Source organism: Phascolarctos cinereus, unplaced genomic scaffold, assembly GCF_003287225.1.
Source record: "Phascolarctos cinereus isolate Bilbo 61053 unplaced genomic scaffold, phaCin_HiC Scaffold_4;HRSCAF=312, whole genome shotgun sequence".
NCBI classification, from domain to species: domain Eukaryota; kingdom Metazoa; phylum Chordata; class Mammalia; order Diprotodontia; family Phascolarctidae; genus Phascolarctos; species Phascolarctos cinereus.
In genome coordinates this window covers 137,502,198-137,574,286 of record NW_027555847.1, presented here as the reverse complement: position 1 = coordinate 137,574,286, position 72,089 = coordinate 137,502,198, and the positions used below count along the sequence as shown (strand labels likewise).

Below are 72,089 nucleotides of genomic sequence, written 5' to 3'. Positions count from 1 at the left end.
GTCTTATGAGAGGGGTTTTATAGACTACTTTGAAGGACACAAAACTCAAAAGATCTCAGTGTTGAGAGGTGAAACTTATAGTTACAAAACGGAGCACTAGTCACATAATGGTATCACTTTGTCTAAGAAGTGGGTTTTGAACCCAGGTCTTTCTAGACTCCAAATCCAGCATACTCTCCACTGCACCATGTTGCCAGTTGTCATTCAGTCATGTCTAACTGCTCATGACACCATTTGGGGTTCTCTTGGTTTGCCATTTCCTTCTCTAAATCATTTTACAGTTGAGGAAACTGAGGCAAGCAGGATTAAATGACTTGCCCAGGGTCACATAGCTAGTAAGTGTCTGAGGCCAGATTTGAACTCAGGGAAAGAAGTCTTTCTGCTCTAGGCTGGGTACTCTATCCACTGAACCACCTAGCTGCCTATGTTGCCTGTATATTTAACTAAAATAAGTAATTGTCTTTCCTTTAAAATTTTCTATCCTTTGTCCTAAAATTAATCTCTACAAATTTTATCTATAAAACAAGGTAAATAACTGGCCTTGGAGTCAGGAGCACCTGACTTCAAATCCAGCCTCAGACACAAAGCACTCATTAGCTGTGTGACTACCCCAATTGCCTCACCAAAAAAAAAAAAAAGGAAAATAATGCCTACACTGACTCCAAAGCATTGTTGTGAGAATCAAATGAGATAATAGGAAAAATCTTTGCCAAATGCTTTATAAATCATAAAACAACTACTGGAAGAGGAAGAGTTAATGCGATCTTATGCTGCATATTGTGGCTTGATAGATAGAGTACCTGCCTCAGAGTAGAAGTGACCTGGATTCAAATCCCACCTACTGGTTCCATCACCCAAGGAAAGCCATTTAGCCTCTCAGTGCCCAAGGCAACTCAGTAAAATTAAGCTGCAGAATAGTTACCTATCTGAATTGGTAGAGTTTCCAAACCAGAAACTTCTTGAACCAATGACAGATCTGGATAAAGATAGATAGACAGACAGACAGACAGACAGATAGATAGATAGATAGATAGACAGATACATACATACATACATACATACATAGACAGATACATAGATAGACAGATACATAAATACAAAGGTAAGACAAATAACAAAAAATGGAATGTTGGCTTTCTTTCTCAGGAACAAAGTTGGAATCTACAACAGGTCAGAAGGTTTGAGGAACACTCAATCTAACAATAAGCATTCATTAAGCTACTAAGTGCAACACACTAAATACAAAGATAAAGGAATTCAAAGACAAAATTAAATAGTTGCTGCCCTCAAGAAGTTAACATTCGACTGGAGAGAAGTAGCAACAAAACAGGAGAACAATGTTATGAAAAACTAAGGAGGAGAGAGTACTCAGAAGGAGGAAATGATCAACAATGTCAAATGCTACCAAAAATTAATAAGGAAGGGGGTTGGAAAGTGAGAGGAAAGGAAAGCAATAAGCATAGATAGCTTTTTCTAGGATTTAGATCTAAAAGGATCTGAGGAGATAGTAAGGTCAAGGAACTGTTTTTTTAAGATGGGAAACACTTGGCCATGTTTGTGGACAGTAAGACTCACTAGATAAGGAGAGATAGAAAAATTAGAGGAGAGGATTCATCGTGGGGGAAATTTCTTCAAACAGTCTTTATACAACATAATATTGAAGCACTTCGCCATCCGATGGACCCTCCTCTGGATGTTTTCTGACTTACTCAATCAATTATCAAATATCACTCCTAAAATGAGATGACCAGAACTGAATAGCAATACCCCAGAAGTGTTCAGACAAGGGCAGAGTACAGTGGGACTCTCAGCTCCCTAGTTCTGAACACTGTACCTCTTTAGATTATATTTGCTTTTTTGGGTGGTCATATCATACTGTTGACACATATTGTGCTTATGATTCACTAAAACCTCCAGATCTTTTTCAAACAAACTGCTATCTAGACTCATTTTCTCCCATTTTCTCTCATCTTGTATTTTTCAGCTAATAGATTAACACAAAGAGAAGTGTTAATACATTTGGCCCAATATTCTAGCCTGTTGAAAAACACATTATTAGATCTAGAATCTGTCATCCAATGTACTAGCTATCTCTCCAAGCCCTGTGTCATTTGTTAATTTGATTAAGCAACCCATCTATACCTTCATCCAAATCATTAATAAAAATGTTAGGCTGAGACTTCCTCATACCAGATCTTCCTTATGAGCTTCACAAATATTCAAATTCTTTAAGAGTCTAGCCTGTGTGGTTCATCCTTAATAAACCTTGTCTTTGGAGCCAAGATGGCAGAGTAAAAAGGTAGTCGCTCTCGCCCTCCCCTATCAACCTCTAAAAACCCAGAAAATATCACCCCAGAAAAAAAAAAGAAAAACCCTGGAACAGCTGAACTAGAAGAAAGACGGGGAACTGCAGTGCAGCAGCCTAGGAAACGGGTCTCCCCAGTGCCTCAGCAAAAATAAGGGAAGCAGCACTACAAAGGACCCCAGGCAGATAAGTACCCTGCAGCATTCATCTGAAAGGAGCTGAAGAAAGCAACCTAGAGTCTTCCTAAAGTCCCAGCCTTGTCGATTCCAACCCAGCACCAGGTAAGCTGTCAGAACCCTACAGCCTCCAACTGTCAACCAGGAGGAGATCCTGAAGCCCAGGTGGTAGAGCAGGCAAACACCAACACCTGGACCTCCAAGTGCCTCAGTGAGGGCAGGGGGAACCGGTGGAAACCAGCTCAGAAAACCTCGGCACTCTACTGCCCAGGTGGCTGGGCACTCTACTGCTCAGGAATGTCCCAGTGCATTAGCAGAAACGAGGGAGGCAGCATTGCAAGGGGCTCCAGGCAGATAAACACCCTGCAGCACCCATCTAAAAGGAGCAAAAGAAAGCTAAAGGAAAGGAAAAGCAGGCAACCTAGAATTGCCTGAAAGTTCCAGCCTTGCTGATTCCAGCCCAACACAAGGTAAGCTGCCAAAACCCTACAGCCTCCAATTGCCAACATAAGAGGCCCCAGCACACAAAGCCAGTGACCAAGACCTAGGCTCCCAACACAAGAAGCTTGGGTCAGTGCCCTCTGTTCCCCAGCAGGACAGCTCAATCTCTTTAAAGGCCAGGGAATAAAGAAACCATGACCATAGATTCTTATTATGGGGACAGGGAAGATCAAGGCAGAAATTCAGAAGAGGACAACCACATCTGAAACCTCAAAAGGGAATATGAACTGGTCTGAAGCCCAAAAAGCCTTCTTGGAAGAGCTCAAGAAAGATTTTAAAAGTCAAATAAGAGAGACAGAAGAAAAATTGGGAAAAGAAATGAGAGGTATGCAAGAGAGGGTCAATAGCTTGAAAAAGGAAAGGCAAAAATTAACTGTAAAAAACAAGTCCTAAAAAAACCCCCAAAACAAACAAACAAATGAAAAAAACCAAGTCCTTAAAAAATACAATTGGCGAAATGGAAAAAAATTTGTTAAAAATTAGATTTGTGCAAGGAAAGCTAATGACTCTATGACAGAATAAGAATCAGTCAAACAAAAACCAAAGAATGAAAAAAGAGATGAAAACATAAAATACCTCAATGGTAAAACAACTGATCTGGAAAACAGATCCAAGAGAGACGATTTTAAAATTATTGGGCTACCTGAAAACCATGATGAAAAAAGAGCCTGGACAATATCTTTCAGGAAATCATCAAGGAAAACTTTCCTGAGGTCCTAAAACCAGAGGGTAAAACAGTCATGAAAGAATCCACTGATCATCTCTTAAAAGAGAACTCAAATTGAAAACGCCAAGGAATATAGCAGCCAAATTCCAAAATTGCCAGGTCAAGGAGAAAATACTACAAGCAGCCAGAAAGAAACTAAATGTTATGGAACCACAGTTAGGATTATGCAGGACCTTGCAGCTTCTACATTAAAAGATAAGAAGGCATGGAATACAATATTCCATAAGGCAATGGAACTTGGATTACAACCGAGGATACTACCCAGTGAAAATGAGCATAATCCTTCAGGGGAGGAGATGGATATTCAATGAAATAGGGGACTTCCAAACTTTCCTGATGAAATGATCAGAGAATATTCCTTTTAATCCCATTCAGTTTTCTCCAGAGGTCTACCATATATAGCTTTTCTAAAATTCTATTCACCTCCTTAACTTCTTTCTCTTGTTTATTTTGTGGTTAGATTTATCTAGTTCAGAGAGGGGGAGGTTGAGGTCCCCCACTAGTATAGTTCTGCTGTCTATTTCTTCTGTAATTCCCTGAACTTCTCCTCCTCTAAGAATTTGAATGCTATACCACTTGGAGCATATATGTTTAGTAATGATATTACTTCATTGTCTGCGGCACCTTTTAGCAGGATGTAGTTTCCTTCTTTATCTCTTTTAATAAGATCTATTTTTGCTTTTATTTTGTCTGAGAACAGGATTGCTACCCTTATCAAAAATGAAAAGGGTGAATTAAACACCAATGAAGAGGAAATTAAAACAATAATTAGGAACTATTTTGCCCAGTATGCCAATAAATTTGACAATCTTAGTGAAATGGATGAATATTTACAAAAATATAAATTGCCTAGATTAACAGAAGAGGAAGTAAAATACTTAAATAACCTCATCTCAGAAAAAGATATTGAACAAGCCATCAATGAATTCCCTAGGAAAAAATCTCCAGGGCCAGATGGATTTACAAGCAAATTCTATCAAACATTTAAAGAACAATTAATTCCAATACTATATAGACTATTTGGGAAAATAGGTAAAGAAGGAGTCTTACCAAATTCTTTTTATGGTACAAATATGGTGCTGATACCTAACCAGGAAGAGTCAAAACAGAGAAATAAAATTATAGACCAATTTCCCTAATGAATATACATGCAAAAATTTTAAATAAAATATTAGCAAAGAGATTACAGCAACTTATCAGGACAATAAGACACTATGACCAGGTAAGATTTATGCCAGGAATGCATGGCTGGTTCAATATTAGGAAAACTATCAGCATAATTGATCATATCACAACAAAACTAACAGAAATCACATGATTATCTCAATAGATACAGAAAAAGCTTTTGACAAAATATAACACCCATTCTCATTAAAAAACAGTAGAGAGCATAGGAATAAATGGAGTCTTCTTTAAAATGATAAGTAGTATCTACCTAAAACTATTCAGCAAGCACCATATGTAATGGGGATAAGCTAGAAACATTTCCAATAAGATTGGGAGTGAAACAAGGATGTCCATTATCACCACTGCTGTTCAATATGGTACTATAAACGTTAATTTTAGCAATAAGAGAAGAAAAAGAAATTGAAGGTATTAAAAATAGGCAAAGAAGAAACAAAGCCATTACTCTTGGCAGATGATATGATACCTTAGGGAATCCTAGAGAATCAAGTGAAAAAAACTACTTGAAATAACAAACAACTTTAGCAAAGTTGCAGGTTATAAAATAAACCCACATAAATCATCAGAATTTCTATATATTACCCACAAGCCCAATAGCAAGAGATAGAAAGAGAAATTCCATTTAAAGTTGCTGTAGACATTATAAAATATTTAGGAGTGTATCTGCTGAAACAAACCCAGGAACTATATGAACACAATTTTTTCACACAAATAAAGTCAAATCTAAATAATAGGAAAAACATCCATTGCTCATGGGTAGGCTGAGCTAATATAATAAAAATGACAATTCTACCTAAGTTAATTTATTTAGTGCCATACCAATGTGTCGCCCACGACTAAGTGTTGCATCAAACGGAGGAGTGCGAAATGAAGAAACGTGGGCCAGGCAGGTCAGTGAAAGACTGAGACAATTTATTATTCTGAGAGTCCGGATTATACAGTGAAAGCTAACAATCATCCCCGAGGCGTTCTCACCATTCTTACAGTGACTAACCCTAGCCCTTATGTGCATCCTTAATTATTCACACCTGTTTGCCATCAAGGTTCAAGGGGCAGAGTATTGTAACACCTTCCAGGCATGAGAAATTGGTGAGACAAATATTCTGAATAAGTAAGCCCTTACTGGTAGGAAAAGGAAAGAGTCAAGCTCTAACCTAAATTCGTTATCCCATATTAGACTCTCCAGCTCTGGCCCTCACCACCAATGAAACTACCAAAAAACTGTTTTATAGAGCTAGAAAAAATAATAACAAGATTCATTTGGAAGAACAAAAGGTCCAGAATATCAAGGGAACTAATGAAAAGAAATGCTAGGGAAGGTGGCCTAGCCATTCCAGATCTTAAATTGTATTATAAAGCAGCAATCATCAAAACCACTTGGCCAAGAAATAGAGTGGTGGATCAGTGGAATAGGTTAGGTAAGCAAGACACAGTAGTCAATGACTATAGCGATCTACTGTTTGATAAACCCAAAGACCTCAGCTTCTGGGATAAGAAATCATTATTTGACACAAACTGCTGGAAAACTGGAAAAGAGTATGACAGAAACTGGGCATAGACCAAAATCTTACACCATATGCCAAAATAAAGTCAAAATGGGTTCATGATTTAGACATAAAGGCTGATACTATAAACAAACTGGGAGTGCAAGGAATAGTTTACCTGTCAGATTTATGGAGAACAGAAGAACTTATGACTAAACAAGAGATAGAGAACATTATAAAATGCAAAATGGATAATTTTGATTACATTAAATTAAAAAGTTTTTGCACAAAGCCAATGCAACCAAGATTAGGAGGGAAGCAGAAAACTGGGAAAGAATTTTTACAACCAGTGTCTCTGATAAGGGCCTCATTTCTAAAATATGTAGAGAACTAAGTCAAATTTATAAGAATACAATTTATTCCCCAAATGATAAATGGTCAAAGGATATGAACAGGTAGTTTTCAGATGAAGAAATTAAAGCTGTCTATAGTCATATGAGAAAATGCTCTAAATCACTACTGATTAGAGAAATGCAAATCAAAATGACTCTGAGGTACCACATCACACCTATCAGTTTGGCCAACATGACAAAACAGGAAAATGATAAATGTTGGAAAAGATGTGAGAAAATTGGAAACTAATGCATTGTTGGTAGAGTTGTGAACTGATTCAACCATTTTGGAGAGCCATTTGGAACCATGTGGCTATAAAAACGTGCATACCCTTTGACCCAGCAATAGCACTTTTAGGGCTGTATCTCAAAGAGATCATAAAAATGGGAAAAGGACTCACATGTACAAAAATATTTATAGTAGCTCTTTCTGTGGTGGCCAAGAATTGGAAATTGAGGGGATGTCCATCAATTGAGGAATGGCTAAACAAATTATGGTATATGAATGTAATGGAATACTATTGTGTTATAAGAAATGATGAGCAGATGGATTTCAGAAAAACCTGGAAAGACTTGTATGGATTAATGCGGAGTGAAGTGAGCAGAACCAGGAGGATCTTGTACACAGCAACAGCCACATTGTGCAATGACTAACTTTATTAGACTTAGCTCTTCTCAGCAATGCAAAGATCTAAGACATCTCCAAAAGTCTCATGATGGAAAATGCTATACACATCCAGAGAAAGAACTATGGAGTTTTGTTGAGGGCCAGCTCTAAGAGTCTGATCTGGGTTCAAGATCCAGGACAGAGTTTGACTCTTGCCCAGGCTTAAACCACAGGGCTCAATCGTTTAGGAAGCAGGGCTCTCCAAATCTCCCCCTGCAAGGGAGGCTTCTGAGACATTCCTTCTCACTCTTTGGACCTTAGATTTACACATTCACTCCTCTATGCAGGAGGCGCCAAGGCGCCTGGGAAAACCTTGGAAAATACAACCCAATCTAGGAACCCTGATAACGAGGAAATGTATGTTGTCACATCCTCAGCAGATGTTTTGGGGAGTGTCTCACGAGGAGGACTCTTTGAAGTTAGGCTAGATTTTCTTTATATAACCTGTACCCTCAGATGAATAAATTGAGTCAGTCTTTACTGCTCCGCCTGGCCCGCGTCTCACATTTATTTCACACCTTCCCGTTTGGTGCACTATCTGTTGCTGGTGACACTTGGCACCCCGAACAGTGACAACATTGGAAACTCCGAGGAAGGTGGTTCCCTTGGGTGCTCCAGAGAAAAGAAAAAACCCCTGGCAGCTATTATGCTGTAGAACAAGGTCCTTCATAGCTGGATGCTGCAGATTCAAGGTAAATGGAGCGAAGGTCATTACAAATTATCCTTTAGCAGTTTTAGGGCTAAAGGGACTCACCATGCTTAAGTGGGAGATTAGAAATTAGAAGAAAAGGATTAGAAGAAAAGTTTAGAAACAGGCTCGGTAATTAGAGCATAAGAATAGAAAGGAAAAGGGGTTCAAGCATAAAAAATAATGTTGCTTTGGAAAGGCCACACGTGCTTACTTTTGGTTTTGGGAGGCGTGCCTGGGATCAAAAGTATGGGTCAAACACAAAGCAGAATCATAGACAAAGAATGCTATCTAAAACTTTTCAAGGAAATAGTGACAGAAAGGGGTTTATTTATTACAAATAGTCAGCTACAGGAATTTTGGAACATGCTAAAAATATGTCTCACTCCTCCAGAGAATGTGCCATAGCAACAAAAGTGCCCAGGGTAAATGCAGGGGCGGGAACAAAGGAAGAAGAAGAGAGGAATAGACTAGTTGATGAGAAGCTTAGAATTGCAGAAGAGGATGTGGTGAAAGATGTGTATTCCCTTTCTCTTAAACAACAGAACTAGAGAAAGCTCATTCTCCAAACGAGTTGTCTGAATTGTGTAGGGGATTTATAACTAAACTCTGAACCAAGAGTCTCTCTGTCATTATGTTATCTGTTCTATGTGATTGTCTGTGTGTATGTGTGTAATCTGAAATCTTTTGCAGCTAGCTAGCTTTCTCCCCTTTCCCCCCTCCCTAATACCAGCCACCTCCCAGGAGTGGGTGGATGGGGGGGAGAAGGAGAGAAAAAATATTTTATTATTTAGGTTATATGATTGGTAAAAAGCAAGTAAGTTTAAGCATGTAGGAGAGAGGAGTATGTGTAGCAAGTTTAAGGAAGGTATAATTATTTGCATAGTATGATTAGAGGTTTTGAAAGTAAAAAGGTTTTGAAACTTTTTGAGAATTGTTAGGAAAAAATTCTCTTTCTTTTTTGCATTCTAAAGCCCTGGCCAAAGCTTTGGGTATAAAATTGAAAGATTATCAAAGATAAGTTGTTGGAAAATATTCTCTTCCTTTCTCTCGCATTCCAACCCTGGCCAAGTTAGGGTGTGAGAGACAAAAATGAGAATAGTGAAAAGGAGGGTGCACCCCCTCAGATCGTAAAGAAAAGTTTTTCATGTATTTGGAATGCAATCAAAAGATAATTTAGCTCATCCAAATTAGTAATATGTTTGTTTCCAGTTTTAAAAATCTAGTATTGTTACAAATTAGTAAACTTTTGTATTGTTTTGTGTTATGTCAAACAATTTTTAATAATTTACATGTTATTAAAATGTGAATTAAAGACTGAAAGATAGTGGGAAAGCTGTGTAAAAACCAGCCAAATTATTTTATCAAGTCTGGTTAATCTTGCTTTGTAATGTTTTATAACTGTCAATTAGAAAATCAGGTATTTCCATGTTTACCTGTAATTAAAGAACAGCTTATAGTTAAAACAATTTGACTATCACTTATGAAAATTACCAGATTGTTAACTAAGTTATTTGAAGTTATTGTTTTAATATTAACACCTAGAATTTTTAATTACTTATGAGTGAAAAGGAGGGGCAGAAGGCAATTCTCTCTACTTCGTAAATTTGCCAGGGCTCCTGGAAACTATCTATTGTGGGCAAGGTCATCTACCCTGGAAAAAAAAAAAAGAACTTGTTAGAAATATGCAGTTCCTAAACAATGAACTTAACTTGCTGAGAAGTTGCAACTGTATGTACAATAGATAGAAATGATTTCTAATAATTGGCTTTTGAACAGGCTAAGTTTAAATTTGAGAAAGAAAAGATGTTAAGTGAAATCTCTTATGTATGTGAGTCCTGGTAAATCTTTATTACTTATTACAACTCCATGGGAGTAAAATTAACTGTATCTGGCTTTAAGCTATGATTAGTGAAACTTGCTGTTTCAGGTAAAAGACTCTTAGAGCCCACCCTCAACAGAGTTTGAATGCAGATCGAAACACACTATTTGCTCTTTTATTTCTCCTTTTGTTTTGTTTTGTTTCCTCTTTCTTGTGGTTCCTCCTATTGGTTCTAATTCTTCAAAACATGACTAATGTGAAAACATATTTAATAGGAATGTATATGTAGAGTCTATATCAGATTGCATGTCTTGGCGAGGGAGTGGGAGAACATTTAAAACTCAAAAGCTTATGGAAATGATTGTTGAAAACTAAAAATAAATAAATTAATTAACAAAATGTTAAACATCACAGGGCTAAGCATTGATGCCTGGAGCACTCTACTAGACACTAAAGTATTAATGACTACTCTTGTTCTATTATATAGCCTACATTCTCACCATCTTATCCATAAGTACAGCATGACTTTGTCCAATACTTTACAAAAATTTAAATGTTTACAGTGATGTAATTGAGAGTAATTGTAGTAAACCCTTAAAAAAGAAAATGAAGTCTGGTTTTAATTTTTTTTTGTTTTTATATTGATAGGGTATGGGACCTGAACCCCAAAAACACAACCCAGCTCCTCAACATCCCCCCCTAGATACTCAATAATCCTTTCAGTTGTCCTTTTATCAGTACCTCTGACCCAGCCTAGTCCTTCTTTGTCTCTTTCCTCTGGACCACCCTAGGCTACTTCCTATCCTTTAATCCCATCTAGATCCCCTCTCTGTTACCTTCCATCCACCCCAGGTTACTTCCTACTCCTAGATCACATCCAGATCTTCCCACAGTCCTTCTGTTGTTACCCCCATTAAATTGCTCAGATTCTTAAAATCTGGCCTGCTTGTATTGGAGTCACAAATAGCACAGACTCACTAGGAATCTCACCCACCCCAAACAGTGTTTTAATAAACTACTTGGATTGAAAAGAGGCTTGAGAGGTCAAATTCTTTGGAGGCACATCTGTGCCCTTTTTCCTTGCATTTCAGGGTCCCTAAGACCCCTATCCAGTAACAATATCATCTTCATTCTCAATAAATCCCAACTCTTTCCCTAGAGGCAGCTAAATAAATGACACTTGGAGCCAGGAAGATTTAAATTCAAATTTGACCTCAGACACTACCTGTATGATCCTGGGCAAGTCACTTAACCTGTGTTTACCTCTGTTTCCTCATCTGTAAAATAGGGATAATAACAGCACCTACCTCCCAGGGTTGCTGAGAGGATCAAATATTTGTAAAAAGCACTTAGTGCACAGTAGGTGCTATATACATGCTTATTTCCTTCCCTTCCCTCACTCCTCTACCTAGACTGTTATCTTCTGCAAGGAGTAAAAAAGAAAAAAAAAGGCAATTCAGCAAAAGTAAGCAGAAAATCAATGGAATCTGATGATATATGTGTGCATATATATGTATGTATATATGTCTGTGTGTATATATAATCAATATTCTGCACCCATAGTTCCTCACCTCTGCAAAGCAGGGAGGGTCATGCATTTTTCCCTCCGAACTTAATCACTGTAATTACAGCATTCAGGGTTTTAAATTGTTTTTGTGGTTGTTATTGCTCCTTCCATTTGCAATATCATGGTCATTGGGTATATTGTTTTCTTGGTGCAAGATCTATTCTTGATAAAGTCACGATGACTCTTTATAAGCACGCCTTCCTTTTCTAAGACGTTCAATAACCATTCCTTAAACACTATTTCCTCGCTAGGTGCTTCCCCTCTGTGCTCTTTCCCCTTCCCAACACACCACCCTAGGAATGAAGGTCTTTTCTCGCACCTCTGCGATGGTGCCTCCTCTCCCAAATCACCCGACACAGGCATCTCTGCCCAGGAGGTGGGCAAAAGAATGGATGCAAGAGGTACAGCCTAGACGTGTCTCCCAAGGGAGTCTCAGTTTCCTTTTGCTACTGAGTTTAACACAGAATCTCGGAGCTAAAAAGGACCTCAGAGGTCATCTAGGTCAAACAATAGCTAAGCGAGAATCTCCTCTGCCTGACAAGTAAGTGATCTTTCTTCATTCAGTCTTTCCTGGAAGATCCCCGAGAGTGAGAACCCATTACCTCTTCCTTTTGTGCATGTCATGCCTTCGGATTGCAGGTTCCCCTGCAGCTCCAAGAGGCAAACCTCGAGCCTGAGGGAAACCTGCAACAAAACATCCCTGGAAAGACCTGATCCGTAGAAAAAGCTAGACCAGAACTACAAGTCCCAGAGATCATCAGGAGACTAGCCCGCCTAGCTCCGCCTCTGCCCAGTCAAAGCAGTCATATCCCACACTCTTCTCAAGGTGGACCAATCAGAGGGGAGCTCACGATACATCACTTCTTGCGCTTGCGCTCTCTCTGTCTGCCTGTCTGTCTCTCCCTGTCTGTCTCTCTCTCCCTCTCCCTCTCCCTCTCCCTCTCCCTCTCCCTCTCCCTCTCCCTCTCCCTCTCCCTCTCTCTTTCCCTCTTTCTTTCTCTCTCTCCCTCCCTCTCCCTCTCCCTCTCTTTTTCCTTCTCTTTCTCTCTCTCTCTCCTTGTGACATCCGTTCATTCTAAAATAATGAAAGGAGAATCTTCAGCCCGGTGGCGGCTTTTCCAGGGCTTCCTTCCTTAGATGGATCTTGTGTCTGGGATAGAAATCCTTTCCCTTCCCTGTGTTCCCGGCGGCTTTTCCTGCTCGGATCCCCAGAGGAGCCCAGGAGAAGGGAGACCTGAGAGGGGGAGGCCCCAGGAGGTGATGTCATGCAGCCAGAAGTGGGCGGGGCTTCGGAGGGAAGCCCATTTCCCCCGTGGGCGGGGCGGTGCAGGCCGACCTGTCCAGGTCTCACTATATCTCCACTTTCCTGTGCCTCTCAGGCACCTTCTGGTAAGTCACGTGCAGACTCCAGAACCCAAATCTGTTTGCCTGGGATTTATCTAGAAAAAACACCCTTTCATTTCTTTTTGTCCCAGATCTTTCCTATGGGTTTTTCACGTGTTCTTTCAGCTTCCAGGCCCAGCTTAAAGATCGCTGTCTCCTCTCCTCACCTTGGTAAGAAATGGCCTTTCCCTCTGCTAATCTTGTTTGCTTTATCCACGTGGCACTTACATCTCATCTTATTTTGTTCCACCTCATGTGCTTGCCCGGTGAGGTTGTCAGGTTACACGATGCATGGAGCTCTAGATTGGGAGTTGAGAAGACCTTAGTTAGAATTTTGGCCCAGACACTTACCACTTGTATGACCCTGGATGAGTCTCTTAACCAGTGCTTGACACAGTACCTGGTCTCTCCAATAGGCAGTTAATAAATGTTGATTGATTAATCCCTCTGAGTCTCAGTTTCCTCATTGTAAAATGGGGTTAATAATAGCGTCTACTTCCCAGGGTTGTGAGGATCAAATAAGCTAACATATGTATAGTGCTTTACAAATTTTAAAGTGCTATATAAATGCTAACTATTTTTCATTTAATATAATAGATTGATAAGATAATTATTAATAGGACATATAAGGCCCTGGAGGGCATTCACAGCACTTTGTGCAATGCATATACTATTGCTTGGTAAACATATGTTGAAAAAAATGAATAAAAGTTTCTTTGAGCCTCCAGGTTTGGATCCTTTGGGAATAAGTGAACCAAAACAGCACATCTTTTTTGAACATTGTTGTGTGCCCAGCTCTGGGCTCCGTAGATGTTATCTAGTTTATAAGTAGTATATAGTCGGAGTAGAACACTGGTAGAAGTCAGGAGACTTGATCATGCCCAGGTCAATTCCACCCCTCTGGGTCTTAGTTTACTTTTCTGTATAATGAGGTTGATCTAAATGATTTCCATGACTCAGAATATTAGAACCAGAAGAGATCTTTAATGTAAGGGACTGGTTTAGGTAAGTGAACAAGCACAAAATATAGGGCAAATTTGAATTATGATAACATTAAGGGATTAATATTAACAGTTCAGTAATTCAATTTAGCAAACAATTATTAAGCACTTATCTTATGTGCAAGACACCATACTTAGTAATGGGAAATGCAGGGATATATAGTGGGCAATCATGAATGGACTGGGTAAATTAAAAAATCTGGGTCCCTGTGTTTTATATATTATTTCTGTTAATATTTCATACATACATATGTGTATGTGTGTGTGTCCTTGGAAAACAAACCCAGCCATAACCTAAACTTCTTGTAATGTTGTTCAGTCTTGTCTGACTCTTCATGCCCTGGTGGACCATACTGTCCATGGAGTTTTCCTGGCAAAGATATTGGAGTACCTTTCCTCAGTACATTCCTTTTTCAGTAGATTAAGGCAAGCAGAGGTTAAATGATTTACCCAGGTCACATTGCCAGGAAGTATCTGAGGCCTGATTTGAACTCAGGTCTTCCTGACTCCAGGCCTAGAATTTTATCTACTGAGTCATCTAGCTGCCTCAGAGCCAAACCAAAATTTCATGTAGAGTTTGAAGTTTCAAGGTGCTGTTCCTAGTTAGTCTCCTGGGCCAAATGATGGCTATAGCTTATGACTCTCTGGGTTCCTTGATACCTTTGGAGCAAGATGGACTTTAGATAGGAAAGGTAGAAAAGGATGCTGCTTGGAGTCAGGAATATAGTCCGTGAGGAAATGATTCCAATCTTGAGACATTTTGACAGTGTTTTAGGATATTCTGCTATCAGGAGGTAGCTACCCAGTTTTGGGAATTTTGCCATTAGTGACTGAGACCAGAAATGCACACTAAAGAATAAATCTTGGATCGAATGGTGATAAGGATGGACCCCAGAAAGGAAAAACCCTGGACTTTCCCTACATGGCCAAATTTCTGGCATCAATCTGAGGCTATAATCCCATCAACTGGCCTTTCACCCAGTCTCCCAATTCTCAGTTACCCTTATGCTAGCCTAACCCTCTGTTGTCTTACCTTCTTATGGCCCCCAGCCGATTCCCACCCTTAATCCTAGGGAGGCTCCATTCTCCCTTGGCCACAAGGTCCTGGTCCCTGGAATTTTATTACCTCACTGTCCCTGAAAACTACTTGGCCACTCCTAGATCCCTCCCACAGTCTTTCTGTATATAAGATCCATCTTGTCTCCATTAAGGTGCTCAGATTCTTATAATCTAGCCACTGCTCATATTCTTCAAATGTAGCCAATAGCTCACTAATGTTCAGACTCCTTAAGAGTCTGCCCAATATGATAGATGTTCTAATAAACCTTGTCTTTGGCTAAAAGAAGGCTTGGGTTGAATTCTTTTAGACAGGACCTGCATGTTGTGATTTTTGGAGTCCCACCACCCCTAAACCCTAAACCTCAACAGTGGTACTGGAGCAATTTCTGACTCTTCTGCCTTCGGAGGTCCAGACTTTGGTGCAGGAACGTCATCTAAAGAGTGGCAAGGAGGCAGAAATCTTAGCAGAAGATTTGCAGAGACCTTCTAGGAAATTGGAATATTGGGTAAGAAGTGACATTATCTGGCCTAGATGATGAAAAGGAGACAAGTGGGAGCATAATTTGTTGAGGAGGTAGTTTGAATATTGCTCTTTTCTGTTTTCAGAATTCCCTTATGCTAGTAGGAATACCTAGTATGTGTCAATGAACTCTCAACAGATTTTTCCTTTTCTGAAGTGTTTGAGATCAAAGTCCTGGACTTCTCCTAAATGGGAGCTTATGACCTTAGTCATTAGGGAGTAGGATTTCAGGTATCTCAAATATTAGGTCCTTGGTTCTGAAGAGCCTAGAGGTTTGGGGTTGCTCCTGGGAACACCCGAGATTGCGATGCTGGGCCCTGTGTGAAAGAATTCAACTCAGATCGTCTTCTAGCCAGAGGAAAAGTTTATTAGTGATAAAACACGGGCCAGGTGATGCCCGTAAGGACAAGCAGGCATGAGAAAGTCTCAGCCTTTTGGGCATGAGATTCTCAGCATCTGAATGGGGGCTGGGGTAGATCTTATGTACTAAAGTGACTTTGGGTGACCAGGGGAGGGTCTGGGAAAAGGGTGTGGGTGAGAATTCCTATTAGAAGGTCTGAGAGATTGAATAGAAATGGGAATAGATAATGAAGGGAACTGGAAGGCGTCTGAATAAGATCAGAAAAGTGGGGCTAGGGCTTTCAAAGGGAAATAAGAGGAGTTGACAAAGGGAGTCCATAAAGAACCTAAAATGGGAGCCAGATTCTTTTAGGGTGAGAGGCAAAGGCGCATCTGAATAAGATTAAAAGATAGGGCTAAGGCTTTCAAAGGGAGATGAGGGGCTGGGGCCTGTAGACAAATGGGAGCCAGATTCCCTTTGGGTCAAGGGAGGAAGACCTTGCTTGGGCCACACCCCATCAGTTCTAAGGACAGTAAAAACTTTCACCTGTCAGGAGAATCCATATATCTAGAAATCTAACAATATAAAAGTCTGGAAGGAAGTTCAGTAATCCAACCTATACCTTAAACAAGAATCTTTCCTATAACATTTAAGAACACTGGAGCTCTCTCTGTGATATTGTCACCATATCTGAGCCATCCCTCATTTCTACTATGTTTTTGATCTTCATACAAACCAGAAATAGACCAGCTAAACTGAAGATCTGGGTGAGTCTCTTTCCAAATTCTGGAAGGAAACTTCGGGCTCATCTAATCCAACAACTTGAGGTTAAAAATGAAGAAACTGAATCTCAGAGATTCTAAATGACTTGCTCAAAATCTCTCAACTAGTTAATGGGAGTGCTGGGATTCTCTACTATATTATGCTGACTCTCTGTGATTTTGATCCTAAAATATCATGTTTAGTGGCTTGCTGTAGCACCTAGGTCACAATGGGAGATTAATTTAAATGTATATGTTATATATGTATATAACATGTATATGACAAGTTTCATGTTTATCTTGTAACTGCCTCAGACTGAATTAAATGTCTACAATAGGAAAAAATGCCTTAAATAGTTTCAAAGCACCGAACACGTGAAAATTCTTCAGAGGTGGGAGGAGTTTTTCCATTGTGATATATTTGTCTGAATAAGACATATGACCTTTAACATATTACTTCTCTTGTCTCCCAGACACTTCTGCTTCTGTGATATTACCATCTCCGGCTGCTTCCTCTGGCTGACTTTTCCCTCTCCTTAACATAAATGGTGTCTACTTGGACTCTGGAGGCAGAAGTGGCTGAAAGCCTAGCTTCTGATGAATTCATGAAAGTATCAGGACACATGACTACCAACTCCTGCTTCTTTATTTCTCCCGCCCCCAACTCTTTGGTGTTTGCCATTGTGAGGTAAACCGTGATGTGCCAATGTCTTCCTCAGGTTGCCAGAATGTCTACTATCTGGAATACCTCCTCCCGGGGCCCCAGGGATCACAAGTGCAGTTCAGAGTTATTGGGAGATAGGACAGGGCTTCATATGTAGACAGCCATCTATGTCATATGACTTCAGAGATGCCATAAAAGATCTTTGCCCTTTCAAGTTACTCAAACTGATGTTTGAAATTCCGTTAACAGGAAACAAAGCCTTTTTTTTTTCTCCCAGAATTGGAGATCAAGATTAAAACAGAAATGCCCCAGGGCAAGGCAATAAATTGGCATAAGGTAGTAGTGATTGGGGGTGTGGGCTCTGGGAAGCTAATGCAATCATAAACTGTATTAATAGAATCCCAATCTCAGAGTGGGAAGGGGCCCGAGGAGCACTTAATCTAAACCATTTTGGAAAAAGAATTCCCTTTATAACAGACACTCCAAGTGGTCGTCCAGTTTTTCTTGATTACCTCCAGGAAAGGTAAACCACCACTTCTTAAGTCAGCCCATTTTCTTGGATAACTCTGTTCATAGTAAGTTTTTTTTCTTTATATCAAACATATGTTTACAACCTTCTATATCCTGGAATCGTTGCCCTTGAGCTGAAAGGAACCTTAGAGGTCATTTCATCCAATTCCCTCATTTTACAGATAAGGAAAGAATAGGCCATTGAGGTTAATTAACTTAGGCAAGGTCACAGAGGGAAGAAGTAGCAGAGCTAGAATTTGAACCCAGATCCTGTAACCAAGTTTGATTTTGCCTTTTGGGGCCAAATAGTTTGAACAAGAGGGATTTCTCTTCCAGATGTCAGCCCTTCAAAAACTTGGAAGACAACTATTATTTTCCCTCAAGAATAAAGGACTTTTTTTTCACTTATAGTAAAGGCTTTTTAAAAAAAGTTTTACTTGCATTTTGAATATCCATGCTTCTACTCTTGTACCCTTATTAATACAGATAATCAGAGTTGGTGGTATTAACACCAAAATAGAGACAAAAAAAAGTGTAGAAATTGAAGTGTAATGTCTAGAACCAGGTAGATACTGGTCTTTTTGTGCTCTGCTCACAGCTGGAACTCTGTTTTAGAATCCTTTAGAAGTTACAAGAAAACAGATTTTTGGCCAATTATAAGGAAGTTCCTTCTAACAGCTACAGCTATCTAATAAATGGAATGGGCAGTTTTTGAGGTAGTAAACTTGTCACTAAAATATTTATGTGGAATCTGTATGGCCATTTAGCAGCGACGTTTTGAGGGAATTCCCACTTTGGACAAAAAGATAATCTTTGACATCCCTTCTGACTCTGAGATTCTATAATTCTTTTTTTTTTCTTGGGGGGAGGTGTGGTAGTGAGACAGTCTGGGTTAAGTGACTTGCCCAGGGTCACACAGCTAGTAAGTGTCAAGTGTCTGAGGTTGGATTTGAACTCAGGTTCTCCTGACTCCAAGGCTGGAGCTCTATCCACTGAGCCATCTATCTACCCCTGAGATTCTGTAATTCTTAAAGAATGTATGTAGCAAGAGGAGCCTAAGCCAGGTGTGGTGGCACCTGCCTGTATTACCTGCTCCCAGGGAAGCTGAGGTTATTGGATGCCCCGAGCTTGGGAGTTCTGAGCTGCCATGGGCTAAGGAATCTACACTAAGCCTGGCACCAACATGGCAGAGGCCTATGAGGCTGCCTAAGCATGGGCAAACTGAACGAGGTCAGAAAAGGAGCAGGTCAAAGTTCCTTTATTGATCAGTATTGGGATTGGATGCATGAGTGGCCACTGCACTTCCAGCCTAGGTGAGATAGAGAGACTCAGTCTCCACTACCACCACCCCTTACCTGCTCTTCTCCCCCCCCCCAAAAAAAAAAGAGTTTAGAGAAATTAGCCATGGAAGACCTGTTGTGGTCTTGAACTGGAAGTCTTGTGGACCGGGCTGAAGTAGATTGGACCATGATTAACAAAGCTAGCATGAAATGAATCTGATTTTAAATGGTCTTTGTCGCCATGGTCATTGATATCTTTATGTCTTCCTGCTTCTTTGCCCTTAACCTTTATCCATAACAGAAACCCTGCTTCTGTAACATCCCTCCCTAAGACATGACCCTCCAGTCTAGTTGCCACCTCTACACATAGGATATTAGTTCTTAGACTCTCTTTTTATATGCATTCCTTGTTTTGTTGCCTGTGAACCAGATACTTGTAAGTAGTCACTTAGGATCAAGTTACCCCTAATATTTCTCCCCTGTTGCTGAACACCTTTCCCCCTACTCTTTCTATTATACTATATAGCATTTAGGATGGAGATGAGGAATTTAGTAGTGTCTAAGATTCTCAGAGCTACTCAGGCTTACTCTGGAGTATAGCCAAAGCTGGGGTCACACCAAAACTAACCCAGTTTCCTGGAAATTCAGACTGATTTGTACTTAATCTGCTTCTAGATCAACTTTTGGAAATGGGGGAGATAGAATCAAGATGATGGAATAGTATGAAGAAGTACAGCTGATCTCTCCAGTACAACTCCTCCACAAAGATCTAGAAAGATACCAGACTGAGCCCTGATTGAGCAATCTAAGAAAATATCACAGTGGGTCATATTTCCAGTCCAGGTCAGCATAGGGAGACAGACAAAGAGGTCTGTGGATATTAGGGGTGGGGTCTGGCCAGGGATGTATAATACAGAGCATTCTAGCACAGAGTAACTTAGAGGACTGAGGATATGTACCAGGGCAAGAAGAGGTCCCAGACCTATATGGGGAGCCCCTAACAAATGACAAAGGAGTAAAGAGGGAGATTATTTCAGGAAAGTTCTATAACTCTTCAGAGGAAAAGTAGAGATTAGTCCAAGAAGAGACTTTTCCTGACTCCCCCAATTCTTGTTAGGACATCTTCATCCCTTATCACACAAGTATGAACATACTGGGTTCTTCAGTACAAAGAATTGTGCTGTGTGTGTGTGTCCCAAGCCAGAAAACAGAAGAGAAGAATAGTCACATAATTAGAGAGACAATAGAACTAATTTCTCTAGTATGAATTAAATTGAGATCAGGAAAATTTGGAAAAGATTCTGAGGAATAAGTAACCTGAAAATGATCTTTCATATCATTTCAACCTTATACCATTTTAACTAATGTTCTTTTAATGGGAGGGATGAAGTTTTTCATGAAGAATTTCAGTAGTTTGGTTTAAGCTCTGGAGTGTGTTTGTAAACCGTTAGTCATTTATCATGGTAGAACTTCAATACAACCCTGGCATCATGGTGCAAGGATAGCAGCACCCTTGTGATATATCTGCTGTCATTTTATTTGTTTGGGTTTATAAAACTAGAGACCTAAAGATTCCCAGTAAGAACTATGATTGTAGTGTGGATGAGCTGCCATTGACTGTTTTTTAAATTAAATTTTATTTTCAGTTCCAAATTCTCTCCCTCCCTCCAGCCCCTCATTCATTCATTGAAAAGGCCTAAAAAGAAAAGAAAAAAGAACACATTACAAATATGTATAATCATGTAAAACAAATTTCCACATTAATTGTATTTAACCACCCCCCCCCAAAAAAAGGCAAGAAAAAAGTGGAAAGCATGCTTCCAATTTGTACTCTGAGTCTATCAGTTCACTGCCTGAAGATGGGCAGCGTGTTTCATTACGAGTCTTTTGGAATTGTGGTCGTTTTTTGTGTTGATCAAAGTTACTAAGTCTTTCAAAATTGGTAATTTTTATAATATTACTGTTATTGTATAAATTGTTCTCCTGATTCTGCTTACTTCACTTTGTATCAGTTCATATAAGTCTTCCCAGGTTTTTCTGAAATCATTCCCTGCATCATTTCTTTTTTTTTCCCCCTTCATCATTTTTGGCGTATATACTTAGTAGCAGTATTGCTGAGTCAAAAGATATGCACAGTTTAATAGCTTTGGGGGCATATTTCCAAATAATTTTCTAGAATGGTTAGATTAGGCTCATAACTCCATTCACAGTTCATTAGTTTACCTATTTCTGACAACCTCTCCAGCTTTTGTCATTTTCGTTTTCTGTCAGTTTAGCCAATCTGATGGGTGTGGGTTGGTACCCCAAAGTTGTTTTAATTTTCATTTCTCTAATTATTATTGATTTAGAGCATTTTTCATATGGTAATACCCATATCCTTTTTAAATCTGAAAACTGTCTATTCATGTCTTTTGACCATTTTTTTTAATCTGCAACATAAATGTTTATTTGTATTTCAGTGAAAACAATGACTAACAAGGTGAAATTTTATAGTGAGCTGCTAAATAAGAGGATTGACCAATACACATTTCATTAGTAGGAGATTCATGATGTACTAAATCATTCTCATATTTGTCTTTCACATATGACCTGTTAAACAACTGTACAATATCACAAAGGATTGAACATTTTTCTAGATCTTTTAGGTCTTTTTTTCTGATTTTATTTTATAGTTTCTGATTTTATATTCCTCTAGACCTGGGTTTATAACAGATGAAATAAGCCTGTTGAAATCACCCTTGGGATTGTAAATTTCCCATAGCTTTCTTTTAATCCTTTATTAAATTCTGTAGCAGTATTTGGTCTTGCAAATGGGAATGGCTCTTATTCTTGTAAATTCATCAAGTGTTTAAGCAAAGATTTAAAGAGATGTTTGCAACTCATCACAGGCTTTCTAAGTTATAGAGTGGAAAGAGGCACTTACATCAATCCTTGAGGAGGGGTGGTGGGCTCAATTTGACCTATAACACTATTGAGTAAGGCAGTGTAATTACAGCAGTTTTGGGTTCACGCTATAAAAATCAAGGTGTCTTTCACATGGAAGTAGAAATTGTTAAAAGTATCTGTTGAAATTATGTCTGAGAATCAATGGATTGACCCATCTTCCTTCATTATTAATATTTATTAAGTAAATTAATCTTGGATTCTGTGCAGACCACTGTGTTAGGTGAATCCTGGCATAGGTCTGGGTAGACTTTGGCTTCATAGAGCTGATATTCTAGGTCCAACAACATAGTATATGACTTTTCTCTCTGGTATATTCCAAATAACACTGAAAAAGAGTTTATTGTCTTTATCTTAATAAAATATAGTACCCTCCTGGTTCAATTCTGTAAAATGTACTGTATTTGGGAGAATTAAAAGAAACCACATTTTAGTGTTAAAGCACAAATTTGGACCAGCAATTTCCAGGTCTCTTGAAAGCACCTTAAGAAATTAAGGAAATCAGATAATCTAAAAACTCCCAAGTATATAATAATATCCAGAGCTCTTGACTTCCACACTTTTCTACATAGTCACCCATATGATGAACTTGCAGAGCAGAATTGCTGTCTGGCATTAATGCAGGTTTCTCTGTACTCCTGAACTGCACATACTGCTGTCATCAGACTGTTCCCTAGTATAGTTGATGGCTAGTACCTTAATATCATTAGTCAGTCTTCTCTCTCATCCCTTACATCTCCAAGATCTGAATTAGATGTGTATTCATTCTCTCATCCTGCTCCATGAGGTTCTTCATCATCGTTACAATGTCTTATTTGCTGAGGACTATTTAAGGACAGCTAGGTAGTGTAGTAGGTAGATTGCTGGGCCTGGAGTCAAAAGATTCATCTTCAAGTTCTAATTTGGCCTCAGATACTTACTAGCTGTGTGACCCTGGGCAAGTCCCATAACCCTGTTTGCCTCAGTTCCTCAACTGTTTAAAAAAAAATGAGCTGGAGAAGGAAGAAAATCCTAAATGGGGTCAGGAACAGTTGAATATGATTGAACAACAACAAAAATTTGATAATCATAAGAATATAGATTTAGAGATGGAAGGATCTCAGAAGTCATCTAGTACAGCTAATTTAGGAAGGCTGGCATATATGTAAAAAGTCTAGCATAAGTCAGAAGAATGGAGATTAAAAATCTTGACTAAAGAATATTTTAAGAAAATTGTAGTTTTAATCTTTCTAAAAAGATACAGTAACACAAACTAGGTAACATAAATAAGGTTTTTAAAAGGCCTTTTTAAGAAAGAAGCAAATTGATCTAGCGGAAAAAGCATTCAGATTTAGAGTCACAAGGACCTCAGTTCAAATCGTGGGCAAAACACTTAATCTCTCAAAAGGATTTTAAGGCCTCTTTGTCTTTGAACAATATGTTGAAGATTGACTAATTTCTTCATATACAAGCCACTACTTGTACTTCTACTTAGGTGTGAATTTGCAATGTGATTTTTTTGACAGGGAGGATCTGGATATGAAATTTTATCAGTGCATATCAGAGGCAGAGCTTAAACCCAGTCTTCATCATTCTTGCTGTCTTTTCCCTGTACTGTATTTCTTTAATATTAAATTTAATATTAAAATATTTTTTTTCTAGAATCTATGTAGTTCCAAGTTCAATAAATGTTCTTTCTTGGCCTTTCATGACATCTTGCCAAATTTCTTTCTTCTACTTTTTTTTTTCTGCTTATCTCATTTGTCCACTAATACAAGTCTGTTGGGGTCAAAGGGCTTAAGTTTGAGTCTGACCTCAGCCAACTGATTCCAAACCTGAAAAATGAAAGAAAAGGTCAACCTGAGCATAGACAGCACTTTAAATAAAAACAAGTTTTCCCTCAACCCTCATCGACTTGACAAAAAGTGTGATGAAAATAGTAATTGTTGAGACTGTGAGAAGACCAAGATATTAATGCATTGTTTACAGCGTTGTTTTTTGGCCTATTTCAGAAAACAATATAGAACTATGCCCTTAATTACTAAACTGTATGTTCCCTTTGATCCAGTTCTATTGCTATTTGGGCATCTGTCCTAAGAAGGTCAAAGATAAAGTGAAAGGTATATATATGTACAGAAATTTTTATAGCAGCATTTTTTATGGTAGCAAAAAACTGGTTATAAAGTAGGTGCCTATGAGGGAATAGCAGAGCAAATTGTTGTATGTGAATGTAATGGAATATTATTTGCCATAAGTACTTTATATTATTAAGAATTCTCAGGAACTTGGGAAGATCTGTAAGAACTGATGCAAAGAAAAGTGGAATCAAGGGCCGGATTTACATAATGACCATAGGAACATAAAGGAAAACAGCAATAGAAGACATCAGAACAGAACACTACAGTGACCTATCATGATTTCAGAAGACTGGTAGCAAAGTCAGCCTCCTTCTTAGCAGAGAAATGGTGGAATACAGGTTTGGAATGGGACATCTCTATTGCAATACATGGCCATCGTATTGATTTATTTTGCTTAACTAGACTTTGTTGCAAGGGAAGAGTTCTATAGGACAGACCTGTTTGTTGCTAGCAAAGATTTTTTTAAATTTAAATTTTTTTGTTTTGTATTTTATTTTTTCCTCAATTACATGTAAAAACTATTTTTAACATTCATTTTTAAAACTTTGAGTTCTAAATTTTCTCTCTTCCTCCATTCCCACCAAGCATTTTGATTTAGGTTATACATGTGTAGTCATGTAAACATATTTCCGTATTAGCCATGTTGTAAAAGAAAATACAGAACAAAAAAAATCTCAAGAAAAATAAAGAAAGTAAAAAAAAGTATCCTTCAGTTTGTATTCAGATACCATCAGTTCTTTGTCTGGGGATGGATAGCATTTTTCCCTTATAAGTCCTTCTGAGTTGTCTTGGTTCATTGGATTGCTGAGATTAGCTAAGTCATTCATAGCTGATGATCTTACAATATTACTGTTACTTTGTAGACAGTATACCTCACTTTGCATGAGCTCATTGAAGTCTTTCCTCGTTTTCTGAGAGCATCCTGCTTATCATTTCTTAAAGCACAATAGCATTCCATCACAATCACATAGCACAGTTTGTTCAGCCATCCCCCAATTTATGGGCATCCCCTCAATTCCCTATTCTTTGTTACCAGAAAAGAGCTGCTACAAATATTTTTGGATATATAGGTCCTCCTTTTTATGTTTTATCTCTTTTGGGATAGAGACCTAGTAGTGGTATTGCTAAGTCAAAGGGCATGCATGGTTTTATAGCCCTTTGGGCTATAAATATAGCAAAGCTTTTTAAAAAATCAACAAAGTATTTTAAAAAAGCATTTTTGATAATCTTCATCTTGTCTATCTTTTGCTTTGCATAGGAAAGAATTTCTGAAGCAAGAAAAATATTTTATCTAGATAACACTTATAATACTGTAACTAAGTAACACTGATTGCTGTGCCATTATCACTGTTCTTTAGTATGAGAATATAAAAAATTAAAGAATATTGCCAAGAGTGACCACAGATCAGGACCTAGAACCTTATGTAATTTACTCTACCCAATTTTAGAGTAAAATTTTCCAGGGAGTAGGGGAAAAAATTACAAGAATTTTGGTAGTAAGATAGAATAGTACCCAAACCAGCCAATTAAGCAGTCACTAAAGCTGTGATTGAGAACTAAGGACAAAGAGACTTAGCTAAAATTAATCCAGAACACTCCCTGTACTCCTATTCCTAACATTTCCTTACATGGATGTTCTATTGTGGGACTGATCCTAAATGTGAAAAAAGACGTAGAAGGGAAGAAAAATGGGAACTTAAGAAATATGTCTTCAAAATGGAAAAGGCAGGAACCTTTCTAAAATGTTACATACAGAATTGAACACAGTATTCTTGATGCGGTCTGATCAGGGTCAAATACATTGGAACTATTTCTCTTCTCTTGCTGTGGATACTATGATTCTCACTGCTGCTTAAGATCTCATCTTTTGGCTGCGATAGCATCATGTTGACTCATGGTTGAACTTGCCGTGAACTACAGCTCCCAACATGTTTCCAGATAACCTGCTTGCTAGTAGTACTTGTGAAGTTGATTTATTGAACTCTAGTGTAAAACCTAAACCTCACCCCCATTAAATTTTATCTCATTAGATTCAGTCTAACATTCTAGCCTGTTGAGACCTTTTTTGTTTCTAACATGTTAGTAGCCTGAGTCAGCAGTTCCTCCCATTTTTTCCTTTCACCAGTTTCCTGAACACAGATGTGGGAGACAAAAATCATATCCTCCTAAAAGATTAGAGAAAAGATTGTTTTTCAGTCCTGTAATAATAGGTTTCAAAGGAACTGAAAGAAGAACATAAGAAGTTTTCCTCTAAACTAAACTATATAATAGTAACTACCCTTTATTAACTCTTCAGGATGAAAACAAATAGTGGTATCAATTATCAAAAGACAATAGACATGCAAATGCTTTGGGGAAAAAAAGTTTTTACAAATAACAGGGCTTCTGCTTCCCTCACTTCTGAACTTGCCACAGTCAACTGATGCTTGCTGTACCCAAGACAAAGGAAGGTAGCAGCTGAAGATAAATATTACCTCTGTAAGTAAAAGGAAGAGGGGAACATAGAGGTAGTTAAAGGGTGTTGAGGGAAAGGCTAGGCAAAGCTGGAGCCTTCTCACTGTCCTTCTAGGCAGCAAGAAGTACTAAAACAAGGCAGAGACCTCAAGGGGAGCCCCAAAGTTTCCATCATCCTCCTACTCTAGATCTATCTGCCCTTTTGCTGAGCTCAGGGATCTTCTGTGCCCCTGATGCCCTGGTACTTCCTCTGAGGACACATCTAGTATCAGTGTAAGCCTGATTCTGAGCATTTCAAATCAGTGGTCCCTGTTGATTCCTGTCCTGTGGTTGTTGGTCAGCACCAATGGATAGAGATGGGAATGAGGCGTCCACAGGTCTGTGGAAAGTAATCAGTCATCAGCTAACGTTAGGATCTATTTTTTACCAGGTACTGTGTTAGGTGAAACAAGCTCTGCCCTCAAGAAGCTTGCATTCTATGGAGAAAACAACATATATTTTGTAAATAATACATGCAGAGAATAATTTCAGTGTTAGAGGAAGTGGCACCTGGAAGAATCTAGGCCGGGCATCACTACGTTAAAGTCAACATACTCATCATTTGGTGTGAGGATAATCAGAAAATAATGGGAGTTTCAGGCATATACAATCTTTATGCAATAATTGGTTGTTTGGTGCCAGCTTACATGCTTGGTTTTCTTTTATTCTTATTCATATATTTGGATACCTGTGTCAAATAGCTTAAAATTGCACTAAGATTTTTGAAACACCTTATGTTTGTTTATTGACATATTTTTATTTATTTTGTTAAATATTTCCCAATTACATGTAAAATATTTTTAACAATCATTTAAAATTTTTTGACTTCCAAATTCTTTCCCTCCCTCCCACTCCTTCCCCTCCTTGAGAAGACAAGCAATTTTATATCAATTATACATGTGAAGTCATGCGAAACATTTCCATATTAGCCGTGTTGCAAAAGAAAACACAGACAAAAAAATAAAAGAAGAAAGATGAAGAAAGTAAGAAAAAATATGCTTCAATCTTCATTGAGTTCCTGTCTTAGAAGTGGATAGTATTTTTCATCATGGGTCCTTTGGAATTGTCTTGGATCATTGACTTGATCACAGTAGCTGTCTTTAATCATCCTTAAAATATTGCTGTTACTGTGTACAATTTTCTCTTGGTTCTGCTCACCTCACTTTGCATGAGTTCATAGAAATCTTTTCTGAAACCATCTTGCTCATCATTTCTCATAGTATTCCATCACAATCATATACCACAACTTGTCCCCAGTTGATGGACATCTGCACCATTTCTAACTCTTTGCCACCACAAAAAGAGCTGCTATAAATATTTTTGTGAAAATAGATGCTGTCCCCTTTTATTTGATCTCTTTGGAATGTGGGCCTAGTAGTGGTATTGCTGGATTAAAGGGTATGCACACTTTTATAGCTCTTTGGGCATAGTTTCAAATTATTCTCCAGTATGGTTGGACTAGTTCACAAGTCTATCAACAGTGATCCCAATTTTCCACATCCCTTCCAGCAGTTGTCATTTTCCATTTCTGTCATGTTAGCCAATATAAGTGTCAGGTGTACCACAAAGCTGTTTTAACTTGCATTTCTTTAATCAGTAGTGATTTAAGAGTGCCATACTGTGGCACATGTTATGATTTCTTCTGAAAACTGCCTGTTCATATCCTTGGACCATTTGTCAACTGGAAAATGGTTCTTATTCTTATAAATTTGGCTTAGTTCTCTGTATGTTTGAGAAATGAGGCTTTTATCAGAGAAACTTGCTGTAAAATTTTTTCCCAGTTTCCTGTTTTCCTTCTAATTTTGGCTGCATTAGTTTTGTTTGTGCAAAAGCTTTTTAATTTAATGTAAATCAAAATTATCTATTTTACTTCTCGTAATCCTATCTCTTGTTTGCTCATAAACTCTTCCCTTATTCGTAGATCTGACAGGTACATTTTTCCATACTTCCCTAATTTACTTATGATATCATCTTTTATGTCTAAATTATTTATCCATTTTGACCTTATCTTGGGATATGGCATGAGATGCTGGTTTATGCCTAGTTTTTGCCAAACTTTCCAAGTTTTCCCAGCAATTTTTGTGTTCTTGCCTCCAAAGACTGGATCTTTGGGTTTATCAACCACTAAATTAATATGGTCATTTACTACTGTCTATTGTGTACCTAATCTATTCCACTGATACACCACTCTATTTCTTAGCCAGTATCAGACTGTTTTGATGATTACTCCTTTGTAATGTAGTCTGAAATCTGGAACTGTTAGGCCTTCACTTTTTTCCCCCACTGATTCTCTTGATATTCTTGATCTTTTGTTCTTCCCGATGAGTTTTGTTATTTTTTTCTAGCTCTATAAAATAATTCTTTTTTTCTTTTTGCTAGGGTTAAGTGACTTGCCCAGGGTCACACAGCTAGTAAGTGTTAGGTGTCTGAGGCCAGATTTGAACTCAGGTCCTCCTGAATCCAGGGCCAGTGCTCTATCCACTGTACCACCTAGCTGCCCCTTAAAATAATTCTTTAGTAGTTTAATTGGTGTGGCACTAAATAAGTAAATTAACTTAGGTAGAATTGTCATTTTTATTATATTTGCAACACCTTATATTTAAATAAAAAAGATCCTGAGAGAGAAATGGTTTTGGATTTCTGGACAACAGCTTAACATATTGGAATAAGGTAAAGGGCTCCTGACTTGGGATGTATATAACAAGGGCCAGAAAGAATGTATTTTCCTAGAGTCTGCAAATCTAATCAAAAGGGCTTTAAACTTGGGGGGGGAAGGGGGGGAATTAGCTGGGGATGAGGGATAAAATTGCCATGTATCTATATGTCTATATGTGTGTACATATATGTATGTATGTGCATGCTGACATATCCAAGGTTTTACTATTGCTGAGCTTCTCTACTGCCGTGTGTGTGTGTGTGTGTGTGTGTGTGTGTGTGTGTGTGTGTACAATGGGTAGCCAGCAAGGTGAACCAGAGATCCTAACAGAGAAGGCAAAGAATTTGGGGAAACAGTTCAATGTCAATCCCAGATCCCAGGCTGGCGGTTGTGAATTGAAAGTTTCTGCACTGGATGTGAGTGAAGGAAGAGAGGCTCTTTTCTGCTGGGCTGCTGGGGACGGGGTACACGTAGCCTGCTCGGGGCCCATAAGCTCTCTTCCCTCCTTAATCTTCAATCTGGTCTGGGGCTCTTCTAGAGTGGGGTGTCCCAGCAGCGTCCTCCTCAAACCCGCACAGTGGACAGAAGGCAGACCCTGACATGGGGAGGAGGTCCTGGATACTGAACTGTCCAGCCAAGATAAGAGAGCCGCACGTTGAGAAACTCACTTGGGAAGAGAAGTAACAGTTAATCGGCGATTTGCAGGGTGCCGGAAGGATCCGCCCCCTTTTCATGTAGATTTCTCCTCCCGGGGCTCTGCCGGGAATTCACGCTAGCTCACCTGCTGATTTCACCGTCAATTGCAGGAGGGAAAAGCGATCAGCCCAAATCAAATGCCGCGGGGCCTTCTGGGAGATGTAGTTCTGGGGGGGAGTGACTTTGCGAGCATGCGTGATATCTGTGCTCTTGTCCTAACTGTGCCTGGCAGGAACTTCCGGCTGGGTAGCTGAGGGAGTTTGGGGAGTCTGGAGAGCCGGGATCTGGTGAGTTCTCCGCTTCGCCTGGGCCGGGCCCTGGGCCAGGTCCCTCCCAACCTCCCAGGCCACCCTCGCTTAGGCTCCCTGCCGCCTCTCCTCTTCGCCCTTCCCGGAGCCTCCCGGAGACTGCTCGGTTTCGGCTGTGGGCTGAAGGAGTTGGGGGGCGGAGTGGGGAGTGAGGAGCCGGGAGGCCCCTTAGCGTGGAAGAAGAGGGACCCCCCCCAAGCTTAGGGAGGTTTCCTGATCCGAGACCGATCTAGGTGACTCCTTTCCAGGCTATCTCTCCCCCCCTTTACCCCCAGCTCCCGTCCCCGCTCCGGTCCCTTCGCCTTGGTGACATCACACGCTAGGGCTTGTCTTTCTGTCCTTGTCTCCGACACTCTTGCAAGTTCCTCATTCTCCTCCTTAAACCTGGGTGGCCCCAAGACTGTGCACCCTAACTTCATTCAGCTACTCCGCTGGGTTCAATTGTCAGCTCTATGAAGATGACTGCCAGATCTGCACACGAGCCCCAGTGTCTCCCCTGAGCTCCGGTCCTGATTTTCCACTTGGTGGGCTCCCTCTTTCCTTATCAACCCCATCAAACTCGAAGTGTCCCAGGCTGATTCATCTTCCGTACTAGACTTGCCCCTCTCCCGGACTTAGCTTTTTGTAGATGGAATACAATCTTCCTATTTACACAGCCTCAAAACCTCATTGTTAACTTTCTCACCTTCCACATTCAGTTATCAAGACCTGTATATTCCGTCTGCAGAATCTCTCGTTTGTCCCCTTCTTCTCCCTTGCTTAGACTGCTCTTTCTGCCTCCAGTCTCTAATCTCTTCGATCTGCTCTTCACCCGTCTGCCCTATTGATATTCTTAATGTGCCATTTCTGTCATCCAAAAACCTCAATGACCATTTACTGTTTATTGTATAAAATAGAACATTCCAATCCTGGCATTCAAGGCCCTCTAAAATTAAGCTACAGTCAGCCATTCTAGTTTTATCTCCTACTTTTTTTTTTTTATCTACAGCTCCTACTCCTGTCCCCTTCTTGTATCCTACATTTCAGTCAGAGTGGACTACTACTTTCCATTCTGTATTTTTAATGTCTTCTGTCACTCCTTAGGTTTGCTAGTACTGTGCCTGAAATGGCCATAAACTCTTCCATCCCTCAGTCTCTTTTTTGAAATCCCATCTTTCCTTCAAGTCCTAAATGAACCATCTGTCTCTTCCATTAAGGCTTCTCTCCTCTTTCCTACACAGCTGAAAGGGATTGATCTTTCCCTCCTTAAATTTTTCTTAGCACTTTGCCCTTAGTTTCTAGTTCTTTACTACTGTACTAAAGCTGTTATAAATGTTTGCACATGAAGGACTTTTTCCTTTTTATTTGGTCTTTTTGGGTTAAGGGTCTGGTAGTGGTATCACTGCATAGTTTGATCTCTTTTTGAGCATAGTTCCAAATAGCTTTCCAGAATGATTGGACCATTTCACAGCTCTACCAGTAGTACATCAATGTATCTTTTTTCCCCCAGGACCTCTCCAATAGTTGTCATTTTCTTTTCTTTTTCTTCTTTTTTTTTTTTTGCCAATCTAATGGGTGTAAGGTAGAACCTTAGATTTGCTTTAATTTGCATTTCTCTGATTGTGAATGATTTGGAACATTTTTCATATGGCTAAACATAGGCTTAAATTTATCTTGGCATTTTGCCTGGATCTTTCCTTTGCATTAATAACATTCTCTTTTGTTATTTGTCTATTTCCCTTTCCCTTCTATTAGATTATGATTTCTGTCTTTTTAAAAAAAACTATCTTAAATGTGGCTACCATGTCTCATACTAGGTACTTAAATATTGAATTAAATTGGATAACGTTCATATTTGCCAGCTTCCCATTTAACTTATTCTTATATGAAATATTCCTATTTGGCCAGGCAGGCCCATACCCTTGACAACTCCCTAAGATCATAAATTACAGAGCTGATGCTGACCTGCATTGATAAAGGAGGTTTCCTTATAAGGAGTTCCATGTAGTAGTGAAATCAAAGATCCATCCAAATAATAATGTCAGCTGGATGCTGGGAATACAAAGACAAAACTAAAGTCGTCCTTACCCTTAAGAAGTTTCCTTCCTTTTAGGGTACTGGTTTAATATAGGATTGGCCACTGATTGCCATGTTCTTTGTGTCACTGGCTCTTCTCCCCTACTTTCTAGTACCTTCAGCCAGGGATCCCCTTCCCTCCCTTTAGTCTCAGGAGTAGCCATCGAGACCTTCTGTGATCCTGGGATAGAAGGCACCCAGAGAATTTACTTGTACCACTTAGAGGCCACATATGTATTTTACTTTGACTTTGAGAGAACTGAGGGGAGAAAAACAAGGACTTAAAAAGCATCACATTAAAACCTTTTTAGTCTAAATGAATCTCAAATCTGTCTTTCTGAATAAAAGGGGAAAACTGGAACTTATTTCCTCATTAGTTACTAATAAGTTTGCTAAAAGCTCAGTACAACTTTACCCCAAACAGAGACTTCTCCAGCCACTGATTCCAGTAGGTAGGAAGATATACCCATGAGATATATGTAGGGACTATACAAGAAATAGAGCTACAATGGGATATCCATAAAGGAATCTCTGTGATCTCTGCTTTGATCACTCAGGTACTTGTTTGTTTACTTTCCATCTTCCCAATCTAAAGTAAATGAAAACAAAATTTCTAATTTTCGAGAAATGTTCTTGAGCTATTCTGAAGTGTCACAAACTTAGAATTAAGAATTTTTGGTCTTAGAAGCTGTTTTAACAAATGATTTAATTGGTTTGCTTTTTTTTATTGGACTTCCTGAGTGCTACTCATCATGGTCTTTACACAGCTAGTTGGTGCAATGGATAGATATGGTGTTCAATACACATTTGGTCAAATGGGTATTTCTTGATATTTTATATGTATTTTTTGTTGCTGAATTTAAAAGCAAATGGATTTTCTTTTACCGGTATCATGGATATAATTTTGATATAAATTATGCAATATTAGAGGATAATGAAGTTTGACTTGCTTGTGGGAGTTGGGAGTAGGGGCTGGTATGAAAAAATCACTAATTGTTCTTAACCTGAATCATGCATGCATTCTGTGCAAGCCAGCATGAGTTCATGCTTGTTTAGTCATGCAGCAAAACTCTCGATATGTAGCAGGCTTTTCTGTCTGCTGTATGCTGGGAATCATTTGGTAGACATCATTATTATTTCTTTTCAAGAATTATATATATATTTTTTTCAGACAGCAAAAACCTGCCTTCTTACCTTCCCATACCAACCCTCTCCCTCCTCCACAACTTGAGAACTAAAGAAAATCCAACTCTGTTATAAACCTGCTTAGTAAATCAAAACAAATTTCTATGTTGGCCATATCCAAAATTTTTTTTTGTCTCATTTTGTACTCTGAGACTTTCACCTTGCTATCAGGAGGTGCGTAGTGTATTTCATCATTAGTCCTCTAGAATCGTGATTGGTCGTCATGCTGATAAAAGTTCCTGATTCTTTAAAAGTTGTTTGCCTTTACCATATTGCCATTATCATATGACTTGTTCTCCTGGTTCTGTTTACTTCACTTGGTATTAGATCATACAAGTCTTCCTAGCTTTCTCTGAAATCATCCCTTTCATTTCTTTTAATACAATAGTAGTCCATCACATTTATACACCATAATTTGTTCATTCCTTCTCCAGTTTATGAGGACCCCCTCAGATTCCTATTCTTTGCCACCTCAACAGAGCTATACATATTTTTGTACCTCTTTGGAGTTTGTTTTGTTTAAGGCTAAATTCATCCCTTAATCTGCCCTTCCTCTCATCTCCCCTCCCCCATTTTCCCTTTCACTTCCTCTTTCCATGTTAAATAGAATTTATTTCTGTACCCATCTGTGTATATATATATATTCCTTCTTCTTTTAACCAGTTCAGATGAGAGTGAGGTTGAAGTATCAGTTATTTCTATCTCCTCCTCATTTGTATAGATTTCTATTTGTACACCCTAATTTTTTGAGAAAATTTTCTCTAACTTTCCTTTCCCTTCTTCCTCACCCCCTCCATTCTGCTTCCCTTCCCTTTCCATTTTTCTCCTAAGATCATTAAGACATAACAGGATTACTCCTGAGCGTCTAATTAGACTCTCTCTATAATCATTGATGATGATAGTGGTAGGGATCAGCAGGGTCACATGTATCATTTCTCTATACTAAAATATAAGCAGTTTATCCTTGTTTATTCAGTTATCATTGTTCATATTTGCTGCTTGATATTTCTCTTGACTTCTATGTTTGAACTTCAAAGTTTCCATGCAACTCTGATTTTTTTCATCAGGAATGTTGGAAGTCCTTTATTTCGTTAAAGGTCTATTTTTTCCTCTGTAGGATTATACTCCGTTTGTTGGTTAAGGTATTATTGGTTGTAAGCCTGTCTGTATATTTAGCCTTCTGGAATGCCATATTCCATGTTCTCCATTCGTTTATAGTGATGGCTGCTAAATAGTGTGTGATTCTAGAGCCTTGGTACTTGACTTCTTTCTTTCTGGATGTTTGCAATATCTTTTCTTTGACCTGGAAGTTCTGGATTTGGGCTCTAATGTTCCTGAGAAGGAGATGAGGGCTCTCCCTTCATTGGTGGAGTATTGTGGGTTTGAGATATTGCAAATCCTGTTCAACATGATCAATGTATTGTTTAGTTTTGTTGAACTGCTTTCCCCTCCCCTTTTAAAAGATTCTTTTGGGGCAGGTAGGTGGCACAGTGAATAGAGCACTGGCCCTACAGTCAGGAGGACCTGAGTTCAAATCTGGTCTCAGACCAGATACTTGACACTTACTAGCTGTGTGACCCTGGGCAAGTCACTTAACCCCAATTGCCTTGCTAAAAAAAAAAGATCCTTTGTTATAAAGGATGGCTGAATGGGCTGGAAGGTCAAGGGGAGGAGAAGGGAATAAGTTCAGAAATGAATGTGGTATAAAAATAGAAGACATCAACAAAAATAGATAAAAAAAATTTTAATCTCCAGAAGAGAAGTGATAGCAGGACAAAGTCTAAGCACATTGGCTGACTGCTGTTGAACACTGAGAGAGGATGTTCCACAGGAAAAAAAAATATAATAAAGTCATCAGTAGCTCCATTTTAGGTGAATTAAATAAGTACAATTTTATTTAGTAAAAAATTATTTTTCAACTTTTAGCACTATGATTCCAATAAAAAGCAGTGGGATGGATGAAACCTGGAGCACATATGAAATCTACACACAAAACACTACAAAGTTCACCTATTTTTGTAGGTGTGACAGGAAAAAAATTCTTTTTTCCCCCCTTGTCTGATGTTATTTAGAGGCAAGGTAATGTAATGGATAGACAGCCAGCATTGAGAGCAGGAAGGCCTGGGGTCAAGTGCTCTCTGACACATCCTGGCTGTGTGACCCTGGGCAAGTCACTTAACCTCTTAGTGCTTTAGGAAACTTTCTAATACAAGTTGTAGAAAAGGTGCTAACCTGCACTGGTAGAGGGAGTTTCCTCACCTGTGAGTTCCCCTATGCCCATGAAATCATGGATCTACTCCCCACCTTTACCCAGGGTTGTCATCTCAGTTGTACAGATGAGGCTTTGTACTGTTTTGTAATAGTTCCTCCATTTGTAAAAATGATGACACTAATATAATAATCATGACTTTGATTTCTGTAGTCCTGCTTACCTCAAAGTGATGTTGTAAAGTGACATGTAATGATATAAGTAAATATTCTTTGAAAGTAAGATAAATCCAAGTTCTGCTAAGGTGTCTGCTAGGTATTCCACAGAATTTCAACAAGATAGTCTCATCTGTTTGGACACATCAGAGAGTCACAGGCAAATAGTTCCTGATGTCATTAGTTTGTTACCTGAAAGTGTAACATTAGAAAAAACAATATTGTGGAATCGGTTAATTTAATAGGAACAATGTAATAAATGTACAATCAGCCAAACAAGACATGGGATTTTGCAATGACCTTTTGGTTATGCTGTATTAATATTGTTCCGAAGTTATGTTGGTCAGTGCAACATTAGGTAGGAGATGCCCATAAAGACATCAGCAACAAGATAGGAAGAAGCAATCATCCACACTGCAAGAAGGATGCCATTTCTTCACTCTCACCCCCTTATATCATTATATAACTGTTATTTGTTGACTAATATCAACAAACATGAACTTTTCCATTCACAAATAAGAACAGAAAAAGAAACTGTGGTGTATCTATGATGTACAGCATTCTTTTTTCCATATCAATTTAATAGAATAATAGTATATATCAATTTAATAGAGTAATAATACCACTGTCTGGCTTGTCTTTGCCTTCTTTTGTTCTCTTTTGTGTTTTAAAAAATGTTTCATTGGCACTTTAAAAAATATCACTATACTCTCCCATTCTTTCCTGTGTCTCTCTCTCCTCTCCTTCCAGAGTAAAAGCTCTCCCTTATGACAAATAAGTATAGTCAAGCAAAACAAATCCATACATTGTCTGTCTGAAAATAGATGTCTTATTCTGTGTCTTTAGTCTCTCATCTGTCTGCCAGAAGGTGAGATCGCTGATGCTTCATCTTCAGTCTTCTGGAGTCATGATTGTTCATTGCATTGATCAAAGTTCCATTGCTTTCCTTTACAGTGTTAATCAGTGTATTAATTGTTCTCCTGGTGTTCTTTGCTTCATTCGGTGTCATTCCTTACAACTCTTCCCAGATTATCTGAATTCATCCCTTTGTTCGCTTTTTATGGTACAAGACATTTCATTTGTAGAGGCAACATGGTGTGGTGGATAGAGAGCTGACCTTGAAGCTAAGAGATCAGGGTTCAAGTCCTGCCTCTGACACACATTGGCTCTGCTGGGCACTTCCCTTAACCTCTCAGTGCTCTATGGCAGTGGTGTCAAACTCAAATAGCAACCCATCAGGTCACATATTGACTTAGGAAACCACAAACTAACATTATCTGTTTTATTGTTTTTATTGTTTTATTTTTATTTATTTTGTTAAATATCTCCCAATTACATTTTTATCTGGTTAGGGCCACACTCTGCTCTAGGCAACTGTAGTTGCAGACTATAAGTTGCAGAGAAGACTCTAATCTGCATTGGTGGAAGGAGTTACCTCACTTGAGAGTTCCTGACACCAGTGAAATCACAGGTTTAGAGCCTATCCCTATATCATCACTTGTTCAGCCATTCCCCTAACTGATGAGCATTCATTTTGTTTCCATTTTACTATAAGAGAAAAATTCTGTTATAAATATTTTTGTGCATATAGGTCCTTTTCCTTCTTTCATCTACATGGGGTATATGCCTAGTATTAGTATCTTTGAGTGAAAGAGTATGCATGGTTTAGTGACTTTTTGGGTATAGTCCCAAATTGCTTTCAGAATAATTGGACAAATTCTCAGCTTCACCAACAGTGCATTTGTATAGGGTGATTTCTAAAAGCATGGAACAGGCCCTTCTTCTTTAGATGGTGGCATTTGGTAAAATGAACCCAGGAGTATTGAGTGGAAGAGAAAAAGAGAGAACAAAAGTACCTGAGCGTACTGGGAGTGTGATGGGTAGAAAGTGAATAACCAGGAACCATCTTTGTATGATGGATCCCAGCCAGACCACATTTTAGACAGGTGAAGTGGCTGTGTAGGAAGCAGGAGAAAGGCTGTTGATGGCATGGGAAACAATCTCTTTATTAGTTGTAAAGAAAACAAGGAACTGTTCCTGTTTTTAGTGTTTCAGATTATGCCTTAAGTTAGTAGAGTCACAGAGAGAGCAGATCTAAGAAGAAGGACAAAGGTAGATTGCAGGTGGTGAAAGGGGTTGGAGGGTAAATAAAGCACAGCAACTGAATCACTTCATCGTTTCCCTCCATCCTCTGTTGCATCTCTGACAGATGGTCCGTACTCCTCAGATGTCCATCTGAGAACATAGGCTGCAGAATATTCATAGTTCTTGTTAGTTCTTTGAGCCCCCAAAGTAAATTGAGAATGCCATGTTCTTATCCTTGTCACTGATGCTGTTTTGTCTCCCTGAGCCCAGAGAGAAGCTACTCTTACTGGGGACCAGTTCATGACAGAGAGACAGAGCTTAACCCCCAGAGTCAAGGACCATCTGGAGTGAAGTCATCCTCTGAGGTGAACAATGGCTTCAGCCTCAGGCTGCCAGGTACAAGTTCCACAGAAAAACTCCACCAGGGGTCAGAAAACTGCCCTTCAGGTGGGAGGAACAGCTGACTCGGAAACCTTCCGTCAGCATTTCAGGCAGTTCTGCTATCAAGAGGTGGCTGGGCCCCATGAAGCTTTTAGTACGCTCTGGGAACTTTGTTGTAGGTGGCTGAGGCCCAAGACGAACTCAAAAGAACAAATCTTGGAAATGCTGGTGCTGGAGCAGTTCCTGACCATCCTGCCTGGGGAGATCCAGGTCCAGGTGAGGGAGCATCATCCAGAAAATGGAGAGGAGGCTGTGGCGCTCGTTGAGGATTTGCAAAAAGAGACTGAGAGACCAGAACAGCAGGTGAGAAAGAGAAATACTTGATAATGGTAGGAAGAAGCTGCAGCGAGGTTATCAGAGTGTCAGCTGGCGTAAGAGACAAAGGGTCTCCCTTACCTTTCTAAGATTTTTTTTTAACCTATCTTGTGTGATACTATACTACCATCACCACTACTACTGCTGCTAGCAACTTACGTTTATAAAGTGCTTACTTACTCTGGAGATTTGTGAGCATTGTCATTCCCATTTTGCAAATGTAGAAGCTGAGGCTTACAGGAGTAACTTGTCCAAAGTCACACCATTAGTAAATGTGGAGTTGTAATCAATGGATTTCTAATTCCAAGTTCAGTACTTTTCTCACCATACTACAAGGGAAAAAATTGCCTTTTTCTGTCACATCAGCCAGTTAATCCATTCAACTAATATATGTTATTGAGATCCTGCTTTGTTCAAGGCACTGTGTCAATGCTAAGAGACAAAGCTGTTCCAGACATGGTTCTTTTTATCAAGGAGCTAATAGCTTTGTGGGCATGATAAAGCATGGGCTTTACACATTGTGACATTGACATAGAAGAACTTACCAAGCTGAGCCCTCTCCAGCTTCCTTAGGATCATTGATGTAGAGCTGAAGGGACCTTGGAGGTCATCTAGTCCAACCAAACTGAGACCCACAAGGGTTAAAGTGACCTTCCCAAGGTCACACAATTCATAAGTGCCAACTTCTTTGACTACAAAGCTGTCACTTTTTCCACTGTACTGAGTCACTGCCTCCCTTGAGTGAGGAGAGGGCATTGGTTGTGTTTCCTGGCTCAAGATAAGGATGCTGAATTGACAGTTATGGCTGGAAGCTTTGATGGGAAGAGTTAGGGCTTGAATAAGGATCTGAAGTCTGAGAAGGATGAAGGTTGGTGATGGAGAGTTGGGCAGTATAATTGTTCCAATTTTGGCATAGATGGGTAATGTGAAGATTAATGTGGCTGAGATGGAAGTATCTCATGAAGGGCTACAAAAGAATTTAAATTTTATTGAGTAATCAGAGTATGCTTAGGTTGGCGGAAGAAGAGAACCTGAGATAAAAGTGAAATATACATGAAGTTGTATATTATTCACTGGGGGAATGCAAAAGTCTAATGGGCTGCCCTGGGAAGTGATGAGTTCACCTTTGATAGAGGTTGTCAACAAAAAACCTAGTGATAGTCTATGGGTGATTCTTGTTCACATTCAGGTTGGATTAGATGGTCATTTCAGTCCCTCCCAATTCTAAGATTTTGTGAATCCTCAGCATAGCATGGTGAAGGCCATGTCCGGAGAGTACTGTAGTTCTTTTATGACAGTATTCTGACCAAGAGCATCATAGGTTTCTCGAAATAGAAAATATTTGCTTATTTCAAAAGGAATCAACCTTTGACTTCTGTAAACTTCCTGTGAAAGTGGAAACACAGTAGCTCAAGGAATAATATTTTAGTTCCTGTTTCTGCTTCCTGATATAGTTAGTTTTCATGCCTCTCTTTGGGGGTTTTTAGATTGAGCTTTTCCTGGAATTATGTCCAATTTTAGACTATATAGTAACTATATATGGTGCTATTCCCAGTTTCCAGTCAGTGTGCAAAACCCAGAAGTGCTTGTAGAGAAGATAGTACCTATGGGAATAACACAGGAGTCCATGAGCTACCAGCTAAAGCAAGAGGAGAACCGGCAGGAGGAAGATCCGTCAAAGAATGCAGCATGGAGCCGTCATCAGCGACCACAGGAACAGTCAGGCTATGAACAGGAGCCTCAACTCAGACCAGAGACAAGTAAGGAGCAGTGGTTGCTTGGTGGATGGAAAGGAAAACCTGAGGCCCCTAGTACATCTCTTGGGGGCCAGATGAAGTACCTCATATGGAGGGGTTCCAATCTTAAAGATCTTTAGGAAAGAGGTTTTCAGGATGATTTAATTGATATGATAAATTACAGTCAGGCAGTGCTTTACGTCTGAATGCAGGTAAGCCCTGTTTCTTCACCTGCAATGTCCTTTCCTCCACAGTGTTTCTTTAGTTCCTTTTGTCTTTACTCAGAGGTCCTTTTTTTCAGTTCTCTTCTCTATTTTCCAAATGTAATGATCAAAAGTCATAGGTAGAAGTTTCTTTTTCAGTAAGGCTGATTGGCTGGAACAGCCTCTTGGAAATTGCATTTTGACCTCTTTTTTACTTAACTGAAAATTGATATTGGTGGCTGTTGAGCTTTTTTAAAAACTCAGACCATTTTGTATGACTAGATTCTGGATATGAACCTATCTAGATGGTTTGTGGATTGGCAAACTTCATGTGGCTAAGAATAAAGTTAACATGAGTGGTTTCTTTGTTTCATTTTTCTGTTGGTTTTTAAAAGCAAAGCAAAATTTCCCTCCTATTTTGTTTTACCTCTTTTTTTCCCCCTAATCCTAGGGAGTTTTTTGGTTTTGGTTTTGGGTTTTTTTTTTGGCTCTCCGCCAAGTGATGCACCAGGCCTTGGCAAGGATAGCAACTGAATTGGGATTCCACTCAATTTCACAAACATTTGTTAACTGGCCAATGTATGAAGAACATACAACTATACCTCAACCTAGGCATGGGAGAGAGAGAAAGTTTAGATAAAAAATGGTTCCTGCCCTCATGGAATTTATAGTCAGGTAGTAGTTTTATCTGGTAGAGATTACTGTGCTTTAGTCCCCAAATTCTAATCTAGACCACTAAATGGCTCATGATTACAAAGGTTCATATGCCATTCTTCTCAGGTTTCTAATACTGGTAATTAGCCACAAGTGCAGGATTCCTGGAAGAGTTTGAAAGAGGGCACTAATTCTTTGGTTCTATCTATTTGGTTTCTGTTCTGTCATAAGGATAAGAGACTGTGGGAGGATCTCATTGAGTTAGTAAATTAGTTCAGAGATGACCATAGAGAAAGAGAATGTTTATCAATTTCCATCCCTCTAATAACTCCTTTTTTCTCTTTCAGCCAGGGTTACTCCCCAGGTTTCAGCCTTTCCCCGGGAGAGAAGGAAGAGAAACCAGGAGATGGAAGCTGTAATCCTTACAACTGGGTTTCAGGTGAGCTGCAGTTCCTCTATTCCTTCTGAGATCACAAGGTTTCATCCTGGGATTTTTTTTTCATAGTCTAGAGTTCATTTCTTTCTGTTTTCAAACTCCCTTCCTTCCCAAGCAAATCAGGTAGATTTTTAAAAAGTGTATTTGGCTACTTGCCAGCACCCCTCATATTATTTGAGTATATAATCTCTTATTTTGCCCCCCTTTCCACCCCACCCATACCTCACTTTAACTACAGAGGCTCCTCACCTCAGCTCTCTTCTTGTGTCCTGATCTGATCATTGTGCTCCTGTCTCTGCCCCTCAACCTAGGATAGAGCGATGCTATTTTCTCGGTAGCAGCAGGTACCGGTGTTGTTACAGGAACCAGTCACATGTGAGGATGTGACCATGTCCTTCTCCCCGGAAGAGTGGAGGTGTTTGAATTCTGCTCAGAGGGTCCTCTACCGGGGTATCGTGCAGGAGAATTACAGAAATGTGGATTCAGTGGGTAAGGCTTCATTTCCCCAGTAGACTTAGAACCAATTTCTTACTAGCCTAGTTTCCAAAACCCCAGAACCTGAGAGAGATACAGACTTCATTGCCTTTTGTGACAGAGGAACTCTTCCCTTCTCAGAGTAATTTCTACCCTACTCTCATGGATTTTTGGAGGGACTGAATCATGGATACCTTTCTTATTCCTTTCCTACCTCATCCAAAAGATTCCCTCTAACAGACTGCTTTGATTTCAGTGGTGGCCCAAACTGGCCACTCTTTTGTTATCCCTAAATCAGTATGTTTTCCCATCCCTGCATCATATCTCAACCATCTCAAATAGTCCACCAAGAAACTTTTCTTCAGATCCCTTTGTCTCTGGGAGATTGTAGTGTTTACCTGAATTTGGGGATTCTTTGTGATTAGTGTAAACTATGATTTTCTCTTTCTGCTTTTGAATGTTTAGGACTTGCCAAACCTCTTCTGATCTCTCGGGTGGAACATGGAAAAGATACATGTATTCCAGATCTTCAGGGTTGCAAGGAAACAGAGGTCCTAAGTAGCTCCTGTACAAATGAGAACCGAGTACAGACTGATGAGAAACAAGCAAAAAGGGAAGAAAAACACGGGGGAGACCAGAAGCAACAGTGGGACTTGGAGGATGAAAAAATCACAGGTATGCACTGCAGTTTGGAGGGAAAAAAAATCTTTCCTTCCAATTCACAATGAATCTCAGGTTTATGAAAAACTCTGCACCCATCAGCAGAATGGCCAGGAGTATAGGGCAGTAGTTTACCAAATGAGAGAGTTCTCATCTCAAGAACAGGCTTCCTTTTTTCCCCTATTTACAAAAATTGTATAGCTTGTATTCCCTTTGTTATCTGGGGTGCGATGTTGGGATTTGATAGAATGTAGAAAAATCCCAGCACAATATCTTGAGGTCATGTGTTTTCAGTGGTGTGAGCTGGCCCTCCAATGATTCAGGTTGTATCCCTTCCATACCTTCTTAGGGTTGAGTTGCTCTGGCCAGCCTTCTGTTGATTAGCCTTTCTGAAATTAGGTTGGTCCTTAGATTACAATTAGTTACTGAACTTTAATCAAAATCTTTTTTATTAATTGTATGTTTAGAAAATTGATGCTCTTTTCTTTAAAAAAAAAAGTCACTATCAATTCCAAATGACTTCCTGAAAACCTTCCTTTCTACACTCTACCACCCCCACTCCAACAATAGAGCATTCCTTGTATTTGAAACTTTTTCAACTTGGGAGGACCAGTCAGATCTTTAATTCTACTAGAAGAGCCTTCAAGAATTCAACATCACAATGAAGCTTAAGAGAAGGACTTTAGTGGAGGGTTTGGATTGTATTCTTTGAAAATGATTGTAAAATTTCCCATATTTTCAGCCCACAGGGGGAAAAAAAAGATTTTCTGTTCATCTAGGAAATGCAAATATAAAGAAATTCCATATAATGCACAGATTTCCTCAAGACAAAGAAGTATACTTAGATGTTACACTTCCTAGAATAGGGTTTGTTTTTGCTCCAGACCTGTGATTTTATCCCTGTAGGGGAACTCCTGGTATGGAAATTCCCCTCACCAATGCAGAATGGCAGTTGTCTGTAATTTGTAGACTTAGAGAGTTCCTGAGGCACGAGGATTTCTGTGACTTGCTATGGTCACATGACTAGCTAGTATGTGTCAAGTCAAGACTTGAACCTAGATTCTTCTAACACCAAGGCTGGCCACTACACCACACTGCCTCTGATGCTTGGAAAGGTACCATTGCATAAATTCATTTTAGGATTGAATTTTTGGTTTGGTCCAGATCTGCTCATGTTGTCTTTCCTGGCCATAGCATTGGTTCCTTTCCTGCTCCTGCCTAGGCTCTGCATGTACCTTTACTTCTTTCTATCTGCATTGAAGATATTAAAGTATGTCTCTGTTTGTGAACAAACTGGTGTTAACATGATTTCAGTGCCTCCCTAAAGGTGATAAAATAGACTTGTGGTTTTTTTTATGGCATCACCAGAACAAAAATAGGCCTTTTGACAGACCCCAAACTTAGACTCATGGTCAACTTCATTCTCCTTTAAGCAGCATAGAGTTGGAGAAAGAAGTTGAGGATAGCCTTGCTTCTAAGACCATCAGAGTTAGACTGGAATCAGATTAGATGTGTTGGGAAAAACCTAGATTTTAGCTCTCCTGGACAAACCCTAGATAAATTCAAGTCTCTTGAGGGGTTCTGGACTTGATCTGTATTTCAGGGATATGCATAAAGGGTGGCTGAACTCCAGCTCCTGCTAAGTGGTATTCACTAACATATGTCAGAATAAGCATAGTTTGGAGTATTTTGATATCAAAATGTTAACTCATGAGTTTCATATACACAGGATAACACAGGAAGTATAGACAGGAGTTGGGCTAGACTAGATGTTACAGAATACAGCAGGAATGAGTGTGGGCATATGACCCCTTGCTCAGCCTCTGTATCCCCTTCTGAGTTCATCAGAATCCATCTATTTGTATTATTTTGATTCTCACCCATCCACTTTTACTTTTACTTTGAAACTCAACACTTCTTATTGCTGAGTAAATGAATAAATTAAAAAGCATTTCTTAAGCCCTTACCACATGCCAAGCTCTGTGCTAAGCCCTGGGGATACAAGTACAAAAGCAAAGATAGTTTCTGCCCTCTGCCTATGTTCTCATGGGGGCGACAATAGTATTGCCCTTTCTTTGCCCTCTGTCCCCAGTCCTGAAGTTCTCACAGAGGTGACATCTATTTCTGGCCAAGGTAGAAAATAGGCCTCAGGAGGCTGGAAACCCAGGGAGGTTGTGGAAGAATATATAATAGATAATTCAGAGAGTGATAAAATGGGTTTTAAGAAGCCTAGCCAGAAAGCAGAGAACCTTGGGTTCCAAAACCTCTTAAAAAATCAACATGCTAAGAATTTCTTCATTCAGAGTGGGGATAGGAAAGACTGATTTGGGCTAAATGCCTGAGGTCCATTCCAAATTTGAGACTGTGATTCTAGGAATCTCCTTGGTGGCACCATTTCAATGTCTGACCTTGCTTTTACTTTTGACAAGTTTTGTTACTCATCTCTATGTGAATGCTGGCTTTGGATCTCTATGGGTGTTGGATCTATAAAACTTGACTTTTTTCAGATCTTACTATGGCAGAAGGGACCTCCAAAGTACACTGAGTTGTCTCTCCTAGTCCCAGGGCTATGTTTGCTTGGTACTAGCCGTTATTTTCTCCCTGCATTACTTGATCAGAACTAGAGAAAAGGTTTTTTATTCAGGGACCCATGCTGAGGAGCCTTTTGTTTTCAGAGGTCAGGTTATTTAAGAGGAGGATTTTCTAGCCTTAGCTTTGTGCTTTGGCCTTTAGCACCAGGCAAATATCTCAGAGCAACCTGATAACCTGATATAGAAGGATGATCTCCTCTTCTTGGCCTTGCTTTTGTGCAAAACAACTTGCTTGTCAGTGTCCACCAAAAGATGTAGTATAAGAGAAAAAAGATGCTGGTAGTGGTCATTTTTCCATAAACATGGGTTGAAATCACTAAAAAGAACTGAGAATCTCAGATTTTTTTATGTAACTAAACAGATCTCAAATGGGGAAGTAAAACATTCAACTTTTATTAATGTAAAACTTAGCACATGACATTGTGCTTCTGAATTTTCTTCTGTCAGTAATTTAGTCATAACTATTCTCTCATGGTTTCCTTTCTTTCTAGCACAGTCAATTAATTTCTATTCTTTCAGGTTTAGAAATCAAGAATGAGATCAAAAAGGAGGATCTAAAATGGGAATATTCAGAAGAAGAGCAACTGAGCAGAACAATACCGGGAAGATTTAATCGACAGATTTTCCAGTATCCTGTTCTGAAAGAAGCCTGTGAGACTGTGAGCAAGTTAAGAAAACAGCTTATGAATTTTCCACGAGAGAGACAAGGGAAACCAGCTTTCCAGGAGAGAGATTTAATGAAGAAACTAGGTCAACAGAAACTCTCTGTTGGAGAAAAACACTATAAACAACTGGCATGTGGAAATAGCTTTTCTCAAAATTCCCACAAGTCAACCCCTGAATTAGAAAAGACTACTAAATGTCATGAGTGTGGAAAAAGTTTTAGCCGTGGTTCTTATCTTGTTAGGCATCAGAGAATCCATACAGGTGAAAAACCCCACAAATGCAATGAATGTGGGAAAAGTTTCAGTGAGCGTTCCAACCTCACTGCCCATCTGAGGACCCATACTGGAGAGAGGCCCTACAAGTGTGGTGAGTGTGGGAAAAGCTTTAATCAGAGCTCAAGCCTCATTGTCCACCAGAGAACCCACACGGGAGAAAAGCCATATCAGTGTAACGAGTGTGGGAAAAGGTTCAACAATAGCTCCCAGTTTAGTGCTCATCGGCGAGCTCACACTGGGGAGAGTCCATATAAATGTAGGGAGTGCGGGAAAAGTTTCAACAATAGTTCCCACTTCAATGCCCATCAGAGAACACACACTGGTGAGAAGCCCTATGAATGTTCTCAGTGTGGGAAAAGCTTCAGTAAGAGCTCTGCCCTTACTAGACACCAGGGAGTTCATATGAGAGAGAAGTTTCTGATTCAGTCAAGGCTTAATGTACTTGAGAGAAATGTATCATAAATAGATGATGCTTGGGGGAAAGGATGACAGAGACTTCTTAAATCACAGCTTACTAACAGGTGTTTGTTAAGGTTTTCTTAACACTTACTGAGGCGGATCCATATCCTAAGAACTATCTGTTGCTGGCTTTGTAGAGTTCAGGAAGAGAATCAAGAAACCTGGATCAAACTTCTCAGCTCTGACTAAATCTGCCCTATTGTTACATAGTTTCACTCTTAGTAAGGCAAAGAAATGCGATCCATGAATTCAGCCTTGGAATAGTCCCTTCTTTCTGTGATCCCACAAGCACTTAAAGATGTGCAGACAGATGAATGGAGGTGGAAAGTGTTTCAGATCTAGTCTTGGTGGGTCTTTTTTTTTTTTAGATTTAGAACTATGATTCCATCAGTGTATGGAATCCCTAATGTGTAAAATCCTTTCACCAGTACAGATAAGTAAGTTACATTTAACTTAGAATCTTAGAAATTGTTTGGGGCACTAAAAGATTGTGACTTGCCCACAGTAACTCAATTGAGTCAGGGATATGACTTGAACCCAGGCCTTTCTAACTCCAAGGCCAGGATATGTGGAATCACATATCCTTCAGGTAGGGGTAGTTAATACTGTAGCATATTTCCTCCTGCTGTGAATATGCATTCAGAATTAAGCCATAGGTAACCAGTACTTCAGTTTTAGGTGCCTGAGGATCTTTGGCACTGTGATCTATTGAGCAAAAAGAGAGATGTTCACAATTGCATAGAAGGAATAGAAAAATATCACCAATAAAGTGGGTGGAATAGGGGTCAAGCCAATGTAGAATGACTTGGTCTTCGAATATATGTAATATTTGGGTTTGCCTTTTTAAAAACTGACGTGAAGTAAAATGTAACGATCTCATATTTTGTCCCAGTTCTAGCCTGTCAGTTAAGAACGTGACTATTAGAAATTGGCTTGCCTTTCCTTCAACAAATATTTGTACTAGTTTGTAAACATTACTGTTTCTGATGAAAATAAAAGTCTCTCCCAACCCCTTTTATGTTTTGTTTTTGTTTTTAAAATCTCTTATGTTAGCACTGATAAGGGAATCAATACAGGGTACATAGAGCAGGCTTCCCACAGGGGTCAGGTTCTGTGCAATGGATCACATAAGGTGGAATATCCAAGTGAAATAAGAGCCAAAGTCAGTGTCACTGAGTGAATGGGGAATCGAGTCATGGAAATGAAAGACCGTGAAGAAGGCAATGGTTTTAGAGAAATCTGTATGTTCTGATCCTAGGTGAAGTGAATGGAACCAGAACAACTTATACAATGATAACAATACAGTAAAGGCAAATGTCTTGGAAAGAATTAGGCACTCTTTTTTGTTGTTGTTTATGCAACTTTATTAAAGAAAAATAAATTAATTACTAGCAGAGCTATTAGTTGATCAGTCAGCCATTGACAACTTGCATCATTTATTCAGTGCTATATTAAACAAAATTTAAATGAAAATTACAAAAAGTTCAAGACCCTATTTTGGAATACAAGGGTTGTTGACTTATAATTTCCATTCTCTGTAGAACAAGAACAGGTCATTCCTTTGTTGACATGCATAACATACATCACGTTTTCTGTTCTGCTGATGCTATAAATTCAGTAGCAATTCTCCAACCACATCAGTTATAAGCATAAAGTATATCATAAAACATTAAATTCTAACAACGGAAGGCTTAAACAAGATGGCTGCTGGTACAGTAATGTTGCTTCCTTTGATATGACAATTGTGCATCTGTCTCCCTCCCCCTCAGATGATTATCTTCAGCATAGAATTAAGCACTCTTATCAACTTAATGGCCAACTGTAATTCCAGAAGACTAATGATGAAACACACCACCCCTCTCCTGATAGCGAGGTGAAGGACTTCAGAGTGTGCAGGGTTAGACAAATATTTGGACACAGCCAAGCTGGAAATGTGTTTTGATTAACTGTACATATCTGTAGCAAGGTTTGTTTTTCTTTAGTTCTTGGTAGTGGTGATGGGGAAGAGTTAGGGCAGGAAGATGAGAAGGCAGATTTGTGCTGACTGAAAAAACAGAGAATTAAAAAAATTAAAAGACAGTGGGAACAGAGATTTTCCTGAGATAAGAGAAGTGGGAAGCATGCTATATTTGGAGTTAGGACTACATATCTATATCTATATAGGACTATATTTGGAGTTCAGAACCCTACTTGGCTACTTAATGATTTTTCTAGGGATGGAAAAAGAGAGGCAAGTACATTTTATGTTACTTTACACTGGCAATCTGTGAGTACTTATTCTAAGCTATGTGTAAAGTGTCATTTTATGCTTGGAACCTTTTGAAGAATTGAGCACAATAAAGGAAAAACGAAAAACTGAAAAAAAAATGAAGGTTCTAAAGGCAAGATGCAAAAGAAGAGGGCAGGATCAAATGTTCCCTTAGTTTATCACTTTCTTGAAATGCCAATAAAATATTTCAATTTATTGTAGGGGAAGGAAACAAGTATTACGTATGTACTATGTGCCATTCACTGTGCTAAGCATTTTATGAGTATCTCATTTGAGCCTCACAATAACCCTGGGAGGTAGATATTATCCCCATTTTACAGTTGAAGAAACTGAGGCAGACAGGTTAACAGGTCACAGAGTTAGTAAATATGTGAGGCTGGGTTTGAACTCAGATGTTCCTGACTCCAGGCCCAGCAACTCTATCCACTGGATCGACTAGCTGCCTCTAAGTATCATCAGTTTAGACCTGGAAGGGACTCCAGTTTAGCTCAACTACCTTACTTTGCAAACGAAGAAGACAGCTCAGGGAAAGACACACAGGTAGTAAGCACTGGGGGGCGAGTGGGGTTTTGAGGTCTCTACTTGCTGGCAGGTTAGTGGGAATATTGAAAGAATTCTCCCCTTTTGCCCCTTATCTGCCATCTCATCCTAGGAGGATTGAGGTGGTGAGGCTGAGATGGGAGTGGAAAGTGGCTGGTCATTTGTAGAATCCTGAGTGGGAAAGGACTTTAGAAGTCATCTAGTCCCCTTAATTTTGCAGATGAGAAAACAGGCCAGAGAGTTTGTAACTTGCCCAAAGTCACACAGTAAGTAGCAAAGGCAGGACTTGCCCAGTACTTTTCCTGCCATGCTGGAATTTAACAGAGGGATGGCGAGAAAATATGGCAAGTCAATGAGGATCACTTTGATGTTGAAAGTGTCAAAATACCTGTTTGGTTCATGGAAGTAATTAAATTTCAAGAGAATGTTTAAATAATCTTTGGCAGGAAAAATTGTTTACTAAGACTGGTATGTGATCTGTCAGGGGTTTCAAAGAGCAACAGAAAAACCAAGGTACAGTTAGCTGATATGGAAATATAGTTATCAACAAAGCAGTGACAAAAGTAGGTATTTAATCCTGGCAAGTAGAGAGCTTAAGATTCTTGCTCTGCTGAACTGGTTCTTTGGGGCAGAGATGTTTGGAACAGCACTGAGACTAGTGGCGCTTCAGTGAAAGGAGTCTCCCACCCCAGGAAAACACAACTCTTCTTTGCAGGGGTCTTTGTTCTAATTTGGCAGGTTTTCTGCCTCCCTTTCTCATTCCACAGTCAGACATTCATACTCTTCTGTCTCCCATTTTGTTTCTCCCTCATCTGTATCCTTTTCTACTCCCAGGTTTCATCCACAATCTCTCAAAACCTATGGGGAAGCATTAGTTAGGAGGTGAGAGAAGAGAGCAGTTGATGGAAGGAATAAAGGGGAAGGCCCCTTACAAAAACAAACATAGCCATGTTTCTAGAATTGTATCTGTTATTTAATAAAGTTTTGGCCAAACCTTTTTGACTCGGCCACTTAGGAGTAATCTTTGCTCCTCTACGTATTAAAAGGCAGGACCCAGTTCTACTGATGCTTCTTTCTACCACTAGAAGATATTGAGGCTTTTTAGGCAGTAATGTGGGAGAAAGAATTTGATATGAAAGGTTGACTTCAGCAACCTTCCATTTAGCCATTCTAAAAGGAAGGGTAGCTAGGTAGTGCAGAGGTTGGACTGCTGGGCCTGAAGTCAGAAAGACTCATCTTCCTGAGTTCAAATCTGACCTCAAGGAAAGCAAGTCACTTAGCCTTGTTTGCCTCAGTTTCCTCATCTGTAAAATGAGCTGGAGAAGGAAATGGCAAATCACTGTAGTATCTTTGCCAAGAAAACCCTACATGGGGTCACAAAGAGTCAGACACAACTGAAAAATGACTGAACAACATGCTAAATGGTAAGATGACCCCACTAGAGTATACCTCCCCTACTCTTTCTGTTGCTTCCATCGGCAAGGAGTAAGACTGAACCAATTTTCTTGATGTGACTAGCTTCTTCCTCTCCTCCCACTCAAACCTTGCAGATGGCTATTGCAAATGCCCTATACTAGGAATATAGATAATGAATGGAAAAATAATCCACGCAGGGAAAATTAATTGTCTGTCAACATTAGGCTGATGAGGTATTTATTTGAACTGGAAAGAGGGCATTGCTGGAAGGGAAAGATGGAATAACAGCTCAAGCTTGTAATATATGGTGCAAGGGAACACCCAACTACATGTGCTCTAAACATGGTACAGTAAAACCAGCACCACAAAGTTAAAAGTAACTGCTGTGTGCAGACTGTTGTTAGGCTCAGGAGAATATACAAAGTTTAGATAAAACACAGTCCCTTCCCATCATGTGGTTTAGAGTTTAATATGAGGTAGGGTACCAGTTCAGCTGTAAATCATAATGCTATATAAGTGCATCTGAATTACAAAGTATGAGGTCCAAGAAGAGAAGTTGTTATTGAAAGGGGTGAGAGGCAAGGTGGTCTATAGAGAAGGCCTTTCAGTTGGGCTTTAAAGAAATCAACAGGTAAAGGGGGTAGCATGGGCATTTCAGGCACAAGGCAAAATCTAAGCAAAAGCTTGGAATCAGGAAAATATGGGGCATTCGGGTGCAGTGCATATTTAGAGTACTGAAATTAGTCTAGGGAGGCCAAAATGTGTAGTGGAGAGTAAGATAACACTGAAAAGATAGAAAGGGTCTTGAATCCCCGAGAAGACAAATTGTGGAGGTTCTTAAGTGCCAGGGAGAGAATTCTCAGTGCCTAGCGAAGTGCCAGGCATGTAATAGAAGCTTAATGAATGTTTGTTGACTAAGAGGAATTTGAACTTTATTCTATAGACAGTAGGTAGCCACTAAAGATTTCTGATCACAGGAATGTGACTAGGTCATATGAATGAGAAAGATTATTTTGGCAGTGGTATGGAAATTCATAGGACCATAGATCTCAGATATCATCTAGTTCAACATCCTCATTTTATAAATGAAGAAACTGAGGCCCAGGGAGATTAAGTGACCTGTTCGTGGTCACACAGGAAACAATAAGACATATATTGTTTTAAGGATTTCCAAGGAACTTGTGCATATGCTATCCCATTTGGTAGGTAATAAGACTGAGTTGAACCAGTTTTTCTGACTCTAGTGCTGGTGCTTCTTCCACTGTATCAATTGGAAGGAGGGCCAGGTAGTTAGTGCAGTGGATAGAGTGCTGGGCCTAGAGTCAGAAAGACCCATCTTCCTGAGTTCAAATCTGGCCTAAGATACTTAATAGTTGTGTGAACCTGGGCAAATCCCTCAGTTTGTTCATCTATAAATAAGCTGGAGAAGGAAATGGAAAGACATTCCAGTACCTTTACCAAGAAAACCTCAGATGGAGTCACAAAGAGTCAGATATGGCTGAAAAAACAACTGAACATCAACAACAATTGGAAGGGGGAAAGAGTAGAGGTAAGAAACTATATTGAGGGGCAGCTAGGTGGTGCAGTGGATAGAGCACCGGCTCTGAAATCAGGAGGACCTGAGTTCAAATCTAGTATCAGACCAAACACTTGACACTTACTAGCTGTGTGACCCTGGGCAAGTCACTTAACCCTAACTGCCTAAAAAGAAAAAAGAAAGAAATTATATTGAAATAGTAGAGGTGGGTGATAACGATGATTTATACTAGGGTCCTACCAGTAAAAATAGAGAGAAGGGGTCAGAGAAAAGATTGTAATAGTGACAATAATTGGACAGGCTAGACAAGGAAGAGGGGGAAAGATAATGAGCTCAGTTTGGGACATTCTGAGCTTAAGGAGCCAATGGGGCATTCAGGTGGAGATGCAGGTCTGGAGCTTACCAGAGAGGTCAGGACTGGAGAGATCTGAATAGAAGTGCTAGTTAAAATCACAGGAGTAAATGAGATTGCCAAAGGAGGGATTATAGAGAGGAAGGCCCCGGATAGACCCTTGGGAACACATATATAAAAGAATCAGGAAGAGAGTGAGGAATCAACAAAGGAACCAGAGAAGCAAACAGAAAGGAGAACCAGGAAAGTGCAGTGTCTATGAAACTAATGGAGAGGAGAGCATCTCTAGAGTAGGACAGTCTAATCAGTGTCAGAAGCTGCAGAGTTCAAGGTCATTGGTGACTTGAAAGAGCAGTCTCAACTGGTAGCAGCAGAGAAGCCCGTGAAGAGCTAGTGGTAATGGCAAAACTGAGGTTACAGGGATACAGATAGCTTTTTCGAGAAATATTCCAGTGAAATAGATGGGATGGCAGTTGGATGGGATAAATACATCAAAGGAAGGCTTTTTGAGGAATGGGGAAATGGCCATGTTTGTAGGTAGGTGTGGAGGCAGAAGAAAGAGATTAAAGACAGAAGGAGCAAGGTCTTTAAGAAAGGAAATAAGCATTTATCAAGTACCTACTACATGCCAGGCACTTCACTAAGCCCTTTACAAATATATCTTATTTGAGCCTCTCAACAACCCTGGGGAGTAGGTGCTATTATTATTTCCACTTTACATTTAGGGCAACTCAGGCAGATAAGTGACTTGCCCAGGATCACATAGGTAGTAAACGTTGGAGGCCAAATTTGAACTCAGGTCTTCCTGACTCTCAGTTCAATGTTTTATCCACTGTACTACTCACTGCTTCTCAATAAAATTCAAAGCTGTTCAGAAGACTGAATTGATCCTATATCATTTTCTTTCTTTCTTTCTTTCTTTCTTTCTTTCTTTCTTTCTTTCTTTCTTTCTTTCTTTCTTTCTTTCTTTCTTTCTTTTTTAAAGGCAATTGGGGTTAAGTGACTTGCCCAGGTTCACACAGCTATTGAGTGCCAAGTGTCTCGTCTGAGGCCGGATTTGAACTCAAGTCCTCCTGACTCCAGGGCCAGTACTCTACCCATTGCACCATCTAGCTGCCCCCTATCATTTTCTTACTGATTTTATTTACAAGTAATTGATTTTGTCCTATAACTGCTCTTGTCTTGTAATTGCTTAAATCATGGCTCTCTGTCTCTGATTTTAGTTCAGAGATTCAGCAGGCCTGTAACAATTTAAAAAACCCAACTCTCTTTCTAATCACAGATCAATATATTCTTGCCTCAAGGAATTTAGCTGACTTTGGGGGATGTGTGTGAACACAAGGGAGTCAAGACTAATATCTTTATAGCACCAAGCTATCCTTCAAGGATATCTGGTTTAATTATCTTGTACCAGGACTCTCAGAAGAGGAGAGGGTTGTTGCTAGCCCCTATTACCAAACTTCCAACCAATCATGTTATTCCCTGCACTTCAGTTCTATAACCAATCATGTTGTTCCCAATCCCATGAGGTCATCTACCTTGTTCTGTTCTCTATTCTGTATTCCCTAAAACCTATAAAAGAGGAATTGTCCTTTTGTTTGGGGCCTTTGGCATAAATGGTGGCAAGCCATTGATTCTTTATTGACAGGCACCATGCCCCTGTTAATAAATGTTATCTTGCTTGGAGAATTGCCTCAGCTTATCTTCTTGTTAAATTTCAACCAGAGACTATCAAACCAAGACTATGTGCTTGTAATTCAAACAGTCCCCTCTACCAGTCACTCTACTCATGCTGCATATGGAGTCATACAACCTGAGTTCAAATCCCACCTCTGCCACTTATTACCTGTGTGACCTTGAGCAAGTTTCCTCATATGTAAAATGAAGAGTTTGGTCTACATAACCTTTAATGTCACTTCCAGCTCAAGATTTATGATGTTAGAATTGCTCCCCAACCTTGTCCCCACCATTGCACTAAATCATTTGAAAATGGATTCAAAGAAGGCTGTGCAAAGTGTAAACAATTATAATCATCTGATAGAGTAATGTTATCATTCCTTTTGGATTGATTCAAATCACAGAATGCTATAGCCTTGATCCAGAGATCATCTGGTTCAATCTTTTCCTTTCACAGATGAAGAAAGCAAAGCTCACAGAGTTGAAGCAATTTGTCCAAGGTCATATGAAGTCCTAACAAACTCAGGTTATCTGAATCCAAGTCCAGTGTTCTTTCCACCACCTTATATACCTTGCTTATAAAAATGTCATTGCAGAACTAGAGAGCTCTAGTTTTCCAGACCACAACTCATCTCCAACAAAGACATTATCATTCATTTGTTTTAATGCCTTTAATTAACAATAACACCTTTCTCCAAGAATTTCCAAGTACTTCACCAAGTATTTCACTGAGGTAGGCAAAACACTGTCTCTTTTGTTTGTTTGTTTGTTTGTTTTGCTTTTAGGCAATTGGGGTTAAGTGACTTGCCCAGGGTCACACAGCTAGTAAGTGTCAAGTGTTTGGTCTGAGGCCGGATTGAACTCAGGTCCTCCTGACTTCAGGGCCGGTGCTCTATCCACTGTGCCACCTAGCTGCCCCCCACCTCTCTTTTATAGATGGGGAAGTTGGGGTATAGAAATGGGAGATGTGATGACCAGTTTAAAGTTGTACAGTAGCAGAGGTAAAGCTACATTTCAATCTAACAAACATTTATTAAGTGTTTATTGTATGAACAACAATAATATATTAGGCACTGGAGAGATAAAGTTTAGATAAGACAGAATCTCTGTTCTCATGCAACTTATAATCTAGGATGGAATAAGACACATAAACAAATATTTGTAATATAAAATAATACATGTTAACTACATCAGAGAGGAAGAAACAAAAGGTGAAGTGTTTGAATTGGAGCTTAAAGGGTGAATAGGAATTCATCAGGCAAAAAGAGCATTCTAAAAACAGAACAGTAAAAGCAAAGGCCAAGAAATAAGAAAAGTTTCAGATGTATGTAAGTGGCGATAAGTCTCCCTATTTGGCAGAAGTAGAGAGTGTATGACAGGGAATAGAATGTGATAGTCTGGAAGATTTAGCTGGCTCCAGACTTAAAAGCTTTGAATGCCACGCCGGAGAGTTTAAACTTTATTCAGCAGGCAACAGAGTCACTAAATATTTATGAACAGAAGTGAGATATAAATATATATGTACACATATATAAGATTATTCCTGCTATATGTGTATATATGTATGTATGTATGTACATACATACACTCACATATATATACCTACACACACATATAAATATTTGATTATTCCTGCAGTGTTATAAAGGATGAATCAGATGGGGAAGGAAGAAGAGTAGAGGGAGAGAATATCTGTTAGGAGGCTATTGCAAGAGTAAAGTTAAGTGGTAAAGAGGATTTGTGTTGGGATGATGGTTAAGGGAGAACAGAGAAGAGGGTACAAGTATGAAAGACAGAGAAGGAGAACTGATAGATCTGATAGGTTAGTGAATATGAGGAATGGGGGGGCATCAAACATAACACAAAGGCTACACTAAGTGTCATAAATGATACTTAGTACTTTCTCCCTCAGACTTTTGTTTGTTCTGTTACAGGACATATTCTTACTACTTCAGCTTTGGAATAGGGTGGGATTGCCAAGCCTTCTGAAGTCTTGAATTGTTTCATTTACACTCACTTTATCACTCTCAGAATCATCTATTGTGTTCCCTTCCTCAGCGTCCTCATATCCCTGGTTTTCTATGCTGGAATTGTTTCTGCACAGTAAGATCCTGCTTCATTTGAGATTTCAGTAAATGAAACCATGGCCTGGGAATTCAGCAGGGCCCTCATCTCCTTGCAGAAAGCACAAGGCTAAGGCACAGGAACTTGCTTCTCCAGGAGTTTTTCTGGAGGCTTTTAAATTTGGTCCAACATTGCTCTGTTGTCCGGAGAAAGCCATATCCTTGAAGTTGCTCAGCCACAGCTCATAAACCTGGCTGTTCTGGGGGCAAGTCCACAGTTTTTCATGAAGCTGGGATTTACTGAGCATTGTAAGTAGAGCCTTTGTTTCCTCATAGCCCCAGTGCCCACCTGCAACCATTCTATCTTCTAAGCCCTCAGACTCCTTGTCTCCGCAGTTTTGTCCTTCTCTTTTTGTGGGTTTCTCATTAGTTGTACTTGGTTCTCACTTATGTTGGAGTTTCTCTGGCTCGCCCTCTCCTTGGAGTCCTGGAGATCTGATATCTAGTTGTCTTCCCATCGCTCTAGCCTAGAGAGGCCCACTGGGATTGAAAATGGGAAGTCCTACACGTGAAGAAGTAGAGAAGGTACACCATGGCTGGACACAAAGTTTCTTTAATATCAGATTACCCCCAGGAATCTCCCTGAGAAAGATGAGATCAGAAAGAAAAGTACTTAGGGGAGTTATTTGGGAAGGTGAGGTGTTACTCAGGAATGAGAAGACATAATTTATGAATGGCAAAGGAACAGTCCACTTGTGAAACCACTGAGCCCAGAGAATTATGAGAGGAGACATTTCCCTAGGTACAAGAACAGGAATGTTTTGATTCTGAAACTTAAAAAAAAAAATTCTCATTCCCTTAAAAAAAAAACCAGAGGAAGAAGATAATTAAGTTTCTGAATCTCCTTTGCCAAAGGAGTTAGGGAAGAATCAGTTTCTATCTCTGTGTGTGTGTGTGTGTGTGTGTGTGTGTGTGTGTGTGGCTTTGACATCTATCAGGAAAATGAGTACTTACCTACTGAGACCACATTTCTGTGCTCCTCCTGCATGACACCCCTGTAAAGGGTTATCTGAGCAGAGTTCAAATGCTATCACTCTTCCTGGGAGGGAACATGGTTACATCCTACATATGACTGGTTTCTGTAACAATTCTGGAACCTGCTGCTACTGAGAAAATAGCAGTATTCTCTCTTGGGGTGAAGGGCAGAAAAAAGACCACAAAGATTAAATCAGGGCACAAAAAGAGATGAGAGCAAGAGTCTTCTCTGTGGATAGAGGTAAACAAAATGCAGGTGCTAACTATAAGGGACTTATCCTTTTAAATCTTTTAAATCCAAAATGATTTTCATTGGCATCCCTTCTTTTAGGGGGTTACACCTCTCCTCAAGTGGAAGGAAGCTAGGCCTCATGAGAAGGAAGAAGTGAGCCATAAAGGTTGTACAGGGAGAGAAAGTTCTAACACTAGAGCTTAGGCAAACTTTGAGGGTGTTATTCCCAATGATGATCCTAGCCTCACTGTGGACTGTTAGGGAAAATTATTTTGATAGAGAAGAAGAACCTAAGGTTTTAGAAGGTCCTAGAATTAAATTCAAATGCCTAAACCGTTAATATCAATAACGACAGAGGGAACCAGAAATAATGCACCTGGGACGCTTCTGGAAGGAATACTGTTGCCATCTGCTGGTCTTCTAGGTTCTCCTTTTGATAAAGAGCAGGATGCTGGAATACTGGCCTTGCTGAAGAAGGAGAAAGTATTAGAGTGACAAACCTCATCTTTCTGTAGTCTAAAAGAGATTAACTGCCAACTTATATTCTTTCTTGTCAAAATTTGCTCAATTCTATCTTGATTTTTCTGGCTCCAAATCTTTATTACTGGATAGAAACCCCAAATACAGCAGGAAAATCATCAATATCCAGCCCTGTGGCTACTGAAAACACTAAGCCTGATTCACCTTCTCCAATCAGATGGTCCTCTCTATTCCCTCCCTACTCAGTGAATTCAGTAGGATTTGGGCACAGCCACTATTTGCACACTCATTATCATCTTCCATTATTATTTACTAAGTACTAGCAAGCGCTTTCTCTCTCTCTCTCTCTCTCTCTCTCTCTCTCTCTCTCTCTCTCTCTCTCTCTCTCTCTCTCTCTCTCTCGATAAATGAGCCGACAGGTCACGGTAAGCTTATGCAGTCTGACACAAAGAAGATATAGGAAAAGACTCCAGAGGTCTCATTTCATATACAAAATACCATAAACGCCTCATTCACTATTCCAAAGGCTTGTGGAGATTATAATTGTCCAATAAAATTGTCCAATTGTCCAATAAAAAAGACCGAGGCAGAGATCTGAGCCAATGGCACTTTTATTAAAGGGTCCATGGCCCCTCTAATGAAGTGGACCTCAGATCTTCCTTATGATCTGAGATGTCCTTGGTCCCCAGGACCTTGATTTTATAGGATTTGATACCCGAATATGCAAAAGAGGCATAGTAAAATACAGAAGCTCATTGGTTGATAGATCTTGCTCTTGAGAGCCAAAAATAATACATCAGTTGCGGGGGGGAGGGGGGAATATGTCACAGGTTGAGTGAAGTACAGGACATGTCAACTGACTAAGTGGTCATAAGACAGTCACAAGATGGTTACCTGCTCATGTTGGAAAAGAGAGAGTGGTCTGGAGGTACAAAAATAAGTTGGGAGACTTTCCAAAGATTCAAGGCATCCCATCCATGCTGGGTTTGGACATGGAATTAGAGTAAAACAGGATAAAGATATCTTTGTCAGCATTCTTGTGGTTATGCAAATGAGTTTCATTAACTGGTAAACAAATAGTGAACACTACAGTAAAGTCTGAGGCCCATTATAAAGGCCTACTATAAGAACCTATCTTATCTAATTATCCCTATGTGATTTATGTAAAATATCATGCTGATTAATACTGATTGGAATAGAGTAGGGGCCAAATGAATCATTTCTCACAGACTTTTGTTTTCCCTACATGATTCTTATAACAACACCAACAATAATAATGGCATTTATATAATACTTTATGGTTTCTCATTTAATCTTCATGAGAACCCTGCGAGGTGAGGGGCTATTAGCCCAGTTTTACAGATGAGGAAACTGAGACACAGAGAGGTTAAGTGACATACCCAAGGTTACACAGCCACCCTAGTTTCACCCCCCACGCACTCATCAAAGAGAAAAATAATACCCCACTCTTACTCAAATGCCCTGTCCTTATCAATCAAGTCTAGAACGGTAAATACCATTTCTCTACCTATTTCTTTTGCTTTGCCAGAACTGGGCACAAGAAGTAGAGGAATGGAGAAGGAAATATTGGGATCACTGATCAATTGACAAATAATCATTTCCTTTCGAAAATGAGAGGGTGGGAACAGACGGACTCTAAGGCTCTTCCCTTACCTGACACTCCTATGTTCTAAGCTTTAGAGGTCTCTCTTTTACAGATGGAAAAGCTGACTCAGAGATATTAGGTAATAAGGCCAGGATCCCACAGCTACTAAGTAATGATGATGGAGGAGTAGTGTCCCTTCTGATTCCAAAGCCAAGCGATCTTTGCACACTGCACCAAGCTACATGAAGGTTAGCTGTGGGGGTGGGGGGGAGTTCTAACTTTCTTCTCCAGGCTCATGTCCTAAGGTCCCTCCTGACAGTGCCTTGTCCTGAGGTCCCTTCCCAGAACTGATATTCTATGTTATACTTATTGAGCACTGTAGGGGACACAAAATAAACCTAAGGCATTAACAGTCCCCGACAAAGAACAAATAGGTCCAACTTCCCAGGCTCCAGGAAGACGGTCTCTCTGGGGAGGAAGCAGGATACAACGTGGGGAGAGCACCGGAGTCAGGACAAATCCGACTCTGTCTCTGTATCTGTAAGATGGGGCGCGTTTGAGGGAGAGTGGTTCTTCTCTATCTGTAACATGAACAGGGAACCCAACTCCCGCTAAAGCCAAGAAGAGGTTGGGAAGTTTGGTGTTTCGGCTCACTGAGACCTCTCCTTCCTCCCCCAGCCCCGTCTGGGGAGTCTGCGCACACCTGGGCTCCTCAGAAAGCCGGTGACGACACACTAAGGCCCCGCCCCGCTCGGATGCAGGCTCCGCCCAGCCCCACCCCGGGACTGAACGCTCACTTCGTTAGAATTCAAAACCGGAAGCTGACACGCTGCAGGGCAAGCTAGGACTCCGAGAGCGCATGCGTCAGGGCCCAGCCTAGGCAGACTAGGGGAACCCCTCCGCACCCTGTGCTATAAATAGATTGTAAACGCCCAATGAATGAGGAGGGCTCTCGACCTATCACCGAACACACTGATTTCTGCTCACCGCCCGTCGCTGCCGCAGCGCCTTGTCTCTAGCGCCCCCTCTTGGTGCTGTGAGGAAAGCCAGTGCTGGTGCTGGCGCGGGGTGGGGTGAGGTGGGGTGAGGGTGGGGCGTGTGCTGACAGCTCTGCAGTGACCTATTGCTCCTTTCGCATTTCTAAAAACTCTCAGTACGTCACAACTAAGCCCATCGCCCCGCACTGTGGGTCGCGGGGTGTGAGAGAGGAGAGGCTCACTTTTTGGAGTCAAGAGATGGGGAGGGCTGTGAAAGGAAGGGGAACAGGGACAGTGGAAAGGGAGGACAGAGCAGGATGGGCTTGAGAAGGCTAGGGCTGGCTGCGATTTCTCTGCTGGTCCCCGGGGGTCCTTCCTGTGTTGTGGATTGAAGCAGGGGCAGGGGTATGCATCCCGAAGGGTGCCCCGGGGTAGAATCCTCACAGTTCCTTGCCTGTTCCACCTTTGGGCCATCACCTCAGGACTTCTGTGGCCTTCAAAGCCTTCTTATTTGGAGAGCTTTTCCTAAGAGAAGCCCTTTCTTCGTCCAGCACTGTGTTCTCCTGACTAGACATCGCAGTGTCTAAGCAACCACTCTTGGCCCCGGATCTGACCTCTGGGGCCCTCTCCCTGAGACCCTTAGTTAGAAGGAATGATCAGGGATCCTTTTGGCACCATAGCCTAATCCCCCCTTAGCTCCTACTTTCACATTCTTCATTTGTCAAAAGTATGTAGGAAAATACCGAGAGAAGGCAATCATGTAACTAGGAAGCCTCTTTACAGAAAGTTTCCCTTCCCAAGATATGCAAAGGATGGATTCAAATTTATAAGAACAAGAACCATTCTCCAACAGATAAATGGTCAAAGGATATGTATAAGTAGTTCTCAAAAAAAAAACAAAAAAGCTATCAACAACCATATGAAAGTGCTCAAAATCACTTATAATAAGAGAAATACAAATTAACACAACTCCGAGGTTCTACCTCACACCCATTAAATAGGCAAAAATGACAGAAAAGGAAAATAACAATTGTTGGAGAGTCTCAGAGAGGACCAGAACACTGATATGCTGATGATGAACTGTGAAATGGTCCAGCTATTGTGGAAAGCAATTTGAAACTATAACCCCAAAGTCGTGAAACTGTACGCACCATTTGATTCAGCAGAAGTACTACTAGACTCATACCCTAAATTGATAAGACAGAAAGGATCCAAATGCACAAAAATATTTATTCCAATTTTTTTTGTTGTAGCAAAGAACCGGAAATAAAGTAGGTACCCATCCATTGAGGAATGACTGAATAAAGTATAGAATTTGAATGCAAATGCGCCGCAGGAATTGATGAAAAGGATGGATTCAGAGAAACCTGGGGAAATTTGTATGAACTGATACTGAGTGAAGTAAGCAGAACCAGGAGAATAGTTTTTGTATTGTCTACAACATTGTAAAGGAACACTACTTTGAAAGATTTCAGGACTCTCATGAATGCTCTAACTGGTCGGTCACCACTTCAGAAGGCTGATGAAGAAACATGATTCCCACCTCTTGGCAGAAAGGTAATACATGATGGTATAGAATGAGACTTATTTTGAGACATGGCCAATATAATATGAATTTATTTTATTTGACCACACATTTACTAAAATGGTGGGCTTTTCTTGGGGAGGGTAGAATGTTGTGGGGGCAGAATGGGAGTAAAAGTGATGGTATAGCATATGCTCTGGGATTCATGCTTCCCCATCTTACTCACAGTGGCAAGTCAGGTTCACAAAAGACCCCTGCTATGTCTCCCACTAGGGTGCTGAGAGTTGTGTAATTTGTTTCTCCCTTACTGCTTATAAGAATTTCTCTTTGCTACTAAAGTTCTGAATGTTGATGACTATATTTCTAGTTGTTTTAAGCTTGGGGCTTCTCTCTGATGAAAGTCTATGGATGTACTTTAATTTCTGGACTATTTATGTGTTTTATTGTAATATGATATTTGGAATCTTTGTTTATTCATATTTTAATGATCCTTAGACTGTTGTGTACATTGTAGAACTAACTCCTCTGGCTCTGTTGCTCTGATTTGGAGAGTTTTAAATCTTCTAGTTGTACAGTTTTGCACATTTATTTTCTTACTTTATGTCTGCATTTTTGTCTTCCATGTGGATTGTTCCTATGAGTTTTATTAAGATTTTTTAATTAAGATTTTTTACTGAATCAAGATGTTAATTCTCAAGCTTCTCTTTTTGTTATTTAAATTGTTTTATATACATTTACATTAAAGTACTGCCCTTCTATAGGGAGCAATTTGGTATTAAAGGGGAAGAATAAAAGAGTGTTGCATAAAGAAAAAAATTAAATCAACAAAGGATATAAGTGGGTAAGGTATTATGTCTTTTAGGATGAATAGTTTAGAAAAGGAAAAGAACTTTTGTTTAATAAAAACTACTGAAATCTGAGTATAAAGAAACATGGTTTTCAGATGGGATGCAAGCAAAAAAAAACTCACCTCAAACTGTGGCATAAAGGCTTAAATCACCTTGTACCAGATGTAGGGTGATGCCTCTTTTGTAGGTGAATAATTTTATGGTTTACAGGGGCAGAGAAAGTATCTTTATTTATTTTTTTAAAGATTGATAATGTGAGTAGAAAAACAATTTTCACAGACATAGACTGTGGAGGAGGACCACTTTGAGAACTGGTAAATGACCCCGAGCAGCCCATACTCCCTGAAGCTAAAAGGAAAACCAAAAAGGAATAGAGCTCACAGACATATGAAATGAAGAAACAGGCAGCAGAAGAGATAGCATACTGCTTCTATAAACTCAATGACATATACGGGTCACCCAAAGCTTCATATTTCACATATTTCCACTTCTTTATGTTTTTTTTCTTTTTTTCTTTTTAGGCAATTGGGGTTAAGTGACTTGCCCAGAGCCACATAGCTAGTTTGTATCAAGTGTTTGGTCTGAGGCTGGATTTGAACTCAGGTCCTCCTGACTTCAGGGCCAGTGCTCTATGCACTGTACCACCTAACTGCCCCTATTTCCAGTACTTTCAAGTTGGAACTTACATACTTGGATCAGTTGACTAAGGAGAAGGAGGCCTTCAGCCTCTATGTCCTTCCAGTAACAACAAGAGGGGAAAGGACTCGCTTACCTCCCCTTCTCCACCACGTATTGGCAGGTCAGAAACCTGATCACAGTAGTCATGGCCCTTGGTTGTTTCAGCAGTCCTTGATATGTTGCCAGAGGAAAGTGTAGGATAAAGTGAGTCATACAACATACCCTAACTTTCCAGCCATGCCTGAAGTGTTTTGCGTACTGTATATGTGTGACTCTGAACTGCTGGAGAGAATGGGTGTGATATGACACAGGAGGGGCAGAAGAAGCTCCTCAACCTGTCCCTGATTCACAACTTGCCTCCCTGGAAACTCTGAATAATTTCTCTTTGAGTGAGGTTAGGGTCTCTCTCTTGTTAGAGCTAAGTTCTTATCTCCTTCCCATCTAAAGCGTTCATTCACTCTGTATATTATCTACTATAGTCTAATATGTAGAAGTTCTCTGATTTCTCTGCTATTTATTTGCTTGGATGAATGGGTATATTTACTATCCACTATTTGTGATGGTCTTTTGTATAACCTGTATTTGGTGGGAAGGGGCCAAGCCAGTGAATATAAATGAAAGGCAAACTATCTCCTTTAACAGATCAACTGGCAAGGGAATTTATTTTTTTCTTGAGGGGTGGTGGTGTTTTGAATCAAAATGAATTAAATTATCACTATTTAGGGGAGCAGACAGATATGATTCTAGTTTAATATCCCCCTCAAAGAGTAGGGAAAACAGAGCAGCCAGACTCTTCTACTCCCACCAAAGCAGGAATGATAGTCTCCATTAGAGAGGGGTGGACAAGATTCCAGAGGTAGAAGCTGCCTTCCATGAGCTGCATTTAGACAATCCGAGTGGATAGACATAACCTATGTGGCAGCACGTGCCTTACGGAATGGTGGCACTAGCAGGGATCTTAGGAGGCACTTGGTACAGTGAAAAGAGCATTGGCTTTGAATGTTCTTGCTGAGGCAAGAGATAACTTCAGAAGATGAAACAGAATAATAGCAAAATTCCTAGTAAAACCTGTTGGGAGCAATGGGAACTCCAGAAGGAAAAGTTGGCAACAGCTAAGAGCAGCACCAAGACTCAGCTTACCTTACATACTCAGCATATGTAATCTGTGGCCCTTGTACCCTACACTTTGGATAACATAGATTTTATTCAGTCTTGGGGACTTCTCAAAAAATATAATATTTTCTTGACTTGTTTTTCTCCTACCCAGAACTCTCTCTGGTAAATATCCAAATATAGCTCAAATATATCATACATATAAGTTTCTACAGGTGTGGATAAAAGGGTCCCAGGCTCCTATTCAGTCACTCAAGGTAATGATACATTTATTGGATATAGAACCACCTTTATTTCACCTGACATAAAACACATGAAGGACTTGCAAGAAATAGCCCATAAGCGATTAATACAATTCTCCAACTTTGGCCCAGTATCTTATGTGGTCCCTTAGATTCGTGTCACCACATTGTGGTTTGGACTCCCTCTGGAAAGGAAAATGAACTCGGAGGTGCTAGAGGAACCACCCTTTCAGCTGACCAAATAATTCATGGTAATGGCAAAGTCTGGATCTTTAGCACCTCTGTTTTGTGATTTTATCCCCCTTGCTGCTCTTCTGGTTTGGGGGGCTATATCTATCAATCCAAAGCAGCTGGTGCTGCCCAGAAAATCCCTCTTCTCTTGATAGAAGTCTGGATCCTGGATGCTCAAAGTCAGGGTTGCTACTGAGTCAACCCCAAGACTGGCATTGCTTAAGAACTCCCTCTCTTTTTCCAGGAAGTTGGGAATCCTGGAATTCAGGAATTTCCATTGTTTGACCATATATTTTCTAGGGCCTTGTGTTTAACATGTATGAGCTGCTGCTTCTTCAGGGCTGGGTCTAGGCACTCAGAGTCTTGGAACTTGGACTCTTGATGCTTTACCACTGCCCCTGGCTGCTACTGTTTGTGGACTAGAGGTGGAGCATCATTTTTTCTGACAAAAATTCTGACAAAATCTACTCTCAGGTCTCTGATTGGTCTGGATATCTCTGAAAAGTGAAAGAAAAAGAGCCAAAAAGGGCTGACTCCCTTCTTTTAGTAGGTCCAGCTGCAAAGAGGTGACTTTGACCCACAAGAGATGGGGAGCCAACCAACTGTGTGGGACAGAGACCACCTACCCAAATTAAAAACCAGAGTCTTGACAAAAGTTTGCAAAAAGGAGGAATCTCTTTATTGACTTTCTCGAGAAAGGGCACCCCCGTGCTGCCTAAGCTGCCCAAGAGTGCCAGTGCCGTTGTTTAAGGCAAGATTATATAGACCCTAACGCAGCAGCCCACCCTAACCCCCTTTCTGTCGGCTCATTGGCTGAGCCTCAGGTGTACAATCTATTGTGTAAAAACTACCCCAGTAACAGAGAGAACAAAGAGGAATAGAAATTATGTTAGCATGTTCCCCTTTTCAGGGCTTCACAGTTTCAGCAGTCTTTTACCCAAGGTCATATAACTAGCCAAAGGATGAGATAGACAGGATGCTCTTATGGCTTAGGAATTTCTGCTAACACTATCTAAGAATAGGGGAGGGAGAAGGCTAGGGGAGGGGGTCTTGTATTCTGAGGGGTCTTCACTTAGCGTTGGTACACATGTATCACTCAAAAGCAATAATACCAGAACCATTAACAAGAACTAATGAACCTCTGAGGAGGCTTCACTTCTGAGAGATCATCTCTCACAAGTCCCCCTCTCTTTTCTTACAATTTGAAGCCTTCTCACACCGACTAAACCTCAATAACCATCAGGGTGGTCTTGGACTGGCACCCAACTCTGACTCTTCAGAACCATCAGCTTAATTTCTCCTTTCCCTTCTATCTTAACTATACTCTTTCTCCCCTACGTCTTAGATGAACATGCCCTTCACCTCAGTTCAGATGCAGTATGTTCCGTACTCCCAATACTGATATGAGGCAATATTAAGACAGACAGTATAGAATTATAATTAAAACTTTTTCATTTCCCTTTTAGCCAATTGTATCTAATTTCTCAAGTTTCTTAAGTTTCCTTTTTGAACCTTTGTCATTATTTTGTATTCCTCCTTGGTCTTCAGCCCTGTTTTTCTACTTTTTAAAAAATAGCTCCTGATTAACTGAATTCTTTTTAGTTCTACCCGGATGGGATGTATGAAGGCCACAGTGAGGTGGAAATGAGGACGTAGGTGAATGATGATCAGCCTATGAGCAGTGATCGTTTTAAAGTAAAACACTGAGTTAGATAGAAAGTAACAAAAGCCAGTGTTGTAACCTGATCAAAATGTGAATTGGAGAGGCCTTAAAATTAGAATTGAACTTTAAGATTCCACTCAAATGACATTCATGGAATTAATGGAAATCAGAAGAATAATCTGGGAAAAAATAGCAGGAAGACAGAGTAGAGATTAAGAAATGCATCACACATCACCCTCTCTTCACTGGAGAAGTGGAACTATGAGTATGGAATATTGCATATACTTTCACATGTGGCCATTGTGTACGTTGTTTTTGCTTGATTATTTTTCTTTATTACATGGGAAGATTCACAGGGAGAAGAGGAAGGGAGGAATGTTGAGGAGAAAGGTTACATCCAGTAAGGTTAATAAAGCAATTTTTAAGGGGTGGAGGGACAAACTAGACTATAAGGTAGATTTGCAATTGGAATAACAACTATTATTATATAGAATGATGTGATCAAAAGACTTGGTTGAGAAAATAGGGGGAGTGGGGACAGTGTGGAAATACTGAAAAGGGACAGTTTAAGAGAGTGAAATATGTTACTGTCCATCAAACACTATTTGATGGACAGGATGACTCTGATTAGCTAAAAGAAAATGGTTACTTGGCAAACATAGTTCTTGTAGTGTTGAAGAGGGAGCTCATAAGGCTCAATAATAATATTGATAAAATTATACCTAAAACCCCATTGAAAATCCTTTTCTCTGATTCTGTACCATCAAGAAAACTTTTGATTCTGACTTGAGTTGCCTGAAGAGAGAGTATATTGGTTTAATTTTCTTTGGCACTTCCAATTAGATTTGCAAATATACATATTGGCATTGTGGTTTCCACACTAGCATCCTGTTAAGTTGGGTCAGCACATGCCATTGTAATCACTGAATTCCAGGATCTGCAGAAGTGAAGCTCTAGATCAAGGGTGGGGAACCTGCAGCCTTGAGGCCCCCTGTGGCCTCCTACATCTTTAAGTGCAGGGGCTTTTGACTGAATCAAAATTTTACAGAATAAATTTGGATTCAGTCAAAAGGCTGCACTTAAGGATCTAGAAGGCCACAAGTGGCCTCAAAGCCACAGGTTCCCCATCCGTGCTCTAGATGTTGGAGAAGAGGAGAAAGAACCCAAGACCTAAAAGAACAAAAAACAAACAAAACAAACCCAAACAAACTTTTGCTTGCCTTTTCTTTTAGCCTGACATGTGACCTTTTGTCTTATTTGAAGAAGTCACATAAAGGTGTGTGACTCACTAAATAGCCAGATCAGGATAATTTTGTGGCTATAACTTTCAGGTAGGATGACATCAATAAATATGTAGCAAATTCCCTTTTCCATTAGGTTCAGTGGTTTGTTTGGAATGGAGGAGTGAACAATTTTCCCCCTCATTTATCATTAAAAATTACATGAGGCTGAAGGAAAGATTCAATACAAAAGTGAAAGGGAGAAGAGAGAGGCTAGAGAGAGATATGTGGATGAAAAACTGAATAGATAAGTTGACAGATGAAGAGACAGAGATGGATATAAAGATGATATGATTTCAGGCATATAGACAAATATTTTATCTCTGACCAATAGGAATACTTATCCTTGAAATCCATGAAATCCCTCCTCAAAACCTTATGTGGCAGGGAAATAACCCTGTGTGCTCAAAGGCTGTGACAGCAGAACACAAGCTGAGGCAGCTGGATCCTCCCAAGTTTGAAAGGCTTCAAGGGCAGGTTTTTCTGATGCTCTGTATGTCTGTCATCCCAAATCCAGTCTAATTAATTGTAGAGAGGTTCATCACCTGAAGGGTGGCCACTGGGGGATGATTTTTTTCTTAGAAACAGTACTTCAAGAAGACTATCTACTAAAAGAGAGGGAAGGGTGATCTGTGTCCGGAAGTATTGGCCTCTATGAAATAATCATCTTTTTCAATATTGAACCAAATCAAGTAAGATAATGAAGGTGAAAGTACTTTGAAAAGTAAAATAAACAAAACCCAAAAATGTCTATGTTACAATAATAGTAATAGTTAACATTTGTATAGGAATTAAGATTTGCAAAGCTTTTTAAATACATTGTATCTCTGAGATGTGAATAATAATAGCAACAATAATATAAATTGAGATAGAGACAGTAATGGAAATTAGATCTATAGTAGATTCTGAGTCCTATAAGCTTCTGGCCTTATAATCTGTACCCCACTGCATGTTTTTCATCACTAAGTGGAAAATTACCAAATAATACTAATCAGATCCCAACTGCTTAGGGTTCTTGGGAAGGTTTCTAACTTGCTCAAAGGTACCTTATATGGGAATCAGGTTTAGTTATACTAACATAGATCTGATGAGAGATCCAGAGTGACAGAGACAGAAACAGAGGGAGAGAGAGAGAGAGAAAACAGGAAAGATATGGTAGCCCACGCCACCCTTCCCTCACTGTTCCTCCCTCCATTTTTCCAACAGTTTCCTTAGTGCCCCCTTCACCTCCTTGTTCCTCAGAGTGTAGATTAGGGGATTCACCATGGGTGTAACTACTGAATAAAACAGAGTGATGAATTTGCCTTGGTCTTGGGAACTACTCTTGGCTGGCAGTAGGTAGGCATAAATAGCTGAGCCATAGAAGAGGAATACTACTATCAGATGGGAGCCACAAGTGTTGAAGGCCTTATGCCGGCTTTCAGCTGAGGGAATCTTCAGGACAGCCCGGGCAATGTAACCATAGGAGATGAGGATGGTGCTCAGGGGCACTGCAGTGAAGAAGGCACAGACACCATTGCGTACAGCTTCATTGAGGCTTGTGTCACCACAGGCCAATTTGATTAGAGCTGGTACTTCACAGAGGAAACTGTTGACTGCCTGGTGTCCACAAAATGGGAGCTGCAGAGTGAATGTTGACTGAGTTAGGGAATTTCCCAGGCCAGCTAGCCAGGCAGTGGCAGCTAGCTGCCAGCAAAGCCGAGGGTTCATGATGGTCATGTAGTGCAGGGGCCGGCAGACAGCTACAAAGCGATCAAATGCCATCACAACCAAGAGGATGCACTCTGTGGCACCCAGCCAGAGGAAGACATATAGCTGTGTTATACAGCCACCATAGCTGATGGTTTTATCTGGGCCCCACAGATTGAACAGCATCTGAGGGACTGAGCTTGTGGTATAGGCAAGGTCAAGGGAGGCAAGGTTACTGAGGAAGAAATACATGGGTGTGTGAAGCCGGGCATCCAGGTGCGATATTAGAATAATGGTGAGGTTGCCCACTAAGGTTAAAAGGTAGCAGAACAGGATAATGACAAAAAAGATCATCTAGCTGGGGATGGTCAGAGATACCCATCAGGATGAAACCTTTAAAGGAGGTGTTCTTGGCTTCTCCCATCACTGTCCACCTTTCTGTCCCCTGAGGAAGAGAGAAAGGTCACCATACTAAGAAAACAGTGAGGAGAGCAATAAGTATGACTGTAAACTGTTGGACAAGGTTCATTTCCTCAATGCCAAGTCTTCAGGAAAGATAAGATAAGAAAAAAAAAAAAGAAGAGAAAGAAAGGAAAGGAAAGAAAGATAAGAAGGATTAAAGATTATTTCATGGTTCTCCTGGCATCATGGCTATCTTCTAGTTTGCTTCTGTCAATTCTAGGTATATCTTTACTGCTACCAACATCTGAAACAGTTAAGAATCCCCAAATGAACAGGGAACTTTACCCCCCACAAGAAGAGCAACCGCAAGCTATCAGACCAAATTGGAGCCAGGATGATGAAGGGACTTGAAACCATGCTGTATGAGGAGTGGATGAAAGAATTGGGAATGTGCCCTTTGACCCAGCGATAGCACTTCTGGGGCTGTGTCCCAGGGAGATCATGCAGGTGGGAGGGGGACCCACACTTACAAAGATATTTATAGCCGCTCTTTTTGTGATGGCAAAGAGCTGGAGGTTGAGGAGATGGCCATCAGTTGGGGAATGGCTGGACAAGTTGTGGTATGTGAGTGTGATGGAATACTATTGTGCTGTGGGAAATGATGGGCAGGCTGACTTTGGAAGGGCCTGGAGAGACTTGTGTGGTCTGTCCTGAGTTGGGTGAGTGGAACCGGGAGAATGTTGTACACAATGGCAGCCACGTTGTGCGATGACCGGTATGGTAGACTTGGCCCTTCCCAGCAATGCAGAGATCTGGGACATCTCTGAAGGCCTCATGATGGTGGACGCTGTCCACATCCAGGGAGGAAACTATGGAGTTTGAATGCTGATTGAAGCATACTGTTTGCTATTTTTTTCTTCTGCTGAGTTTTGTTTCCTCTTTCTGGTGGTTCCTCCTATTGGTTCTAGTTCCTACTTACAACATCAGTGATGTTGGAATATGTTTAGTGGGAATGTATATGTGTAGCCCATATCAGATTGTATACTGTCTTGGGGAGGGTGGTGGGGAGGAAGGGGGAGAAAAATTTTAAACTCAAAAGCATATGGAAGTGATTGTTGATAAATAAAACTAAATTAATAAAAAAAATTGGTAATGTGTAGCTTGCAGTAGAGAAGACGGGGCAGAGATTGCTATGATAATTGTCTTAAAATTGTGGAAGGAGTATCAGATGGAAAAGGGATTCATTCCACTTGTTTTATTTGGGCCTGAAAGGCAAAACTAGAAAGTAACAGGGAACTAGATTCAAGTTCAACTTACTGAAAAGCTTCCT

General features: G+C 39.9%; 2 protein-coding genes and 1 long non-coding RNA gene across 7 annotated transcripts; 1 reads left to right on the top strand and 2 right to left on the bottom strand.

Moving 5' to 3' along the window:
* The first annotated feature begins 12,450 nt into the window (after positions 1-12,450).
* Positions 12,451-47,920, top strand: ZSCAN32 (zinc finger and SCAN domain containing 32). Of its 5 annotated transcripts, XM_020995640.2 has the most exons (11): positions 12,451-12,903; positions 12,990-13,068; positions 15,266-15,463; positions 17,052-17,266; positions 38,265-38,390; positions 38,555-38,738; positions 40,306-40,510; positions 41,691-41,782; positions 42,142-42,268; positions 42,719-42,928; positions 46,024-47,920. In XM_020995640.2, exons 6-11 carry the CDS (start codon positions 38,598-38,600, stop codon positions 46,905-46,907), a joined length of 1,659 nt encoding a protein of 552 aa, XP_020851299.1. In that variant the 5' UTR covers positions 12,451-12,903; positions 12,990-13,068; positions 15,266-15,463; positions 17,052-17,266; positions 38,265-38,390; positions 38,555-38,597; the 3' UTR covers positions 46,908-47,920. The 5 variants fall into 5 exon arrangements, with proteins under 5 accessions (XP_020851299.1, XP_020851292.1, XP_020851290.1 ...); XM_020995633.2 differs by having other exon boundaries at positions 13,024-13,068; positions 38,265-38,738; XM_020995631.2 differs by having other exon boundaries at positions 38,265-38,738.
* A 403-nt stretch (positions 47,921-48,323) lies between these two features.
* On the bottom strand, positions 48,324-61,164 carry LOC144456817 (uncharacterized). The gene is made up of 4 exons (XR_013485943.1): positions 61,099-61,164; positions 59,400-59,485; positions 58,402-58,493; positions 48,324-48,948 (listed from the first exon to the last, which is right to left on the bottom strand). It is a non-coding gene; the product is annotated as an uncharacterized LOC144456817 (long non-coding RNA).
* An 8,680-nt stretch (positions 61,165-69,844) lies between these two features.
* LOC110214632 (olfactory receptor 2C1-like) lies at positions 69,845-70,781 on the bottom strand. The gene is given in 2 exon segments (XM_020995649.2): positions 69,845-70,712; positions 70,714-70,781. Coding segments are annotated over 2 exon segments (936 nt in total).
* Positions 70,782-72,089: the final 1,308 nt, after the last annotated feature.

Excerpts from the sequence above, each read along its gene's own strand:
- ZSCAN32 (XM_020995634.2), top strand. The coding sequence starts at position 38,367 with ATGGCTTCAGCCTCAGGCTGCCAGGTACAAGTTCCACAGAAAAACTCC. Across the intron at positions 40,511-41,690 it reads TCAACTCAGACCAGAGACAA|CCAGGGTTACTCCCCAGGTT; the intron begins GTAAGGAGCAGT and ends TTTCTCTTTCAG. Across the intron at positions 42,929-46,023 it reads GGAGGATGAAAAAATCACAG|GTTTAGAAATCAAGAATGAG; the intron begins GTATGCACTGCA and ends CTATTCTTTCAG.